Source organism: Thunnus maccoyii, chromosome 1, assembly GCF_910596095.1.
Source record: "Thunnus maccoyii chromosome 1, fThuMac1.1, whole genome shotgun sequence".
Taxonomy (NCBI): domain Eukaryota; kingdom Metazoa; phylum Chordata; class Actinopteri; order Scombriformes; family Scombridae; genus Thunnus; species Thunnus maccoyii.
In genome coordinates this window covers 17,308,082-17,369,029 of record NC_056533.1, presented here as the reverse complement: position 1 = coordinate 17,369,029, position 60,948 = coordinate 17,308,082, and the positions used below count along the sequence as shown (strand labels likewise).

General features: G+C 39.5%; 6 protein-coding genes across 16 annotated transcripts in view; 3 read left to right on the top strand and 3 right to left on the bottom strand.

Annotated features, from left to right (window-relative positions):
- The first annotated feature begins 454 nt into the window (after positions 1-454).
- On the top strand, positions 455-3,720 carry LOC121898038 (zinc finger protein OZF-like). The gene is made up of 3 exons (XM_042412922.1): positions 455-826; positions 1,927-2,040; positions 2,480-3,720. Exons 1-3 carry the CDS (start codon positions 664-666, stop codon positions 3,427-3,429), a joined length of 1,227 nt encoding a protein of 408 aa, XP_042268856.1. The 5' UTR covers positions 455-663; the 3' UTR covers positions 3,430-3,720.
- A 4,222-nt stretch (positions 3,721-7,942) lies between these two features.
- On the top strand, positions 7,943-22,570 carry dna2 (DNA replication helicase/nuclease 2). 5 transcript variants are annotated; one of them, XR_006096856.1, is made up of 29 exons: positions 7,943-8,275; positions 8,812-8,868; positions 9,139-10,105; positions 10,248-10,365; positions 10,687-10,836; positions 11,005-11,188; positions 11,509-11,657; positions 11,955-12,077; positions 12,353-12,599; positions 12,733-12,847; positions 13,220-13,376; positions 13,602-13,793; positions 13,979-14,221; positions 14,315-14,428; positions 14,629-14,738; positions 15,053-15,162; positions 15,319-15,447; positions 15,802-15,894; positions 16,115-16,308; positions 16,530-16,619; positions 16,907-17,120; positions 17,382-17,471; positions 17,589-17,774; positions 17,904-18,050; positions 18,592-18,751; positions 21,042-21,125; positions 21,358-21,448; positions 22,152-22,344; positions 22,499-22,570. XR_006096856.1 is itself a non-coding variant. In XM_042415816.1 (25 exons), exons 1-25 carry the CDS (start codon positions 8,246-8,248, stop codon positions 18,643-18,645), a joined length of 4,263 nt encoding a protein of 1,420 aa, XP_042271750.1. In that variant the 5' UTR covers positions 7,943-8,245; the 3' UTR covers positions 18,646-20,249. The 5 variants fall into 5 exon arrangements, 2 of the variants coding, with proteins under 2 accessions (XP_042271750.1, XP_042271774.1); XR_006096855.1 differs by lacking the exons at positions 21,042-21,125; positions 21,358-21,448; positions 22,152-22,344; positions 22,499-22,570 and adding an exon at positions 20,080-20,249; XR_006096854.1 differs by lacking the exons at positions 21,042-21,125; positions 21,358-21,448; positions 22,152-22,344; positions 22,499-22,570 and adding an exon at positions 19,824-20,249.
- LOC121900029 (phenazine biosynthesis-like domain-containing protein 1) lies at positions 20,595-25,903 on the bottom strand. The gene is made up of 10 exons (XM_042415917.1): positions 25,521-25,903; positions 25,187-25,286; positions 23,381-23,479; positions 23,012-23,121; positions 22,767-22,796; positions 22,490-22,578; positions 22,097-22,188; positions 21,677-21,760; positions 21,336-21,398; positions 20,595-21,130 (listed from the first exon to the last, which is right to left on the bottom strand). The coding sequence occupies exons 1-10, from the start codon at positions 25,602-25,604 to the stop codon at positions 21,018-21,020; spliced, it is 864 nt and encodes a 287-aa protein (XP_042271851.1). The 5' UTR covers positions 25,605-25,903; the 3' UTR covers positions 20,595-21,017.
- Positions 25,904-26,719: 816 nt separating this feature from the next.
- hnrnph3 (heterogeneous nuclear ribonucleoprotein H3 (2H9)) lies at positions 26,720-36,050 on the top strand. Of its 3 annotated transcripts, none has more exons than XR_006096872.1 (12): positions 26,720-26,817; positions 28,170-28,262; positions 29,500-29,655; positions 30,015-30,158; positions 31,488-31,626; positions 32,394-32,593; positions 33,233-33,328; positions 33,745-33,860; positions 34,132-34,267; positions 34,372-34,454; positions 34,645-34,701; positions 34,878-34,904. XR_006096872.1 is itself a non-coding variant. In XM_042415898.1 (11 exons), the coding sequence occupies exons 2-11, from the start codon at positions 28,175-28,177 to the stop codon at positions 34,955-34,957; spliced, it is 1,212 nt and encodes a 403-aa protein (XP_042271832.1). In that variant the 5' UTR covers positions 26,721-26,817; positions 28,170-28,174; the 3' UTR covers positions 34,958-36,050. The 3 variants fall into 3 exon arrangements, 1 of the variants encoding a protein (XP_042271832.1); XR_006096871.1 differs by having other exon boundaries at positions 26,721-26,817; positions 34,369-34,454; XM_042415898.1 differs by lacking the exon at positions 34,372-34,454 and having other exon boundaries at positions 26,721-26,817; positions 34,878-36,050.
- Positions 36,051-36,184: 134 nt separating this feature from the next.
- Positions 36,185-56,206, bottom strand: rufy2 (RUN and FYVE domain containing 2). 5 transcript variants are annotated; one of them, XM_042415870.1, is made up of 19 exons: positions 55,995-56,206; positions 52,035-52,208; positions 51,732-51,849; positions 50,151-50,252; positions 49,770-49,893; positions 48,715-48,779; positions 48,545-48,610; positions 47,526-47,595; positions 47,206-47,307; positions 46,873-46,989; positions 46,676-46,768; positions 45,581-45,661; positions 45,384-45,481; positions 40,893-41,012; positions 40,335-40,464; positions 40,141-40,235; positions 39,593-39,641; positions 39,243-39,323; positions 36,185-38,981 (listed from the first exon to the last, which is right to left on the bottom strand). In XM_042415870.1, the coding sequence occupies exons 1-19, from the start codon at positions 56,068-56,070 to the stop codon at positions 38,838-38,840; spliced, it is 1,905 nt and encodes a 634-aa protein (XP_042271804.1). In that variant the 5' UTR covers positions 56,071-56,206; the 3' UTR covers positions 36,185-38,837. The 5 variants fall into 5 exon arrangements, with proteins under 5 accessions (XP_042271804.1, XP_042271813.1, XP_042271787.1 ...); XM_042415879.1 differs by having other exon boundaries at positions 45,587-45,661; positions 55,995-56,205; XM_042415853.1 differs by lacking the exon at positions 55,995-56,206 and adding an exon at positions 53,921-54,665.
- Positions 56,207-59,966: 3,760 nt separating this feature from the next.
- LOC121898280 overlaps positions 59,967-60,948 on the bottom strand; it is a 2,608-nt gene continuing 1,626 nt past the window's right edge. The window contains exon 2 of the mRNA XM_042413262.1: positions 59,967-60,948. This exon is cut by the window's right edge and continues 165 nt beyond it. Coding sequence (XP_042269196.1) covers positions 60,784-60,948 — 165 coding nt within the window. The 3' untranslated portion in view covers positions 59,967-60,783.

The following is a 60,948-nucleotide window of genomic DNA, read 5'->3' as shown; positions in this document are numbered from 1 at the left end:
TGTGTTGCCATGTCCGTTCATTATACGGAACTAAGCTTTTTCATCAAGTCATCCCGCAGGCCGCGGTTTTCTTGTATGTTTAACAGATTGTGTTCACCACATTCTTGTGAAGTTGTCATTGCTTTATTTGGGCCTCTGTCTGACTACTAAATAGCGCACGAAGGCGCACATATGAAACTATCAAACTTCCTGACAGTTTCACCCACATGCTGCGTTTCTATCTTTAGTAAAAAGAAAAATTACCCTGCGCACGTCTGTCAGTGGATTTTACATTAAATGGCATTTTCTTCCGCATGCCCGATCATATTTGCATATTTAACCCATACAGTCTTACTTCGGAAATAAAATAAAAATAAGGGAAAATAAAAGGACAGTGGAGCACAGTCCTACCAGCAGTCATAATGTGAATCACCTGGCTCATTCAGTAGGATATCGATGGTAACAGGCCTAAAAATAAAGCTTGATAAATGTTTTCATTACTGGCAAATAATCTCATATAATTTCACAGAGAGAGCGAGTGAGAGTCTTTTTGGGTCTCTTTGGGGTCTGATTTTGACGACTGCTCGCTCTTCTCGCGACATCTGGCAACCCAGCGAGCAGCCGGCCTGCAGTCAGCCCGTCAGGATCAGGATCCGGACTGGAGATCTGCTTTCAACCGCGGAAATGTTCAAGACAGAGCAACTTAAAGCACTGGTCAATGAGCGACTGAAAGCCGCTGCTGAGGAAATATTCAGCCTCTTTGAAAAAACTATTAAAGACTATGAGGAGGAAGTTTTCCGCTCCAAGCGGGAGATGGAGCAACACCGACAGCTGGCTGGGAGGACAGGTAACGACGCAGCACACTCAGGTTAACTTTAACCACTAAACAGCGCTGAAGCTGAGGAGACACACTCCTACTTTCACCAGTGTGTGAGGATGTCTGCAGCCTTCAGTCCTCTGGTCCACTCCCTCAACTCTCAGCCCGTTACACGGGAGAGAAGTAGCGCCATTTTGCATCCCTGAACGTATCAGGAAGGGGATGCAAAATGGCTGTCGCAAAATTGAGCCACAGAACAGTTTTCATGTTACATATTAGAAACTACTGAATATACTGCAAAGACTATGGTTTTATATGTATATGAGTACAGTGTGTTGTACGAATAAGAGCAACTATGTCTACATATTTATCTCACATGATACCAGGAGGTTCAAAGCTTTTCAACATTTTCTTTTCCTCTCTGCTACTCCTCATGTAGATCAGTCAGGTAAGAGAGGACAAAGGGATGAATGGAGTAAAAGAGGACAGGGAAGCAAAAGTCATGTGGAACAATTATCTTATAAAAGATATCTTTTTCATTATAAATCGATCCTTTCTTTCTACAGATCCCTTAATTTCATTCACTGGAAACTGAAATTCCTGGAATTTTTCTGAGTAATATGCAGGTTAATTTTATAGACATTTTATGGACAGGGTGGTGCAATTTAGTACAAATCATAAGGAAAAAAAAGTGTTAAGTTGGTTTTGTTGGTAAGTGGTCACTCAGTTTTTAAGAAAGAATCTGAGATGTTAATATGTAATTTGACACAAAGCTACTTTCATAGTGAATGAGCTGGTATGAGAGCATTTGTCTACTTTATTAAGAATTAACAGCTATGTATGAACCCAAATATAATGAATGGCTACTTACCAACTAAACCAACTTCACACTTTTTTCTGTTTCTTCACCACCCTTTATATAAAATGTCCTAAAAATACCACCAAATACAAATTACTCTTAATTATGAATTAATTATTATGATGATGTTACCAATTAAGACAAGTGTACCATATTTTGCTGGTGTTGCTACTAATAATAAACAGTGGGTAACACAGTGAGTAAACATTATGTCACACAAATAAGCTTGTGGCATGCTTTCTCAGATTTTGTGAATGATTTTTGTTTTAAGGCATGATCACAGTGGAGTTAACCTCTCACCATGTCAAGCTGCTTTCCTCACCTTCACTGTTGGGGCAGCAAAAGAAGAAAGCGATGGAGGAAAAGATGAGGGAATTTTGGAGCTGTGGGTTGTTAACAGAGACTCTGAACATCTGTATGATCAACTGTGATTGAATCCTTGTGGAAACAAGAGACTTTTTATCACCATTATTTTTCATCTTCTCCACTGTATCAAAAACGTAATGAACCACAACCCCAAAACTGATGTACATATCAAACCATGAAAACCCAGAACAGTTTTTATGCATTTATGTGCACAGAACAGCATTACAAAGAAACACTCGCAATAGACCCTTTCATATCACAAATAGGCAGCTATCAAAAGATAAATGTTGTGCTGTGCAAAGAAAAACCATCCCAAGTTCGTCTATATTGCATATTATAATACTATTTTAATAATAACATACCTTTGTCAAGCTCCCTGTTAAGTATATACAAGTCAAAATTTGTATTTGATAAAAAATAATGCCTACATTTCTTTTCTCCTGTGTGATACTGTCCAGCCTCCATGCAGCTCTCTGTCCAGGAAGTGGACGCTCCCTCTGAGCAGCAGCACTGTGAGAAAAGGACCGATCTGGGAGATGATGACCAGGAGCCTCAGCAGATCAAAGAAGAACAGGAGGAACTGTGGACCACGCAGGCGTGTGAAAAGCTGGAAGAGGCTGATACCAAAGACTCAATGTTCAATATAATTTATGTGCACAGAAGTGACAAAGACGGAAGACAGTCCTCACATGAAAGCCACCATGATGAACATAAAGAGGGAGACGCTTTGCCCAGCAGCTCATCTGAACATCTCAAAGCAGAACCGGATAAAGAAGCAACCAGTGACTGCCAGATGAGTGAAGATGTTGATAGCGACGATGACTGCAGGGACAGCGGAGGACTTCACTCAGGTGTAAACAGCAAGAAACCGCAGGGAGCTGGCGAGATGGTAGACAGACCGTACACCTGCAGCGTTTGCAGCAAGAATTTCAGGATTAAATCCATTCTGACTCGCCACATGAAGACACACACAGGAGAGAAACCCTACATCTGCAGCGTCTGCGGTAAAAGCTTCATTCAGCGTTCCTATCTGCAAACGCACATGAACTCTCACTCCGGACAGAAACCGTACACTTGTAGTTTCTGTGGCCGAGGATTCACGCAGGCTGGAAACATGAACGCCCATATGCGAATCCACACGGGAGAGAAACCTCACAGCTGTGGCGACTGTGGAAAAAGTTTTAGAGAGAAAGCAGATCTCATCAAGCACACCATCATTCATACTGGTGAGAAACCGTACAGTTGCTCTGTATGCAGTATGAAATTCAGCACTCAGTCTAATCTAACGCGCCACATGAAGACTCATTCAGGGGAGAGGCCATACAGTTGTACTGTTTGTGGGAAAAGATTCATTCGGCGCTCGCATTTAATTATTCACATGAAGACTCACACAGGGGAGAGTCTCTAGACTCTGGTTAAATATTTATGACTGTTCTGTGCTGTTTATTTTATTATTTTACATGCACGTATCAGTTTGTTACAGTTTAGTAATGAAATAAATGTTGTACAAACCATTTTTTAATGTCACTGCTGTACAGTTTTTATACTATAGAGTCAAACACTTTATCAACAAGTTGTAATACTGTATCTTTCTCCAGGTGGCTTATTGATTTGTGTTAAATGTGGCCCTTAGATGAACCAGTCATACATATACACTCAAGAAATAAAGAAAGGGAGCAATTTTTATCATCATGACTCATTCTACTTGTAGTGGTTCCAGTTTGTTAGTAGTTGCCCTTTTTGAAATTAATGGATGATCACATGGTTTTACTATCATTTATGTAAAGTTTTAAAGGATAAGGCTGGCAATATTTTTTTTATATCTCTTATTGTTCACAAAGCAAAACAGTGTCTTCCCCCATTCTTCACGTCTTTTCACAATGATGGAGGTCATTATGAATCCATAGAGATGGTTGATGAAAAAATTAAATTTTGAAAAATTATAATGAAAATTATCTATTCTATTTCCCAAAGTCCAAGATGCAACCTAAAATGTCTTGTTATGTCCCAACCAACAGTCCACAACTCAAAGATATTCAGTATACTATCATAAACTAGATAGACTAAAGAAATCTGCAAATATTCACATTTAAGAACCCGGAACCAGATGATTTTAGCATTTTTTCTTTAAAAAAAATTTTTTCTTTAAAAAAAATGACTCAAAATGATTAATTGATTATCCAAAGAGTTCCCAGTTAATTTTTTGTCAATCGACTAATGAATTAATTGACTAATTGCAGCTCTAATCAGAAGGTGGTACATGTTAAATAACAGGCTTTAAACATAAAGTTCAGACAGGCAGGAAATATAACAGACATTTCTCTAAGGCACAAACTGTCAGATGTAATAAAACATCACATAGAGAGCCTACACTTGAGTAGCAAGTTAAATGTGGTTTTACACAGCGTCACTCCTGGCAGTGATGTTCAAGCAATGACATCAAACATACTCCTGGTGTCTGTTTGGAGCTTTGATTTGTTTAGAATTAGTTGGCATTTTTGATCATGTTTTGTTTTTATCTTTGTCATATGTGTTGATTTGTGTTGATTGGACAAGACAAAAGTCAAGCAGGCAGTGGAGATCAGACAAACTTGTCCAAAATGAATCAGGCCAGAGAGCTGGAGGCCAAAAGGCTGGCAGACAGAGAAAATGGCTGCTAATGTAAAAGGCAAATAGACGATTTGGCGATTTAAACTTTATTTAAAGGAAATGGGCTGATATATATGCTGGTAGGCTGAGTGGGACAGTGGGAGCAGGTGTGCAGGTGATGGGGAACGGCAGGAACGCAGAGCTTAACTGCAGGGCAGGTGAGAGTGGCAGGACCTGAAATAACAGGAAAGTTAGTATATGACGGGAAAAATGTAGGACGAAGAATTGGCATTGTGACATCAGAAACATTTGACTTTTGTTTGTGACGTGTAGCTTTACACACTGTCTAAGAAAGAGACATAAAGTTATCACAGTTTTCCTACGATTTTGTCCAGGTAAACATTCCCTGGATACAGATCAAGTTAATTACACCAGATTTTAATGTAATAACAAATGTTATGACATTTTGACAGCATAGACTGTATATAAATATACATATGCTCTTTATATACAGTCTATGATCTTGAGTGGCAGAACTGGCTTTTTTTCTGTCAACTGTTTCCCTATTTTTGTATTTTAAATGTACGACAAAGCGACAATAGTTTGTTAGTGTGTGTGTGAAGCTGATCATAAAAAACATCAGTACAAACAGAAATCCATAAACCATTATGTTTATAGTGAATAATTAACTCTTTTAAGTAGATAGGACAGCCATATAAGTTTTAAAAGGAACCAGCTCTCTCCATCATGACCCTCCAAGGGCAAAGGTCAGAGCACAGAAAGGTGTGAGGGCTGCTCAACTTCAAACCATATAAATCACACATAAACATTTTATTTCCTTAATTAGAAACTTTATCCTCTTACCAAAGTATTTCCTGGTTCACATTAAAGACAAAGTGATTTGGGATTTTCAGTCAGAACTCTGGAACTTGAGCATCTACAGCATTTGTCTCAGGACCAATGCAGATACTTTTTTATTTTTATTTTTTTTACATGAGAGAAAGATCACAGACATCCTCACCTACCTGAGGAAATACGATTAGTAAACACTCTACATTGAACCGAAATAGCACAACACATCCTTTTATGAAGACGCAATAACTTCCTAATGTCCTCATCATGCTGCAGTAGTATTTATTTGTTCGCTGAAGCTGCAGAGAGCCTCAACAGGCTCCAGTGGGTTAATAAATCTGCAGTTTAAATTTTCCAAGTTTATTGTGGCTTTATAAATAGTATGGTTTATTCCATTTCCTGTACACTATGTTAATTTCTGTAAACTTAAGTGAATGTGTTAAATAGTTGCTTTCTAGTGAAACCTGAAGAAACATAATATATGTTTTAGTGAGCATCAGGTCTCATAGACTATGACCTGATGTGTGTAATATTTCACAGGCTGTAGATAAAAATAGGTTGGCCATGAGTAAGCAGTGTTTAATCATGTTTAATGACTCCAATTCTCTAAAGCAAACGAGCCCTCATTATTCAATTAAGTTGAAGGTATTTAAAAACTGAATTTACTCAGCTCAAAATTATGGTACCACTCTCTAATACAGCACCATTAATAAAGGGTTTTAAGTTGTAATTACTTCTTGGGTTTATTGAGTAATAAAATAAAATATGCAGATCATTTGCAGCCCTTTTCTAGAAATAAGTGGTCAGATGTATAACCAGTCAAACGATTAATAAATTAATTGTCAACCATTAACAAGGTGACAGTTTCTAATGCCTTCATGAAGGGTGACTTATCAGAAAGTTATTATTACATTGTTTTGGATACTATGCCTCAAAGATGAGATGTTTGCTTGATGTCTGGGGGAGAGGGCTGATCAGTGAGGCATTTAAGATGACCCAAGTAATGTGGGCTTGAAGAAAGCACAATTTACAATCAGTAGCTCTGTTATGGAGTAGAATACATTTTCTGACATAATGAACCCCTGAGAGACGCTGTGGTGCCAGAAAACACAAAAGCCATCAGTAGCATGATAGTGGTTCTGTTCGTCTCGGATGATGGGCTACTGCTTCCGGGAGGCACCTGAGGCTGTTTCAACAACATCAAACAAGTGATGAAAATTGTTTTTTTTTGTTGTTTTTCATATGTAGCATATCATCATCATCACATGTAGCATTTAATCTCCACAGGGCCACATCAAGGTGCACTGATGGCTCAACTCAGAAAAACAACGAGGTGCAGAACTGCATCATTAGATTTTATAACCACTTTTCCCAATTGACAAATAGTTTCTAGTCTGTTCTCTTCTTCACCTCCAAACTATCCCTAAAACATTTAATAATAAAACATGAATATACCGACTCCTCTTGCTAACAACAAGAGGGAATTTAAACAGCTAAAGGATTTTAATTTCATCACACTTTTAAATATTTTTTTATTCAGGTCCGCTACTATGTCAGTCATTGATAAGAGACAGGCGTTGCTCAGTAGGCTCAGTAGGCTGTCACTGACAAGATTTCATTTGACATTATTTTGTTTACTTATTAATATCATTGTGCAAAGTTAATCTGCTGATGAAGGCCAAGAGATGTCACTGAAAACTTCCACAAAAAAAGAACAAAAAACAGTAAGGGACTGTGATTTATTTAATTATTTATCTTTTGTCAAACTGTTATTTCCATGGTCAAGAATGAATCCCATAAGCTATAAAACCTGTTTTACATGCAAATAGGAATTATAGTGTCACTACTTAATGAAAAAAAGTTAGCCTAACTATCTGATGATCACAATCCATTTATTGTATTATCAGTATATGCAGTTATACTTTTGACTCGTCAGATAACCTTTTAGAGATTTCACTGTGATCATAGTGCTATGGTCATGTTTATCTACAGTCGGTCATGCTGTTCACCAACAGAGGGCGACATGATGGCTGCATTCCTCGCCCTCTTAAAAATGGGTCGAGTCTAGAGGTAACCCTGGATCTGCGTAGGATCTCGCGAGAGCGATCGTTTAACCCAAAACATGATCTTTCCCTAACCCTAACTGAGTGTTTTTTGTGCCTAACCGCTGCATTACCACGTCATAAAAACACAATTATTTTGTTCAATTGAAAACAAAGCACACAATAAAGGAATAACGCGTACAAATCTCGCGATAGTTATTCGCAAATCTAGGATTACCATCCGGACATTCCATGAAGACCCGCCCTACTCTGCCTCTGATTGGCTAGTACTCGTTGCCTTTGTTGGTTTGGTTTGGTTTGATTGGGTAGGTTAGGTCGGTCAGAGCCAATCAGAGGCAGAGTAGGGCGGGTCTTCGCAAAATTGATAACGCCCGTAAAACGCCCCGAAAACAGTCTGTCAGCGGATGTACTCCTTACGTCATTTCCATTGCGCGAAGTAGAAAATTTGGCGCCTCAGACTTTTAAACTGCCTCCAAACACTGGAAGAGAAGAGAGCTGAATGATGATCAAAATGAGTACAAGCCCGCTGGTTTTAACGGGAGAATAACGGTAGCTAACGTCGGACAGTTAGTGAACAGTCTCCTGCTTGTGGAGATGCGGAGTCGTTTGAAATTAAACAGAATAAACTCTCTTCAGCTAGCTGTAGCTGATGCCGGTGATCCGTTGATAAACAAACATATATAATTACACACACCTACCTGTGTTTTAACCTGAGCCACCATGCACAGGACCAAACTGAGGAAACCCAAGGTGAGTTCAGTAAGAGAGTTGTTAATTGACACACCAGCCTCTAATGAGGCAGAGTAATGTCTCCCGCTAAATGTGACGCACCTGTCATCGTTATTAACTCAGCTGTGTGTCTGACTGGTTTGATGGGTTTCACTTGATCTCTCATGTGCAGTCATCTTTTGTTTTTCTGGGCAGCAGTATTATGTGAACAACATTGTGTATGGCTTATCAGGTAATATTAGTGTTCATTCATTCATTCATTCATTCATGTGCAGAGCAGTTTAACCACCAACTCTTGTAAATGAAGAGCAGAGGTGATATATCGCAGTTACCAGTTAACCACAAACGTGCTTAGTTGTCGGTTTTAGGAGGTAATGTTGATTATATCAAGACCCTCTATTAAATCTGAAACCCACCAAGATGTTAATATTGATTTGTAATATTGATGTTTTAACATGCAACTGTGGTGGAAAATAAACACATACCACCTGTGAAAAGCTACAGAAACTTAGTGATTGTTGAATTCTGGTAAATCTCTGCTTTGTGGTTTTTTTCAGGTGACCCCAGGAGGGCAGAAGAACATCTCAACCTTCTTTTCCACTCAAAACCAGAAGGTAGGTACAACTATTTATTTCAAATAGTTCTTCTCTTTGCTGCATCTTGTTCCTTTGTGTATCTTTCTCTTTTCTTCTAGGACGGCTGGACAGAAATCAGATTACAATGTTTTTGACTGGAGCAGAAAATTACACTTAAGATATATTAACATATTGTTATATAAAAAAAACTGAGATATATAGTCATATGTCACAATACTGTTACATTGACTCTTCTACCTCCAATTTCTTTGCTCAATATGTTTTGCATGTTTGCTTTGATGCTTTCAGGACTTATCTTCCACAAAACTGTCAGTAACTGGCGTTGCTCTTGCCAAGACTGAGCCACAAATCAAAGATGAGGAAGTCTTTATATTCAGAGCCCATTCTCCCTTAAAGAGGAGTATCCTTGGGAGCCTTGAGAACATCCTTCCCTCCTCACCAGATCTCCTCCTCTCTGTGCCTGAGACCCCCAACAGTCAGATTAGGCTCTCTTCCTCCAGAGAACCAGGTCAACTGAGCCCCCAGCCCAGCAGAGAGGTGGCGAGCCAGGGGATGCTCGGCCAACTGTCCCCCATCTGTCGAAGTCCCCGCTCCAAAGGGTCAAATGTACGGAGAGTAATTACAGAGGAGGGAGGAAGAGCCAAGAGGGAAGAGGGATGTTCTGGCTCCTTGAAAAGACTCTTCAGCCCTCCTGAAGAGTCCCAAAATGCCAAGAGACCAAAGACTGCCAATCCACCGGCACAAAGAATTCTGAGTCCCATAGCTAACGGCATAAAAGTAACAAGGCCTGTGATTGGGCCTGTGAAGAAACCTCAGTTTTCCAGTGACCAGTCTGAGAGGTCGGAGGGTCAAAGCTTGGGGCTCGGTCCCTCCAGAGGCAGTGAAGTGGTCTTTAATGACAACAGAAAGAACACGACGTTGCACAACAAGTCTCTGCACTCTTTGAGGGCGCAGACACAACAACAGGAGGAAAGAGATAAAGATGAGAGAGATTCTGGTTTCACTGTGATTACGGAGCAGAAGGCGGCTGAGGGGAGCGCCAGTGAAAGGCCATGCGCTCGTCTGGATAAGGACACTCACACTCTAACTGCCCACATGCACAAACCCAGTGCACAAGCAGTCACACCTGCATCGGAGAGGAGTACAGAGGAGAGAGAGGACGACCTAAACGAGAAAGGGGCTGCAATAACAGCTGTGATATCATCAAATGGAGACAGAGGCAATGTGACATCATCGGATCAAGAGAAAACTGGAGGTACAGTGATGCACAAGGATCAAAGCTGGGGTTCGAACTGCCACCTGCCATGTTATAATTATGATAATTGATCGTGATATAATTATTGTGATTATTATGTGAAATATTACAATATGCTATGCTACCCCCCTCCCCAAATAAGGAAACGCAGGAGTGGCGTCAGCGTGTCGTGTAGAAGAGATGATGGACGAGAACTGGTTTGCAGAGCAGATGGATACCAGTGAAGGTCTCAACACGGAGGATAAATCCAAAAAAACCCGGTAAGATACACATGTACCTGCTGGCTGGTGGTGTTACTGCGGAGTTTGATCAGGTCAGGTGATTTGGTTTAATTTCAACAGCATGCCAAGGTGGTGCATGCTGATAAGCTTTCTATATTACAGTGTCAGTTTATCACTCTATGGGAAGACAATAGCGTCATTGTATAAAAAATGAGAAACTGGAAAATGATAATGACACCAAGGCATATGATTATTTTTCTAGGTTAAAAAAATTAATTCAGATTTTTTTAAAAATTATGTGTGACAGATGATTGGAGGAAAAAAAAAATGATATGATAAAACTCCTCTTTGTTCCTGCAGCAGAGTACCAGACCATGTGATCCTTTCTGGAGGCCCTAACAACCGCTACTGGGTTTTGGATGTGGAGGAGAGGCCGGGTCACAAAATACTGACTATCTCATGCTCTAAATCTCTGCATCCGACTGAGACGTGTCTGCTGAGAGATGGATGGTAATAATGTGTAGTTGGGCCGTCTGACCCGGTCACATTGTTTTATTCAGTTCCTTATTTTCTTCATGTCTTTTATCACACATGGATGATGTGCTTTTACATGGATGTTTGTCTGTAGTGGTTGGGGATCCTGCATGTAACATGATAATTCCTCCACTGTGTTTCCAGGGAGATGACACCCGTTAGCCGTGGCAGTGTGGTGCATCTGGAGGGCCACTGTGATGATGGATCTTGGTTAGTGGACAGGGAGCAAGGCTTCCTGGTTTTACTTCCTGATAGCCTAATCTCAGGCACCAGTATCTCGAGCTCCATCCGCTGTATGAGGCGTGCAGTACTGGGAGATATGTTCAAGGTACGTTTATGACCTTTTTTTTCTCCTTTTAATTGACGGTGTAACTGTTACATTAGGATGTGTTTTTGTCAGTTTATTTTTGCGTATTTTTCATTAAAATCCATGTTTTGAAGCGCACAGTACTTAAAAGGCATTAAGCTAACATTATGCAATAGCCCTGCAATAAAAAATGTCAAAATGTAAAATGACTGAAGTTTTGATGTAACTCTGTGGTAACCGTAAATGACAAAATATGGTGTGTGTGTGTTTATGTAACACATTATACACACACCCTAATAACATGATGCCTTTAAACTAAATCTGTGTTTGCTGTGATGCAGAGTTTTGACGGTGGCTCAAAGCAGATGCTGAACGGCACCATGGTCCATGAAGTCTTCCAGAGAGCAGCTACAGCTAAAGATTTCTCTCTGGAGACCCTGTCTAAGCTGGCTGACCAGGTCCTGTGCAGTCCTCAGCACCTGGGAGACATGTAAGTGTTAGATTATATTCTGAATCCATCCATACTCATGTCTGTCTGTAGTGTTGTCTCACAGCAGGTGCTGCAGACCTTTTTCATGACTGTACTGATTTTAAATTTAGAAAAACAGCACTTAAATGAAAAAAATGGCAGGAAAGCACCGCACAGTTGGTTTGTAATGACATTTCTAGGAATTGATAGCAGGACACCAAACATTATTTTGCATCATGAGTATCACCTTTTCACTTGTTTGTACACATATTATTTGCCTCGCTCAGTTATCTTTGTGTTTCATCCGTGTGTCTCTAGGTACAGTTTGGGTGTATGTCAGGAAGAGATGAAGCAGGAGCTGCATGATTATCTGCCACCACTGGAGCATTGGGCAAAGGAATACCTCAGCTCACCAACACCAAAAGCCATCAGCCTCAAAATGTATGAGCACACACAGTGCTGCAGATTTATTAACAAACTTAAGCTCTGCAGGAGTCTGTTTTGTGTCCATATGTCATATTAATCGGTGTAATAAATGTGCTATCTCATTTTTGTTTTCTCTATTCTTGACTAAAAAGCTGTCAAAGGTGAGACTTGTTATACTGAGGATATTTTTGATCACAGTTTAAAACTTAATGACCTAAAACCATTATGAAAAAGGGTTTTGTCAGCTTAAAGAGCTGATTTTATGTCCTTCTCTGTCTCCATGACCTCAGCCCTAGCAACGGTGGAGCTCCAAGCAGGTGGCAGGACCCGGCAACTGTTGTCACGGTTACAGAGCTGGCAGACATTGAAGAGAACGTGTGGTCACCACAATTTGGTCTGAAAGGGAAAATTGATGTGACAGCACAGGTTCGAATCCAAAGACCACGAAACGGCAGTCACAAAACCCCAGAGGAGAAGACCGTCCCCCTGGAGCTGAAGACTGGAAGAGAGTCAAACTCGATAGAGCATCGCAGTCAGGTTGGTGGACCGCTCAGCTAGGCAGACACACACGATGTAGAATAGTTAGGTCAGATTAAACAGCAGGTTTACATTGTTCCAGGCAAAATGTAATCAAAATGTTCATATACATATGTTTTTTTTTTTTTTCTAGGTGATTCTGTACACTATGATGAGTTTGGAGAGATATAATCCTGCAGCTGGCTTCCTACTTTACCTCAAGACTGGCAACCTGCACCCTGTAGTGGCCAGCCACATGGACCGCAGAGGTGCTTAAACCAACCTACCCAACACCAGTTGTGAAAAATTACTGCAAAATATGTTGTTTTTTTTAATCATTAATAATAATTGTTGAATTTTGGAATATTTTGCAAACATGCTAAACAATATTTAAAATTTAACTTGAAAGAAATTGATGAGCAGCTGTAGTTGCACAGAACTTAATGGATGAAAGCTGTTTATTTAGCAAAAAGTAGACTTACTTAATTTCATATTTTGTTAAAATCCCATACAGCAGAGATGTATAAAAGCTGTGTTTGCACTGATTTAGCTTATATTAAATGGTGTCTGCTTCAACAACACCAGGTCTTCTTTAACTCTTTCAATCAACTTAATTTCTTTAAACTCTTTGTTTATCTCAGAGCTGCTGAAGTTGAGGAACACCTTGGTCCATTACATTCACAACTGTGTGACGAAAGAGGCTGAGCGAAGCCGTTTGGCTAGACTTCCTGACATCCTGACAGACAGAAAAACCTGCCAGTATTGTCCTCAGAGGAGAAACTGTGCCTTATATGAGAGGTAAACCTTTTTAAGACTGTTTTTTTTTTTTTCAGTCACTGAAATCTCTTAATCATCAGCAAGCAAGGGACACTTTTTGGGTGAGGCTAATTGCAGTTTTGAGGAGGACTAGATGGGAGATGATGAGTTTAAATCATTGTCTCGTCAAGCTATTAATTCCTCTTCTGTCTTCTCCTCTTCTTCTCTTGTCTTCTGTCTCGATATCTTCCTTCACCATTATACCAGGGCGCTGGATAGTAGCTCTGCAGACACCTCAGAAGATGTTGTGCGTGACTTCCTGCAGCAGGAGACTGGTCACCTGACTCCCTTACAGCTGAACTATTTTTCCCATTGGCTGTTGCTCTGCTGCCTTGAGGCTGCCACCATGGAGACTAAGAACGGCCGAAAGCGTGTGTGGCTTCAGACGGTCGAGGAGAGGTACGAGGCGTGACTCACAAATCTAGACCTTGTAAACACTGATTTAGTCTTTGGCTTACATTGATAGTTCCAGATCCTTTCATACCCCCCAGTAAAGCTGAGTAATTGATGCAAAATGTTATGAGTGAAACCAGCTTTCAACCATCAAGACAGTTAACAGTATTTGCTCTGACCTGTGTTTCCAGTGAGAGGAATGGAAGCTGTGTGGGGAATCTGCGCCTCAGTGGCTCAGTGATCGTCCAGTCTGAAGGGGTTTTCCTCCATCGTTTCCAGCGAGGTAGTGTAGTCCCGCAGCAGGGTATGGCCAGCGGCGGTCTGGCCAGCGGGGATCGCATTGTTCTTAGCGACCAGAAAGGTCGTTTTGTTGGCCTGGCAACAGGATACCTGTGTGAGGTCAGCAGGACATTGATCAGCTGCACTCTGGACAGGTGAGAACAAATCTGCCATTTGAAGTTTTCCACCTAAATAACAACATATGAACAGTATTTTCATCTATTTTGCTGTTTTGACGTCTGTTACAGAGACCTGTCTAAGTTCAGTGGTGTTTCCTTTCGGGTGGACAGTGATGAAGGTGTGGTGGGCCTCAGTACTCACCTCAGCAATGTCTCCAGACTGATGGAAAGCTGTCAGGACAGGTGGTACTATAGTATACAGTATTAAGTTATGATGATATTATATGCATGTAACTGTAAAACGGGCTTATCCCTTGCAAGTTAACAAGATGACAGTCTAAACAACAGCCTTACATATTCTATGTTAGGTGTTTTGAAATTCACTATTGATGTTGTTCCTGAAAATATTTCAGGTTTTATTTAATGCATGTCTGTCTGTGCAGTGATCGACTGAGGGAGTTGGTCGTTGACCTTCGTCCTCCAGAGTTTATTTCCAACCTCAGTTCTGTTCTGCCCAGAGAAGCCAAAGACACTGTGGCCAACATCCTCAAAGGTGACAGTGCCACTCTGCTGTTACTCTATTCTGCCTGCCTCGTGTCCTTTCCTTTGTCCTCTTCTTTTTTTCAGCTTCGCTCTACTCTACATTACTGCTTATTAACAGAGAAAAACACTATGAATAAGCAACTTGATGAGTCAGCATGATGCATACCTCCATACATCCCTGGAAAATGTTTTAGTAGACACTGGAGTTGCAGTTTTCTTTATTTCATTGCTACTCAAACATCTATGCTGTTAAACATTTCATAACTGAAGTCCTCCTCAGGTAACAAATCTTTTCTCTGTGTGTGTGTGTGTGTGTGTGTTTAGGTCTCAACAAGCCCCAGAAGCAGGCCATGAAGAAGGTGTTGTTGTCTAAAGACTACACGCTGATTGTCGGCATGCCCGGCACAGGCAAAACCACAACCATCTGCACCCTGGTAAACTTGTAACCATGACGACCTGTTGTAACCATACTTTAACCACAAACCAACATTATCCTCTATCCATCTCTTTCACCCACCACCTTCCTCCTACTAATTCTCTGTTATCTCTTTCCTTCTTGCTCTTTGACTCTTCCTCACTTTTCCTCTCAGGTTCGCATCCTACATGCATGCGGGTTCAGCGTGCTGCTGACCAGCTACACTCACTCTGCGGTTGACAACATCCTGTTGAAGCTCAAGCGTTTCCGGGTCGGATTTCTGCGTCTGGGGCAGGGACAGAAGGTGCGTCCTAGTTTGACATCATTGTGTGTAAAGTACAGTAAATAATTAGTCTACTGGCCTACTTTTATTTTATAGAGGTAAATCCACACTGTCATTCCTTAGAGATAAAATCACGGTTTCTGACAAAATAGTAATATATGGAGGATGGACAAATCTGTGCTTTATTATGTAATGCAATAGTCTGTAATCTGAATTTTTGAAATGTTAAAGTAATAGTTGACTCCAAACTGAATTCTAAGAGAAGCTTAGAGGAGGGCTCTCTTGTATTGTTCCCTTCTTACAAGATCTCCTTGTTCTCTCTCATCTGTCTTTATTTCTTGTTTTTTTTTTCTCATTTTTCACCACTTTCTCCAGATACATCCAGACATCCTGCCGTACACAGAGGAAAGTATCAGGAGGAAAGGAGTTCACACTCTATCAGAGCTGGAGCAGCTTTATAACAAGGAGGTGAGGAGTTTGTTTTGTTGGATATAACAACTACAAATGTATTACTTTTACACTTAAATCAGCATTACGTATTTAGAATATTTACTTTTTGTTCAAAAGTTTTTCCTGCCATAAGATATTTCACTTGTTTTCATCACAGATTATGCAATTTGCCTTAAAACGTTAAAATAAGTTAATGTTTTATCATTCAACTCTTTTCTTTTTTTCTCTCTTCTATTAGCTGGTAGTGGGAACTACCTGTATGGGAATCAAGCACCCCATTTTTTCACGTCGCCGATTCGATTTCTGCATCGTCGATGAGGCGTCACAGATCAGCCAGCCTATCTGTCTGGGACCGCTGTTCTACACCAAGAGATTTGTTCTGGTTGGAGATCACCAACAACTGCCACCAATAGTACAAAACCAGGAAGCAAGGTAAAGGGGAAAAATTAAAAAACTGTTGCCTTAAGTGGACCTATTGTCATTATTGTCTTCATCAGGTTAAAAACAACACACTGTCAGTCTTCACATTAAAATAGATTATTTAAAAGTGAGGGTTCAGCATGTAATTAATTAATTAATCCAAAAAAAGAATAAAAAATAGAATATTCATAGAAATTTCACTCACTGAATCCCTTTATTTATTTTTTCTCCAGGTCTCTTGGGATGGATGAAAGTCTTTTTAAGCGACTAGAGTTTCATAGTGAAGCAGTGGTTCAACTCAATGTACAGTACCGGATGAACAGGTAAACTTACATACACAGATAACTCTTAACTGCTAACAATATTTATGCAAATTAATGGAACTTAAAACCATTTTTTGTCAGAATTAATATGATTACAGTAAACTACATTATGAACCTGCAGTGAATAAAATCTGAATATACTTTGATCTTTAGAGAGAAGCGTTTATAGCTGCTCTGTCGTACTTTAGCATTGCAGAAAACAAACTATAACTACAGAGCAGTATGGAAATAGTTGGACAAACAAAAGGATTCCTGCTTCATGACAGATGTTTGTTCTGTGTTTTCAGACAGATAATGTCTCTCAGTAACTGTCTGATGTATGAAGGCCGGCTGGAGTGCGGATCAGAGAGGACGGCAACAGCCCTGCTCACTCTGCCCTTCCTGCCCTCTGTCCAGTCGGAGCTTAGTTCCTTTTCTGAGATTCATCCCCAGCAGGACCTGGCATGGATACAGGCCACGCTGTTGCCTAGCAACCCCGTTTGCTTCCTGGATTGCTCAATGGTTGGTAGAATATACAGAATACAGAACACGTCAAGCTGTAGTTTTAGAAATGTGTTGTTTGGATAGAAATGAGTCAAGAGAACAGATAGTTGATGCTCCAAGTGGGCCATCTACACCTTTTTAAAGCATTAAGACTATATTAGTCCCCAGTGCTTTTTAGTAGAGGGTTAAAGAGCTGAAATTAGCTGCTGTAATTATCGATGAAAGTGGTTTAATTGAAGCAAGATTGTTTTGCTTAAGAGTGTTTTTTTTCTCCTTAAGATGTCAGCATTGGAGTCAGTGGAGCAGGGAGGTGTAAGCAATCACACTGAAGCTGCCCTCGTACACATGCTACTTTCACTGCTGATAAAGGTACACCTGTTGCCTGCCTAATGCTCAAGTATTTGTGACATGATGCAATGAGTTTTTAGGTTCTGTTAATGCTATTTATACTAATTGCTGTTTATATTTCTTTTTTTTTTTTTTTAGGCAGGCTGTAAGCCCAGTGATATAGGTGTTATTGCCCCCTACAGACAGCAGTTAAAGAGTATTACTGCTCTGCTGCAGTCCTCTGCTTTCAGCGGTGTAGAGGTGAATACAGTCGACAGATACCAAGGACGGGACAAGAGTGTAATTGTGTTGTCTTTTGTCAGGAGCACTGCAGAGGAAGGAAATGTAAGTGTTTCTCTTCCTTTCTCCCCGTTTTGACACACTTTTTCCTCTCTTCTTTGCTTTTTTATCTCTGCACGGATGAACAAGTGAGTAGAAACCTGATCTGATTCTCTCCTGCATCTCGATTCATAGCTAGGAGAGCTTTTGAAGGACTGGCGTCGCCTGAATGTAGCCATTACCAGGGCTAAACACAAACTGTTGATGGTGGGCTCTGCCTCTACGCTACGACGCTACGCACCTGTGGAGAAACTACTCGATCATCTCCAGAAAGAGAACATGATATCCTTTTTAAAAATACAACTTTGTCATACCACGGAGAATTTCTTTCATTTGCAACCAGAAAATTAGATATTCTTGCTTGACTCTATCCCGGTACATCAGTGCCAGGATGTTAAACACATAAAAAAACAGTGTTAATATATCCTTTAGCAGTCACAAATGCAACTGCAGGTAAGAGAGCCCTTACTACTATAATATTACAATTTAAGAAAACATCTTCTACTTTTAAATGAAGTCAATTCAATGAATCTTTTATTTACAGAGTTAATTTATATAGTGTCTATCTTTGTGGATTTATCATATTTAAATCATAGTTACTTCACAGGCTGATGCAGAAGATTCTTAATAAGTTCTGTACAGTCCGAAGTTCATGTAATGTCATCCTTCTTCCAAACGAATGATGGAGGTTAAAACACTGCTTGTATGCAGTTTTTTTTTTTTTTTTTTGGTGAACACTTCACCTTTGTTCTTGTGGCATATTTTCTGTATGTTTCATATCTTCTAGATCTACAAATCTCTTTTTCCTGAACCCTGACTTCACATTATCCAGCTCCCTTTAGCTGCCCACAAGGCCTTGCCCAGCATGCACCTGTGATAGAAGCACATGCCAGTGGCTGTGGACCACTCAACTGGGCACCACATGATCTGTCAGGAGGCTGTGATCAAACAGAAGCTGCAAAATACTTGTATCCCAGCCTGAGGTACAACACAGCAGGCGTCTGTTCAGAATCTAGCCGTTGCAGTCCTGTCCATCGTTAATCTGTCATATGTATATTGTGTAACTGGATTACATTAGTTATACAGGACTAGGGTCTAAGATAGAGGCCCTACTTCTGATCTGTACTACACTGTTGAAACATTGTGGGTTTTTATAATAGAGTAATTATACAGGAGAGCTTCTATTATACAAAGCACTTGTAAATGAATGTGTCTTTGTGTGTTATGATACTGAAAATAAGCACATGCCATTCAGTATAATTCAACAGAACATTTTGTCAGATTGTTTGATGGACATTTTGGGTCCTACTGTATTTATTGAAAAGTATTTATACAGAGACAAGTAGAGAGGAGTTTGAAGCTGAAAATCTAGACCTCAACAAGCTTTGTAAGCCATTATTGAGGCCACAACACTTGAAACGTTCCAGTTTTAAAGGTATTCGTAATTAATGTGTATGCTGTGAAACACTGAAAAGAAGAAGGAAGTGAGATGCTAAACTGCTAAACTACACAAACCTGAACTGTGTCCATCAGGTGGTCATATTTAGGGTACAATCACACAGCTGAAATGTGTTGAACTGACACTGATGGATTATGGCACAGAGCATCAAACCTCAACTTAGACTGGTCTCTCTTCACAAAGTTAGACCAAATACCTCTGTCAACACACTGTGACAATATGTTATGTTGGGTATGATTATTGATACTTTCACAAGTCTTGCGCACATAAAACCGCAAGTCATCAGTAATGTGACTATGGAGCCCAAACAGGTAGATTTATCCATAGTTCATTTCATTCAGCTGAAACAATAGTAACAGTCAGATAAGCTCAGAAAGTTGTGTCTCTTAACTGTAATACAGACTTTAAGACAAATAAAATCAAATCATCACTTGAATGAGAAAGTGTGTCCAAACTTTTGACTGGTACTGTATATCACAATAACTACAATCCAAAATGATTATATCACTATATCTGTATTGCATATTTTCCACCTCAAACCTCAACTTTGTTTTTATAAAGAATGAGGTGCCAGCTGAAGTGTGTCATTTATTTAGTAGTCCGGCTGTAGATGACTGGACCACGAGAAAAAGAGACATTTCTTAGCACATCAACAGTACTTGATCCCAACCTGTGGAAAAGAAACTACACTGACCAACAACAACAAAGATGGAAATTGAAGGAAATGGAAACGGCAAGCTGGGATATGGTGTATAAATTATTTATTTCTGGTTTAAGAGCATCATGTTGTGTGTAACAGCAAAAAAACTCAGTGCTTTGAGTCATCTGTCTCATTCCTTTGTGTTTTTGCAGAACAGGCCAACAGACCTAAAGCTGCACTGAGGCAGAACAATTACAGAGGAAACTACCTGGTATCATGATAACCAGTTAAAACTCTTTACAGGCAACCACTAGAAACAATATTCTGCTCAAATAATTTGGAAATGTAATCTCCTGCTAATAAACTACAGTATGCTGATTAATTGATGACTATTTTTTTAATTTAAATTCATTACTGTGACCGGTAGAGCTACAATTAATTGATTTATAGATTGTCGAAATCAATCTGCAACTATTTTGATAATTGATTCATTGTTTCAGACATTTTTCAAACAAAAACAAATATTTGACTGTTCCAGCTTCTCAGATGTGAAGATTTGCTGTTTTTCCTTTTTCATATATGACAGTTGATTGAATATCTTAACATTTTAGACTGTCAGTCAGACAAAACAAGCAGTTTGAAGACTTCACTGTGGCCTTTGAGAAATTGAGAATGTCGTTTTTTCACTTTTTTTTAAACATTTCATTAACAATTAATCGGCTAATTGAGAAAATAATTGTTAGTTGCAGCCCTAATGACCCGAGTGTGTCCGTTAACGCCACCAGGCTAACTTTATGTCTGTCTACCATCTGTTTAACTTAACACAACCTTTGATTTGACTTTTTGTGTGTTTTTTTTTTTTTTTTTTTATATTTTGTACTTTTATGTATTGTAATTTTGCCTTATGTTTTGTCTTACGTGAACGAATAATAATAAAAATCCTGACAAAGTGTGAGATGTTCTTTCCATCCTGTAGTTTGTTTTCACACTGAGTCATGTTTCATTATCAGATTAACCGCTATGAACTGAAGTCTATTTTTTTTTTCCCCTTTATGTAAACCATTTTGTTTTTATCAAATGATGCAAAGCCTCTGTCTGCTTCTCTGCTGGTACATAGAGACTGTCCCCACTGGTTTACATGTGTCTTCGGCTACACTGTGATTGTTCCCTTCAGTACAGTGACAACCTGTCCCGCTATGTTGATTCTTCCATCGTCCCTCACTTCTAGTTCCAGCTCCCCACCTCGACTGGAGCACTGGTAAGCTGCATAAACACACGGGAATAACATGAGTGGCAGCATAGTTTAGCAGTAATGGGTATATGTACAGTAGTGGGAAACAACATGCTGACCTCTAAACTACATGTTTTTAGGGTTTAGTAAGAGACTTTGCCTCTGTAACCTGGTTAAATTTTATTGTCTTAAGAGTTGTGGTAATGTCAACAATGTGGAATTAGTTTTATTAATTACCCAACATTTTCTTCTTTCCAAGTTTCTTAGACCAGTAGCCACCAAGGACAGTGTGGGCAGAACCTGCAGGACAGAAAGGACATAAGACTGGAAATTTGTTGCGCAATTTACAGGTAAATCTCAAATAACACACTGAACATTGAGCAACTACATGACATGAGTGCTAGACATCTGAAATGATTTTTATGTGTTTGGACCTATTTCCTAATACCTAAATGTATAACCCAAATTACACAAACACAGTACAATTTTATGTAAAAATTGTTTAAAAAAAAAAAAAAAAGTCATTTTGTCAGAAACATGATTATAATTGTTATTTGAGGGGAAAGCATTCATCCTACCAGTGACAGGATCCTCTGGAATTCCAGCCCATGGAGCAAAATATCTGGAGTAGAAGTCATATCCTGGCTGGCATTCTGGAGATCCTGAAGTCAGACATACAATCATTTTAAGGAGAGGAAGTTTGATTGATTGACTGTGGCTTGTAGTTTTCATCATGGGCTGTTCTCAACAGAGGTCTGTTAACATGCAAGATTTGCCGTACAAACCCTCAGTGGGCATTGAAATGCAAGAAATAGCTTAACTAATGAAGGGTTTAGCATCCAAGCAACAAAAAGCTGTTACATCTTTCTTAAAGATTCTTCATGGTTCACGTTTCAGTGATACTTACTACGTCTGCCACAAACATCAACAACCTCCCTGGTCTAGCTAGGCAATCTTTTTTGTTTGTTTGTTTGTTTGTTTTTTTTAGCTTGGGTTACCTTTCATGGTGATGATTAGTCCTTTCACTCTTCCACTCTTCTCACTGCTTTGAAGAGCGACAGGGTCGACTTTCAGACTGGTTAGCACTGACCTGGAGACAACATACATGCAGCACATATGGATTTAGAAAATAGACAAGTTTGTGTCTGGAAGGTCGGCTGAGGGAGCAACCGGCACTATGTCCCTGTTTTATCCTGTGGTGCTGCTCAAGGACCAATATGAGACTCAGCAATACCCAAGTGTCAAGGTGTGTAACTGAATAGATGTTACCTCTAACATACTGTACATTTGATCCATTCTTGACTGTCCTTAGTCTTAACTTATCATTTGAATAATCAGCTAGCAAGTAATATTCCTTCTGTGTGTGCGTGTGTGTGTGTGTGTGTTGTAACCTGTCACAGCTGTCAGCCAGTCTAACCAGCAGTTTCTTAGTGTTGGAGTTCAGATAAACATCCTGGACTGGGTGATCTCCTACTGCAGTCTGTATCACACATGCAGAAGCAGAGACACGGTGAAGTGTGCACATGTAAACACAAGAATATAATCACACTGGCACATATTGTACATATAGACGAGTTCATATGAGCAGCGAAGCAGGAGTCATTGCTGTAAAACATGACGACGCCTGCAGAGAGAGAAGGTGTCTGTTTTATAATTTGTTTTACTGACCTTGATGATGTCTCTGAACCCACTGGGATCCTGAGCAAACGAGGTTCAGAAAGAAAGATTTAAGAGTGAGAGCATTTTGTATTCTTCAATATTTGCAAAGTTTCTAAAAAAAAAAAAAAAAAACTTCTTTTGGAAAATCTTGCTGTCACTTTTTGGCATGAATACACATGTTGAGACAAATAACTGCCAGGATTGCCTGGTCCTACAACATTGTCCAGTTGTGTTTATCTGACTGTATATTGTACCTCCTGGGTGGGTGAGTTGAGAGGAAAATCCATGACAAAGCCTTCCCTGTGATGGGTGACGAGCAGATCTCCACTCCTAGTCTCAAACACCACTGTAGGATTGATGTTATCTAACAAATTTAAAATATACACACGTTATGCACAGAGGCTAATAAAACAGGTTTACTCAATTATTAAGATGTTACTGACTAGTGTGGGTGTATTTGTATAACGGTACTTTATTCACCCTTGTATTAAGCTGCATTGTGTATTACATGTAAAGGCTTCACAGTATCGGTGCAGCTTATGTTCAGATACAATTACAAAAATATTTACAAGTGGCTTCCAGTTGAATAAAAGTGATGTGTGGGTGGGTGTATTGCTTCTTACTCTTATACTGGAACAGCACTGCTGCAGAGGCCAGAGTGGCGTGACCGCACAGGTTCACCTCAGTGGTCGGTGTGAACCATCGAAGGCAGAACCTCGATGCTGTTGATGGTGTCACAACAGGCACTTTAACACTCATAACACTTTAAGCAATTTTTTTTTAAAACCTTGACCTATAAAGGGAAGTTTATACCACCATTTCTCACATTGAACTAAAAAACCTGTGTGTTGTGTTAAAGTGTACAATCTGTAATTCTACAGCTGCAAGCAAAGTGTCTACCAAAGAAGTTATATTTAATTAAGTCTAAATAATCCTGATTCTGGGGTGACTGCATGAGATCAGTTTTTTGGTATAAATGCAAAGTAATCCTATTTGTTATTAGGACGCATACAGTTTATCCTGGTTAATTAAATTAATGACAAATGTCATGTTTGCTAATCCATTATTTTCAGTTTGCTTGATAGGAAATTTACCTTTTTTCTTTATTTAGAGGGGTTTATTGGATTGCATATACAGTGTGAGACAGCAGGTTACTGTTCTCTTCCAGAGTGTATAAACAGTGTGACAATAATTTCATCATAAAATTATTTAAAGTTTATTTAAGTTGTATATAGTTAGCTTGGTTAAAATGTCAACATACATATAAGAGATTCTTCAGCTGTGTGTAAATGACATGGACACTGTGCTCTGTGCAGCTGTACTTGTGAAACACTGGGTGACTGCACACTGCTATTTTTATCTGTGACAGCTAATGTCATTGTTCTTGACATTCCCAACAATGCAAGTCTTAGCTGTGTGTTGTTACCTGTCAGACTGCTGAGGACGTGTTTTTTCAGCCTGTGCCCACATGGCTTTAGAACAACACACAGAGGCACACGGCTGTGTCCTTTCATCCGCAACCACAGTATCTGACTTGTTATTCCACCTTTTATTCCTTTATAGACCCTTTATTACCTGCAATAACTTTCGTGTGTATTTTGACTCTTATTTAAATAACTGCTTCAGTCAGCAGTATCAGTTTAGTCAGTAGATGTTTGAGTCTCATCAGTGCATCTGGATGCTCCAGTTTCTATTGTGAAGACATAGTAAGTGTAAGTTTTCTTCTTCTTCCAGGCAGATATGACCTGCGCTTTCTTTTGTTAGTATTCCTTATTTTAGTTGTGTACCTGTTTAAACAGCAGCTGTGCTTGTGTACTGTACACACAACACATTTAGCATATTTTCTATATTCTTTTTATCTTTATCTTTTTAAATTTCCTGTGGCTAATAATGGTCCCCAGAGAATCATAATATTTATAATCATAATGTTTTTTGGTGACCACATTATCTTTCCTCCAGCATCATCAATGCAATTTTAAAAAAAATAACCCTAATAGCAATTTTGAATTTAGTGATTTAATTGTTTGCTCTGTAATGCTGTCCTAATGCCAAAGTGTAAATTTTAGCCCCATTAGTGTGAAGGCTCTAATAATAGTAAAATCATGTTGTTTGTTCCATCCAGCACTTTAATAATGTCAGGTATAGTCAGTGTTGCAACATACATAGGTCACTAGTAGGTACATGGATATTTCTTCTTGTATTTTATAGTTAACACATAGTTAACTGTATTGCAGCAGTCTACTTTCCTCATTTTAATCAACAATAATACATGAGCAATACATAGATAAAGGTGGCGGTCAGCATTGGGGTAATTTCTAAATGAAATGCTAACCTGTCCCAGAAATCCTTGTGACAAATCTACACTGATAGTTCTATTGAATAAATGAAATAATGGTAATAATATAGGTCTATATGGTATCTTATCTGACCCTTGGAGAAATCGTCAGAGGGGTTGATCCTGGTGACGAAAGCAGTTTCTGACAGGTTAATCTCTGCTGCTATCTTCTGATAAAGTTCATCACTCAGCTCCTGTTAGAAACACATGATACAGAAATCTTTGTGACGTATAATCATACACTTTGGTACATGCACATAAATGCAACATGTGACACAACCAAAACTTTGCTGACTGATTCCCTATAATATGATGTTTGAACAAACAACCAACACACGCAGGTAGATGACTTTTTCAGTGCATGGCCCTAATGCGGGCCGTCATGTCGCCTACTGTATCTGTCGTTAACCCTTTAAAATCTTACTCACATGCATCAGCGGACAAACTGCAGCCGGGTTTCCCTTGAACGGTAAATTGGTAAAAGCGTCAAGCGTAAATACTGGGATCTCCATTCTGAAAATGGCTTAAAATGTAACGCAGTGTTCAGTAGGGACGGTGGGGTTTGACACAGTTGGCCTCGATGGACTTTCGACCCAGTCTGTTTGGTTTCAGCAGTTTTCCCCTCAGCTGAAACCAAACAGCGCTTTCACTGTCCGGGTTGCCAGATTTTCAAACCATGTTTTCAGCAGCATGACTGTCCAGTGTTCAGACGCTTTGTGTGGGAGGCCAGTTTGTCATATGTGCAGCTAAAATTATTATACACGTGTTAGTTCAAAGCCAAAACCTGCTTGTCTCACATGGATAAGATATTCAGGGATACATTTATCCTATAATCCCTTAATCTCGTGCTTTAGGCACTCGCATATTAATAACGTGTCCATACAAGTGTTTTTGGTCTGCAGATTACTTACAATGACTATTTATTTTCCTTTATTTGTACAGTGTTAAACATAGATGTTACCATTTGATGTACCGGAGTTATTTGACAGCTAATGTTCATCTTGGCAGGTCACAATTAAATCATATAACAGCACAATTACAGCAGTACAAAACCACACAGGGCACATAATAGCCTACACAATTATACACAGCAGCACATCACACACACCCACAATGTTGACTTGAAATGACAAATATGCTCGACTGTTTATTTGTCCATCAATCAAAGTGCTGAATGGATCTAGAGGTTATCAATGAATTCAATTACTGAACAGGCATGTATAAGGCTCCAATTAAGTCCATGTGGTTCTTTCTTTGTGAAACCTACACTAAAGAATAACTTCTCATAAAGTTACGACTTTTTAATCATAATATTACTACTTTATTCTTGTAATATTACGACTTTTTTTCTCGTAATATTATGAGTTTGTTCTCGAAATCTCAGAGGTGTTTTCCTCTCAGTGTGGCCCTGATACTCCTTAAACTGATTCAAAGACATCCCCAGAAAAAAGTTTCAACAAAACGCACTATTAAAAGGTTAATCTTATGGGACAGTAATGCACAGCAATAATGAAATATCACTCTATTTGCATGCATTTACTCACTACATGAAGTCTTGTACGAAATCAGTTTTTTAAGATGTATTTGTTTTTGTTTTATTACAGACAAACGGCTCAAATGTAATTTAGTTCATGCTTTGCAAGTCTCGCGACAACATACCTGAGCGTGTTTGCTGGCAGGAGACAGGAGTCACCTGAGGCTCGAGACCGGGGACAAGAGGAGATTGTGAGACAATTTCACTGTTTTCAGACATTTGTCACTTACGACTGATGTATTTCTGTCTTTGTATGCATATTTACACCCGGTGACAGCGCACGGCCGTTAGGAGTTGAACTATTCTGCCGTGTACGTTTGACCGCTGTCAGTGTCCTGGAGTTAGCCTTAGCAGCTAACTGCTAACCGCTAATGTTATAAAAGCTAACATTAGCACGTCAGGCTACGTTAGCTTCATTAGCTAGTCCAGCATCCTGTCTGTGACATATTCGCCTGTTGATAACTTTAAGTAAAGAGGTAACTTTACTTGCAGTTAAATAATGTTTGGTAGTGTCTTGGTGGCTTGAAGTTGGGCTATAATTACGTTAGCTTACAAACCTCTTGGTTTATTCATCAACACTTTGTGACAGCTGAAAGGAGGAAGTAACAAACATTAGCGTATTAAAGTTACTATGACAACTGCACAGTTTTGTATTACACCGTTAATCATGAAGAAGTCTTTCTCACAAGGTTTTGTTGTTAGATACTATTCGTAATTACCGGTACACCGTTGTAGTCTCTGGCAATTGTTTAGTTTTCTTCAGGATACTAAACAGTTTTTTAAAATTTTATTTTATACTTTATCGCAAGAGTGTATTTTACGTAGGTTTACATTTGCTTATATAGAGAGGATAAGAAAGAGAATAAAGTGGCTAGTATGATGATGCATATACATATACGCACACATTCATATATACATATACATGCATACACACACATACTGTATATACATACACATCTGTACATACCTACACACATGCACACACAAAAAATAAAATAAATAAATAAATAAATAAAGCAATCAAACAACAAAAAAAGCTCATTGATTAACTCATTTATCCATGTCAAGCAATCCTTTGGTCCTATTGATTTGATTACAAAACAGTTTGAGTTGTTTATAACACCATTAGGCAGTATGCCTCCTGCAGAAAGGATGTTGTGCATTGTATTATTACAGAGTCTGAAGATATTAAAGATATCTGAGAATGATATGTATGTTTCATAGGTCCACAACAGCTCCTGCTCTGTTTATAATTATAACAGAGCAAACAGATGTCAAACAAATTAAATATTAGTAAGTATAAATAATGAAAGCACATATAAGTCATGGCTGAATTAAAATGACAGTAACAGTGATGCTATAATGGCTTTAGGCCAAGTATCTGTATTTTACAAAAGTATTTTATAGAAGTCATCCTATTTAACACTATATAAAAATTTAATAACTACAATACATTTATTAACTTACATCTGCCTATAACTACATTATAGTGTGTTTTATTATTTATTAATGTGTTACTGTGGTGTTTTGCTTTCTCTGGCAGCGAGGATGTCTTTGAACGAAGAGGGTTACGTGGTTAGGATCAGAGGACTTCCCTGGTCCTGCACACAGGAAGAGGTTGCTGGTTTCTTCTCTGGTGAGAACTTACACACACACACATCTTTACAGCCTGAGGCTGAACAGAGTTAAAAACTGTAAGATTGTGAAACCATGGCTAAAATGATAAAACTATAAACATGACTATTTTCCATTTTTGATAACATTTTTTATTAGTTATCACAGCTGTTAATCTTTCTTGCAAGGATTATGATATTTGTAATGCAATTGAGCATTCTAAGTTGACAGAAAACTGTCTTCATCTTTACACTGAGTCTAAAATACATGTAAAATCAAAGCATCAGTATCACACCCTTACTTACTGCCCTTTATGCCTACTGGCATGTAGGACAGCAACAAAGGATCCCCACTCCTGTCTGTTTAGGGTGAACTTTTGGATGGTACCCTAGGTCTGCTTCAGGGCTTTCAGTTCTCTCTCCACTGTTCAATGCCAGGTTTCTTTGGGTCTTCCTCTCTTACGCCTTCCTTCTGGTGTCCAGTGTAGGGCAATACTTGCTGATGTCATCTTGCTTTCTTCGCATGATGTGTCTGCCTGAAGGATTGCCACTTTGTTTTGGTCAGGGGCTTGTGTGCCTTAATGATCCCAAGAACTATACCAGCAGGAGCTTAGTCTCCTGGTAGGGACATCCAAGTCAGTCAGGTCAAGGGTAGAGGCCTGACAAATTGCAATCCATTGGTCCTCCAGGGTGGGAGTTGGGCACAGGGCTAAAAACCTAGTCCTCTAGAAAAACACTGTTATGGAAATAGCATCAAAGGAAATAAACACCACAGTATCACACCCAGTAAAATTTTATTAATTGGGGAGGTCAAAGTAGCTAATGTCACACCCAACAGTATTTCATTTGTAACACCAGTGCAAGTGGAATCTCGCTGGTCAGATGGATGTTTGATTTAAGTCTGTGCACAAGTCTTCTCCACTTACTACAACATTTTACAAACAACTAGACTAGATGACCTTTTCCAGCCAGTCAACCGATTTTTATGCTTCACAGTTTACATGATCCCAGTAGTTAAGAAAGCTGTCAAGGTCTCATGTGAATCTCAGCATGGTATATTTTTACGTTCCATTTTCCAGAAACAACAATATATTGTATATCAAGCCTTTAAATATGGGGAAAAATTCCTTTTACAAACAATCCACGTCTTCAAATTAGAAAGATTTCAATTGTATCCTCAATGGTGTGTTTTTCTTTTGACAGGGAAAAATGTCTGAGTAGTCATTCTTTTAAAGAAATCTGATAAATTTTTTTGTGCAGACTGTGACATTGTGGGGAAGGTAAACGGAGTGTGTTTCACCTACTCCAAAGAAGGCCGCCCCAGTGGAGAGGCATTTATTGAGCTGAAAACAGCTGAGGATTTCAAGAATGCCCTTGCCAAAGACCGTAAATACATGGGGCACCGATACATCGAGGGTAAGCAATGAAAACTGGTATAACAGACTGACTGACAAGTGAGAGATGTTGTTCTGATCTTCTTCTGTGTTGATTTTGTTTTTACATAAATGCAAATTCCTCTGGTATCTCATCAGTTTAATGTGGAGCTGTTGTCGCTTGTTGTTTGCTACACATGTAAAAGCTTGTTTCATGGCTCTCCTACATCAAGAAGAGATAAATCTTATATCTCCTACTGTACAAATATACTTTTTTTCAGCTTGTTTTGTGTGTGATAAGCTTTGAATAATACTCTACTGAAAATTATGTATTTTTTTAGGTTGACTTTCAGATGACATGTGATGTGTTTGTGTCTGTCCATCTGTGTGTGTCTGACTCAGTGTTCAAGTCAAACCGTAGTGAGATGGACTGGGTGCTGAAACGTAGCGGCCCTGCTGACTATGATAGCTGCAGTGGCTGCATGCTGAGACTTAGAGGCCTGCCCTTTGGCTGCAGCAAGGAAGAGATTGTTCAGTTCTTTTCAGGTACATGATCACATACACTTACAAGCTTTGTATAAACCTTTGTCTAATTACAGTTAAATTGTCCTGATATTGCATATTTTATTTTATGTCAACCTCAGGGATAGTTTTTACAGACACAGGCTGTTTGCAGTTTTTGTCACTGTCGACACCACAGTGTAAGGGTGTTAGGTAGCTGGCAGAACTGCAGCTAGCTTTTAAATGTGCAAAAGAGCATCTAGACCTGCCGTGCAACGTATCAAATGAGACTCTGAATCTCTTATTCAGTATTTATGTATCAACCTGTATCACATAAAATGCCCTCCTAGGCTTCACAGTTAGTGATAATACAATATATTAAAAAATACAACAGGGTTATGATTAAACAATATGCCTCCAATTTTAATGGCAAATTTAATTTAGTACTGCTAAACATTTACAGGTCCTTTCTTAAACACAAATGTGGCTGATTGTATCATGAAAAATCCAAAGGAAATCCCAACTGCACTTTATAAAGTGCTTTCCACTCAGCTGAACACTGCAACATCAACGTACAGTAACATTCAATGTAGATGGACGGTTTTGCCAACACTTAATGTTTTCACATTTCTCATATTACACACTGTTAATTTCACATCACTATTTCCTGTTCCTGTGGTAGGCAGGATTACATATCTGCATACAAGTGTGTGTGTGTGTGTGTGTCATGGCCCAAAGGCCTGATGTATGTTTGTTCTTGTAGTATAGTCATACTGTGTTGACTAACTTGTCCTTGTTATAAATTGTTAGTATGAATATTACCATGTTAGTGTTATGTAAGCATATTATCTAGCATGTTTGTCCTGTATGATCTAGATGTCATGCATTAGGAGGTTTAACTATAGAATGGGCTGGGCTGGTTTGGCTGAGAGGAGACAGTCCCATGACACTGATCTGGGGTCAGTACTGTGATTCTGCTTATTAGCAGCCTTTATGTAGGAAGATCAACACTAAATAATTATTATGGAGTAATGTCACTCAGCAATAATGAATAATAATTAAGCTGGTGACCAAAATTCGATAGTGTATCAGAGAAAAAAAAATCCTCTACATCCCTCTAATTATGTGGTATAAGCTGACTCCAGGCCAGTGTGTGTTTCATTCCTCTGCTGGGCACATTACAAGTGTGACTTCAGTCCTCTGAGATGCCCCTTTATTTAATCCAGTCTTATCAGATACTGCAGCTGCTATTTATTCGCTGTCATGACCTTAATTAATCCTGAAAGCTCCAGTGATGCAGTGGGTGTTGTTCTATCTATAACTATCTATCAGTCTACCTACCGACCTATGTATTTATGTGTGCTTGGGTTGAAGGGTTGAGAATCGTGCCAAATGGGATTACTCTGCCAGTGGACTACCAGGGGAGGAGCACAGGGGAAGCCTTCGTGCAGTTTGCCTCAAAGGAGATAGCAGAAAAGGCTCTGGGGAAACACAAGGAAAGAATAGGGCACAGGTGGGACAGACGGGAAAGGGACGGGCTGGACTGGGTTGGGCTTCTATTGTAGTACTTACTGGGTGGTCATATTAGAGTAATTATGGTATAATTATGATTAACGGGATGGTTTCTATTACACTTACGGTTGAATGATAAGCATGGGTTGGTCTGCTAGAATAATTATGGTAAAATGGGTAAATTAATTGGGTGTGTCATGATATTTATTAAAATGCTAATGGGATGGGGTTTAATGGGTTTATGCATTGTAATTATGGTGACATGTTGAATATTAGGATGAAAGATCATGTATCTAATCTTTAAGTTAAAGGTGGTGTGATGATTTTATGTCATAGACAGTTTATTGGTGGCCATTTAAGACCTGGGAGCTCTTTTTAACTCTGTTAGAACAGAATGTGGGTGTATTAGATAATTATTTTGGCACTTTCTTTGTATCCTTTCATATATTTATTATACACATAATTTAATGTGGGGATTAAGCATAGAAGTGTAACAGAGGACAGTCAAGGCAGCTTGGTGAGGTAAAGATTCTTTACTACAGCCCTAAGCCCAGTTAATGATGAGCTTTGGACCAGGTTGTTCTGTCACTCAGACACTTCAGCTCCAGGCTAAAACAACTTAGACCATTATTTAGAATATTTGTCTCTTGTGTGTTAATCTTCTCTCTCTGTAAATCATATCTATGTATGTTACCCGAGCTAAGCCATTTCTTCACCTTAACTGTCTCCTCTGCCCCCCCCTCACCCCACGGGCCTTTCATATTGCAGGTATATAGAGATTTTTAAGAGCAGTCGTAACGAAATCAGAGCCTACTACGAGGTGCCCCGGCGGGGGATGGGAGGCCAGAGACCAGGGCCGTACGATAGACCCATGATGGCGGGACCCAGGGGAGGGTTTTTTGGGCCCGGGCCTGGCCGTGGTGCAGCTCTGATGGACACCATGAGGAGTGGAGGTGGCTACGGAGGAGGTAAGCATACAGGAAAAGTGGTAATCTGACGCAGCAGAAAGCAATTTAGTATTCAGCAGCAAGGCAATACTAAGTATTTTTCATTATGTAATGTGTCATGTGAACATGTTTATAGGCAAACAGTAACATGAGATGAAAACAGGATAATAATGTCAAGTTTGAACCAAAGACTTCAGTATTCGTTAAATAAGTCTCACTCAGGAGTTATGTTTTCAGTTTACTGGTTTACAAAACCAGGTCTCTAAACCATATTTGCAGTAAATACTCATAGGAAGACAATACTCAGCACTCATTGATTAATTTTACAAAACCATCAGAGCAAAGCTTAAACTGTTAACAGTCAGATGTATAAAGAAATTGGACCTTTATTATTTATTGTCAAACGCATGTGGTGCAGCCACATGAGGGTGTGTTTTATGGTGATATATTATGGTTATTTTTCAGGTTAATCAGTGAATCTAATTGTCCTGCGTAGATCATGTCATTAGTTCCTTTATCTGAACCAACAGAAAAGTTTTACTATCCAGTCAGTCTGTTATTCAGATCTGTCTACTGTGTTGTGGAGCAGTTGTTGCTGCTTCATTCTGTGTTAAATTACAGTCTGAGGTTTTCTCGCTGTGTGTGGGTGTCTGTGTCCAGGTTATGGCAGCTTTGACAACTACAATGGTTTCAACAACTACGGTTTTGGCAACGGCATGTTTGATGAGCGGGTGAGAGGAGAGAGGGGAGGAAGAGGTAAAGTCCAATTTTTTTTTCCCCCCTAAAGAGTCTGGCATTTAGAAACACTGATTCATGTCACGGAAACTCCATTTGTACTTGCAGTTTAGCGCCCCTGTCAACATGTCTCCCAATTATTAAATTGTTCACGTTTTTATTACTCTTCATTTTAGATTTTATCACTTTGAAATGAATCACATTTTGGCACATATCTTAAAATATTTTACACCTAAACATGTTTAAGTTTAACTTTTGAAATTGAAGATATTTGAAGACATCTTGTAGAAGGCTTCATGAAGATTTCACACTTCTTAATAATGTATATATTTTTACAGTATGTTTTGATGATAAGTTGGAATGTATCATATTACTTCTCTCTCCTACATTTGCAGAGGTTGTGTTTGTGATCTGTGGATGTGTTTGTGTGATTTCAGGGATGGGAGGCCACGGTTACGGTGGTCAAAGTGAAAGTGGCTCAGGTTTCCACAGTGGCCATTTTGTCCACATGAGGGGTTTGCCTTTCCGTGCCACAGAGGGAGACATCGCTAAAGTAAGAAAACACACACACACAGACCGGTTACTTTGATTATTTCTCTTGAAAGATTTCAAGCAACTAGGCATCATAGAACCAGATTAAAGACGTCACTAATAATTCAGATCCGTGATGTTTCTGTGGCTGTGATCTCTGTTCATGTTGCATGATGTTGGTTAGAAAGCTCAATAAAAAACAGCAACTACATTTAGATAAACACTGAATGTTAGTCATGAAAAACACAATCTGTATCTGTGTGTATACATTGTGTTTTTCTTCTTTTTTTAAGTTCTTCTCTCCATTGAACCCACTGAGGGTCCACATTGACGTGGCACCAAACGGCAAGTCGACTGGAGAGGCCGATGTGGAGTTCCGCTCCCATGAAGACGCTGTGGCAGCCATGTCCAAAGACAAGAACCACATGCGTATGTCCTCTCTTTTTCTTCTCCGGCCTCACTTTGGTTCTCACATTTTTCATGCTACAGTTAGTTATATTTATGATGGAGAATCACTTTTTGACTGACAGCAGACGAGGAGACCAGTTGTACCTACAGAAGGAGAATGCTTCTGGCAGCCCAGGTGTCCCTGAGATATTAGTGTTTGGTCAGTGAGGCAAGTTTCATGCAGGAACAAAAAAACCTTTTAAGAAACTCTTTGCTTAGGAAAGATACTCAAAACACTGTGAAATCACTATTTTTCATGACAGAATTTCAGGTCAATCTGAAGAGTCAATAGATGGATTTCAATAGAAGAAATCCAGGTTCTCTAACAGGCTGAGTGATGATTGCTGTTTTCTCCACAGAGCATCGTTATATTGAGCTGTTTCTCAACTCAACAGCAAGTGGGGCAGCTGAAATGAGTGAGTTTTCATCAACTTTCTTTATTAATGTGAAATTAAGTTTGACAATTGTCACTTTTTGCAGATGTATTTATTAAAAAAACACTGAAGTTTATACAGATGACTGATAAAGATGTGTACACAGCCACTTTCATTCTGAACATTTGTGTAATAAAAGTTGGGTGTTTGTCCTTTAGGTCGTGGCGGTGGGGGTTACTATAGTAACTCAGGAGGGGGTGGAGGCTCACGGAGCAGCGGGCTGCGAGGTGCATACTGATGATGTCATCCCACTCTTCCAATCCATCCTGACGTTTGTCTCACTTTTCTTGAGGCCACATTTACTCAAGTGTTTTTACGCAGGAGAGCTGATCTGAAGTCAATTTATTGCAGGGTCAAACTATAACCTCAGATACGATAACAGACAAGATATAAACTTTACATGTTCTATCGTTCCTAAAAGCACATGAAGAACAAATCAAATCTGACAAAAGTAAAATGTTGGAGCTCTTATGGGCACATCATCACTGATGGAAACTTCTAGTTTATATGTTTTAAAACGTTTTCTTATATTTTTTAAACAATCAGATATCGTTTAACAGTTGGATATCGAGATATAGTTTGTCCTGATTCACACCAATACAAGTTTATGCCCTATAAATATCAAAATTTGTATTGTTGCAAAGTGTTGGAGATCCATTTGAGAGAAGTCAGAGCATCTGTTTATCTTGCAGAGTTTTGAAAAGATTGAACAGGCAGAAAGTGAATGTTAAAGTTTTTACTGCCCCTTTATTCATCTTATCTCACTGTACTGCAGCTGATGTCAGTCAGTACAGACACAGCAGGGAGACAAAACTTTGCTGGACACGGATTAGGACCACAATACCCCAAAACAAATGTGTGTTGATTGGCGCTGTGCTGTCGGGACCTGTTCTGGTCTCATCTTGTCACTTGATGATAACGCTGCTTTGATTTGGATGATGTGTTTATGAGGTGAAGCGGTGACAATCGGCAGCGTCAAAACAATACAAGCAACTTTTGGTGAAAAATTAATTTTTAATCTTTTATTAAAACATGAGGAACATTAAATCTATTCTGGTTTAACTTGTTTTCATCAGATCTTTTAGCCGTCCTGCCACACTGATTTGAATGTGATTTTAGATCAGCTTTGCTCTTTGAAAAGTTTGATAAATGTGAGCCAATGTGTGTTTTTTATGAATGTTTTCACAGTTCATTACAGAATTTAAAAGTAAGTTGAATATTATATTCCACTCTCAAAGAGTGGAAGTAAAATTGAGTCTCTATATTTGAGCTGTAAAATAGCTTATGCAGCTGTTGTACATTTTGCCTAATAAATTTTATATTTAATTCTCTTTCTGTGTCCCTGACATCATCTATGATGAGTTGTTGGTTTGAGAAGGCATCTTGATAGACAAGAAAAGAAGTGGATCCACTTTTGAGTTGTGAAATCAGAGGGGAAAAAATCACCTGCAGTAAACATGAACCATTCTGTGTGTAACTTGATTTAATCAGAAACTGCTACACAGTGAAGGCAACGTACTGTTGGCCATAGAGTTAATGTCATGATTTAGTAAGCTAAAGGGCCACAGTGATTAACAACATTATGTACATAAAACATACAGTAGTATCAACACTGTACAAGTCCCATTGAAAGCTGGGAGATTTATAAGAGTGACACTGTACAAAAACGTTTCAGGCCTGGGTGCAATTCAGAAACATTCTACCTGTTTTACTAAGATATGATCAACTTTTATGAAGCTCTTACATATCTGGAAAAAAAAACACTCCCTGAAATGAACTCAGGCCTGTTTTATCTCTTCATGGGAATGAATATTTCCAGTTCTTTGAAAAAAATCACAAATTGCAAAACATTGTATACAAATACAAAACCAGAATGTGCAGAGGAACCCGTCACTGAAGACTTGTAGACTTCACAGTCATCAGCATTAGTTTGATAACACAAAAAAACAGATGTCTGTATACCTGCATCTGTTTAAAAAAAAACTGGTTCAAAGTTTCAAACTTCCCCTCTCAGGAATGGAGCAGCAGTAAAATGTGGGTCTTTTCCATCTTCACACATTACAACTAACTTCAAGTGAACCGGGAAAGCGCAAAAGTAAATAATGTGCATAAAACACAAAATTAAATATAAATACTATCAAATTAATCTGCATTACAGGTAATCATGGATTGGCAAATTTTCAAACATACTTTGTGGTTGTTTTCAGAAATAACACTCGTCTCTTCTCAGCAGCCGCTAACTCGTCAGTGAAGTGGTTGTGTTGTCAGTTAGCCGTCAGTGGTTCAACAACACGAGCCAGTTTGACCAACTCTAATTTAAATCTTCTTGGTCCGTGAAGCAGCATCCACTGCGTTAGTGTCTCAAAGAAACAGTGAAATGTGCCTTCAATCGAGTGCTTGCTTGGCTAGTATAGGCTAGTGTTGCTACTTTGAAACATCTTGGGCCGTTATTTCAGATTCTCTCTACAGAGATCCTCTCTGTAGAGATCCTGTTGAAATATAGGGCTCATTTTGGCAACAAGAGAAGCACAAGTAGGTGATTTCCATAGCATTTACACAGGCACAAATGCTGTTTAATTTAAAAAAAAAAAAAAAAGATTTTCAGTTCCTTTGAAAGCTACATCCTCACGGGGAACAAGTCTAGTCATAGTGTCAACACAGAAAAACCTGAAGCAGTAAACGTTCCTGGAATTAGTTTGCAGGGAAGACTTTGTTTCAGTGAAGATTTCAAACTGAATATTCTGAGGAGAGCAGATCAAATTGGTGCCTCTGTCTGGACAAATCTTTGATGATGGCAGAGCCAAAATATTCGAATGCTCCTGTGAAACAATGACATTTAAAAGGGGTCAGAAAACGTGAAAAAACTGGCACACTTCTGATCTTCTCACAGCCTGAAATACATCTAGTTTAGTTTCTCATTAGGCAGTTTGATTGAACCTGTGCCTGTGTAAAAGCTGCCTTTACTTTGTGTTTTACGGCACCTCAGAAGAGGGTGCTTTGGAGTTAGACTCAACAACATTAAGGCCACCGGACGTCCGACAGTAAGACTCTTACTGTATGTATAAATGATGTATCTCACCTGTTTGGCTACAGAGCTACTGTATATCGTTTGAGGCTCCATACAAACATTGTAATGATGTAATACTACATAAGACTGAAGGTTTGGTTGAGGAAAGAATCTGCATTTAGCTGCTCACAGTTAGTGCACTTTCACTATCAGTTCATAGTTAAGTTGCTCCTCCTCCTAAACTTTAGAAAGGGATTTGCCAAAACCTGACCTGCTGATCAGCGTTAGTGTTTGCAGGCAACATAGCAGGCCTGCAGTTCACCTTGATATAGTCACACCTGTTGTGCCTGTTGGAGTCTGGTTGGTTTTAATGTGAGTGCCAGTCAGATGGAGCGATGAAGGGGCCGATGGTTTAAGAGCTTAAAGCTTCCTGAACTTTATCACCCAAACAGTCCAGCTATTTGATTCTGCTGTACTGTCTCAAAATGTTGCTTTATTATTTATTGATTATGATGTATTAAGTTTTGGAAAACGTATCTTGTAATGTTTGTCCTTTTGGTGCAGGACAACACATGAAACAAGGGGAACTAAAGCAGAAGAGATTTCATGCTGTCTTGCATGACTCCCTTAAGAGGTCACTGATGCATATTTAGACAGCTGATTTGACATGTCATGATTCTTTATGATAATAAAGCAGACCACAGACTCTCACTTCTTCAATTTCCAACTTGTCCGTCAACAAGTAAGACATTTTGGCCCATGCTATAGTGGACTGACTGCCTTCTAGTCTGTGTCTGATGATAAGAGATGTTTGATGTTTGTTTTTTACTTTGCAGAACTTCTGCAGAAAATGTAGTGACGTAAAACAAAGGTCTGATTGATGCAGATGTCCCTCATTTTGTCAGTGAGGGACTTTTTTTTCTCCAAACTGTGAATAAGACGAATCAAATGCACTAACTGTTCATGCACACTGTCCATTCTTAGCAGCAAACACTGTTGAGATAAGTTGGGGAGGGGCGGGTGTGGATCTTGCGGAGGACAGGAGGGCGGGTATTTACGAGTCTGATCTCAGATTGTTTGAAACAGCCAGGGCAGCAGTGTGGGACTTCCTTCAAGTGGGGTTGGAGGAGCATCGCTGCAGAAGCAGGGCGTGGCAGGTGTCACAGACTCTGACTGGTTTTGGAGACGCAGGTAGAGGAAGCTCGTTGTCAGAGCAGCTGTTACAGAAAATCTCCCCACAGTTCCTACAGTGGTGCTGGAGGCGAATACACACAGAGGTAGAACCACAATAAATCAGCAGTGGAGCTATAACAAAATTGTTGATTCACTTTCTGTCGACTGTAAGTTCTTCTGCGCACCTGATGATTTTTCACAGGACAGATAGTGTGTAAAATTGATGTTTAAAAGATGTGGACTATTACCTCAGAAAGAAATCAGGAGCCCTCAGATTATTTCGAGAGCTAATTTTAACCATGTCTGAGATTTTTGACACAGACTTGTTTATTTGATGACTGACCTTTCGTCTTGAGATGGAAAACTCCTTCTCGCACAGCTTGCAGTGGCTGGCTTCCTTGTCCTTCAACCAAACCTGACCCCCCTGCAACGACACGACACAGTTCATCTCCTTTCCAACCAAACTCTACATCACACACATTACAAACAATCACTAGATACTACGGTATACTTCAATGATCCACAATCACACATGACCAACGATGCAGGGCTTATACACTACTTCTTTACTTTACTCACTCCTTTATCTTATTCTAATATATATCTAATCTAATCACCTAATTTAACATCTTAGTGATGAAGATTTAGATTTAAGACATTCTGCTATTTTTATGTGATTAACTACAGTTTTACCTGAAGAGCTTTGTTGGCCTCTTTGATGTCCTCAATCTTCATTTTGGATCTGATTGTGAAAACAATAAGTGAATGAGAGTTAAATCAAACAAATAAATTAACCTCTACAGGTAATCAACCTTTTTTCATCTTTATTTCTTAATAAATCGTTAAAAAACAGTGAGGGTTTCTTTTTGGTTTCATTTTAGAGGGTCTCAAAAGCTTGTTTGACTTTCTCATCAACTGTAATCTATTAATTTGCAGGAATTTTAATTACATGTGATTTGTTGAAAATGAATTAAAACATACAACACTAGTATGAATATAAAATTGATTTTTTTAGCTGAACTAAACATGATAATGAAAACAACTGTACTCCTATCAGAATACATGTTAAAATGCAATTAACCAATGAAACATTTGTCTGACTTCAAAAACTGAATCAAATCTCACATTACATTTGAGTTCAGTCTATCCTTGGGACTATGAACATAAGTTGGGTTGCTGCAATATAGAAAACCACTTGATTACAGTACAAAAAGAGCATTTATTAATGAAAGCATACATACTCGCTGAGTTTGGAGCCTAGTTCCTCGAGAGCTTGTTCTTGGTCTTCACAGATCGTCTTCAGCTGAATGTTTTCGTCCTGGAGGCGATGGAACTCCTGGAAAAATAATAAACACACAACAGGCGACATGCATCAAATCAGATCATATTTTATGTCGTACAGAATGTGCTACATGTATGCTTCTGTCTTTTTTACCCTTTTTAGGCCATTGATCTGCAGCGCCTCTGTGCTGAGCTGAGCCACCGTCTCTCTCTCTCTGCCCAGATCATTTTGTAATGTCTGCCTCCACTCTCTCTCTATCTTCAAGTCCATCTCCAGCTGCTGGCTACAGGAAAAACACCACCGACATGTACATACAACATCAAAACAAAGTAACAATGACAAACAGAAACAGAGAGAGGGGGGTGAGAGACTGTTCCAGCACTGGTTTACTGTATATTTTGTCTTTATGCTTTGCTTTTTTAAAAATCATGATCAACATGAACCTGGGTTGAAGGAAATCTGACGTCTCCTGAGCAATGAAGTTACATGCAACACAAGTCATATGTTTGTTGCTATGGCACATGTGCGTGTTTTAAATAATGTCATAAATATGATTTATTGTTTCCTAGGTTCATGAATTAGGACCGAGAGAAGTTTTAGTGTAAAGCTAAAGGTGTAAATATTGTGTTGTTTCTCTCTGCAGCATCTTTAGGTTAGTATTCATATATGTGTGTAAATGAGCCAGCGTTTGTCTGCAGGTGTTTTGCTTACAGTTGTCTTTCTCTGTGCTCGATTTGCCGCTGCAGGCTGTCGGCCTTGTTGGCAAAGTCCAACTTGAAACGTCTGGTTCCCTCCTCGGCCGAGGTGCGGTGCCTCTCTGCCTCCTGTAATCTGCACCATTATAACCAGGGACAAACTCAGGACCATGGAGAGAAAAAACTGAGGGGGACGATGGCGGGGGAGGGAGGGAGAAAATAACTGAGGGGGACGGCAGGGAGGATGACGGTTAAGGAGCAAGGTTAAGGGTGGGAAGATGGAGGAGGGATGGCTGAGGGTAAATGAAGAAGGATGATGATGTAATTTGCTTTATTACAACAAACTTAAAAGAATGCAACCAGGGATTAGATTTGAGTTGTGGAGGGTCAAAACAGAAAACAGTAAGGAGTACGGAGGGCTGATGAGTCAAAATAAAAACTTGTGATGATACAATGAGAGACAACGCCTTAAAGCAAACTGAATGGACAATAAATAAAGAGGATGACGAACCAGATGCAGTGTGCAACTCAGACGGAGTAAACTGGTGGGCAGCATTACCATGTTTTCTTTCTTCTTTTACATAATCACAACATTTTAATTTTGAAAACAGGAAGGTAACTTAATAAAAAAGCAAATACTTCAGGATGTGAGAAGTATTCATGACTCTGAGAAATCAGGAAATAAAATGTACCCGTGTCTACCTACACAGAACGTGACCAAAGACTCAAACCACACCCAGCACTTTCAAAACATCTAACTTTATTTACTCACGGTGGTAAAAGACAGTAGTTGTGAGTTTTAAACAGCTGTACTGAGTGTTCATTCTTCTACAAATTGAAAGGAGTTACAGTACTATGAACATGGAGTTAGAATAGGTAGAATGATTACTTCCTGATCTATCACAAAATTCAATAAATATGCCAAGACGACGACACACAACTACACATTCAACGTCCCTTGGCAGAAGCTCCAGATGTTTACAGCAGTGTAACTAGAATCCATTTAAACTGGGTTCAGCTGTCTGTTTTGCAAAAAAAAAAACAACAACCCAAAACCAAGTGAATTGAGCTAAAGCTGCAAGTCTCAACCTTATAATTCTCAGTTTAGGTGAACCTTCAGGAGGATGAAGAGCAAGGAGGAGACGGGATCATCACAGCTAGTCGGGGGCAGGTGAGGAGGTGCGACACATGCAGAGCAAACTGGCAACTGATTAAAAGCAGGAGGCTGCACAAGACACGCAGGCAGCTGTATGTTGATTATAGTTTTCATGTTACTGCTTCTTCTTTACACCTACACAGTGTCGGCTGGCAATGAGGTGCGTTTCCCCTCTAACGTTGGGATCATGACAGCAAACAGTCAGCTGAAGTTACTCAACAATCTCCACGGAGCCAACATGGATGCCACTAAAAACTACAGTGACACCATCTTTGCTCATCGGTGGCTCTGGTTCCTCAGTAGTTGTGATATGAGCGAGAAGCCCACTGTACTCATTCTAACTCAATGTGAACGAGAACAATAAAAAGGACACTATAATTACACCTCAGAGCCCAAACCAGCATGAATTTCATTAATCTTAATCTCAGTGTTACTGCATATAAACTGACTACTGGAGACAGGAAGAATGTGTAGCGTGTGTGTGTGTATTTGTGTGTATGTGTGTGCACGCCGGAGCATGTGAGAATAGATGGAATAGAAGTAGTATATGATTAATTCAGCATCTATTAAAGTATAACTGATGTAATATTCAGACAGTTCTCTGAGCGGCTAAACACAGCTGCTGCTGATGATGATGCTCAATGAGAAAAAGACATTCAGAGGAAACTTAATCTTCATTTAGCACAGCTGTTAAAAGTTATCTGTATGTAATTTAACCAAAGACCATGAAACACGTTGCAGTGGTCGGTATGAATCCCAGCACTCTGCTAATGATAATGTTTCAGTTACTGAGGAAACAAACCATGCGTTCCAGTTTCTCCTGATTCTCTGGCTGCTCTCAGGCCGTAAAAACCATCTGAATATTGTGTGCAAATAAAACAGGAATGTTCCATTAAGTTGAGTCCATTTATTCACTCTGTCATAAGCAGCCGTGTGTCTGCATATGTGCGCGTTATGTGCATGTTTGTCCTCAGAAGGAGATGTCCTTGACTAGCTTGTACTGGTGCTCTGTGTCTGTGCTGGCACACTTTACAAATGACATAGCAAGCGTTCTGGTCTGACTTAACAGATCCTTGTCACTGCACACAGGAGCAGGGATAAAATCAGGGGAGGGAAAAAATGAAGAAACACGGAGGTTTCAAGGGAGCAAAAATGGATGAATGAATGATTGAATGGATGGTATAAAAGAGATAACAGAAGGGAGGAAGGAAGGAGGGAAGAAAGGAAGGGAGGAAGAAAGGATGTCAATACATCAGTATTCTAAGTGGCCCCGGTTACACTGAACACTTTGAGTGATTTTATTCATCGTAAACACAGCAGCGAGTGTAAATGAAAGGCATTAACACACAGAAATCTGATGTCAGGTTGCCAGGTTCACACTGTCATCAGATTTCTACAGTCTGGATATATTTCACTTCACAATGAGCGTATGAGTGATGTGAAGAGGTGGAGAGGAAAAGCAGGGAAAGGTAATGTGGTGGACAGATAGATGAATATAACCATAGCAGACAGAAACTGGCATTTTCAGGTGAAGCAAGCGAGCTCTATGTTACAGCAACATCTGCAGGAGGTAAAACTAGTTTGATCCCTGGAAAGTAAAGTTAAACTCTGAGGGGATGATTTCTGATTAGCTGTTAATTCATTTTCTTTTAATCGTTGGCTCTGATCAGACCATTTTCATCTTCTTAATTACCCGCTTTGACTTTTCAGCAACTTTAACACAGCTTGGTCTGACTGTTGCTCCATCGAATCGAACAGATCAACAAAAAAAAAAACTGAATATAAGACGTGTAACCGGGGTCTGTATCCTACCAGCCTACATAAACATTTAGAGCAGCAAAAAACATTCACAACCAATCACAAACAGGATGGAACAGATTTAAACCAACAGGCGAGGCGAGGGGAATGATGGACTGTGTTGACTGGGAGCTGATGGGGTGAGGAGGGATCATAAGGCATCAATGAACCAACAAACAGCTACAAGCTTCCATCATGACTGATGCAAGTATGGAGCACTTATACATCGAAGGTGCAATAGTGACCGAGAAAAGGTATCATGCATGAAAACATCTGCGGTAGATTTTAATAGACATAATAAATTACGCTTACAGGGTTTCCCACAGGAAGTTGTTAATAAGAGGTGGTAAGCTACACGGATGGATCTCATTTTGATCAATTTAATTAGTAGATGACAGCCTGAACAATACCCACACACATTAAATATATGGCATTTTCTGTGCAATGGGGTTCTGCTCTATTTTCCTTGAGAGTTTATTTCATTTATATGTATTCATTCATTTTTTAATGATGTTAGTGGAGGTGGCCTCTCCTCAGGTCACTTTAAGAACATTTTGGCTCATTTTAGTTTAATCTATAAAATTTAATCTGTAGAGCAAATGTAGCCATATATTATCACCGTCAAGTATCTCAAATTTTTGCCTGCTTTTGTTGAACCCTGACCGAAGCTGCTAAAAAAGGGTTTTGTGTTACCAAAACGGTTTGGCATTTTGGAGATACATTTTCACTTAATCTCCAAATGTGTTGTTTTGCCTCAACTTCAAAATCTATTCATTATTAACACACTGTCCAAACACTTTTTACTGCATCTATTTGCTGTTTTATAGGCACCAGGGTTTCCCACAGCTGTTTATAATAGAGGTGGACTGCCTCCGCTAACGTCTTTTGTTAAATAAAACCGTACAAGTCTTCAGGGAAAAAGAGCAGAGGAGGTATTTCACAAAACAAAGTATAAATATAGATATATTGTTTAAACTGTCATCTGGTTACTGAATTGATCACAAAAGATGAGATACTGTCGGGTTCTGTGGGAACTGTAGATGACTTGATTTTACACTACATGTTGCACTGATAAACACCACGATCAAATCACTTCGGTATGTTTTTTTTTACTGTGGAGATATTTGTCTGCAGGGCAAATAGGAGAGTAAAAACAAGGCTTACCACCTCCTGACCTATATCCTCCAGTAAAAACCTGAGCACTGAAACCATTTTCCCCCATGTTTCCCCCCAGTTCTCTTCAGCAAAGCTCCAACCAGATCCATGCAGAACATTTTACAAAGACAATTATGTACTTTTAACAAAATAAAACATAACTGGTCCACTGGCACTCTTGACTGTGTTATGTTTCACTCTGAAACTTTCTTGCAGACAAATACAAAGAGTGATTTACTTTGCCTCAGAAGGATTATGTATTTTCAGGTAAATCAGAGAAAAACTGTACAGTAAAGAATCTGGTTTAGACTGCTGGAGGAACTGAGGAGATATGAGGGAGAAAGTGATCTTCCTCTTTTGATCAGTATGTGCTGTGCCTTCTCAGACAGTGTATCTCACCTTTGCTCCAGCTGCTTCATGGTGGCGGTGATCTGATTGGTCTTCTCCTCCAGACGAGTGATCATATCGTTCTTCTTCTTCATCTCTTCATCGGACGACTGAGAAATGAGAATCACTGTCATAAGTACCAGATATTTCTACTTCATTCTTTTTATCTTGTGGATGATATAAGAAGGTGTAGAGCTGCATGTGTGTACCTGTACCTGCATCTTCTGGTACATCTCTACATTGATGGCTTTGACCTCATCCAGTTGTGTTCTGAGACCAATCAGTGTGTCCTGATGATCAAAAGCAAAATCTTCAGTTGTGTTGTGGTCCAGTATTGCTGTCATATGTCTGATTCTGTTTTACTACAGCGGTTTTACTGTAATTTATTATGATCCTCTTTCTTGATTTTATCATTTGCCCATTTATTCTTTAATTATTCATTTATCACAGGGCATTATTTATTTATTTGTGTACTTATCCACTCATTTCACTGGGGGTCAGTGCAAGATTAAAACTCTACATGCGCACTGATTTGTGTGCATTATTTAAGGAAAAGTACTAAGAGGGTTGAAATATAAATAGAGCAAACTATATGTAGCATTGCACGACACAAATATTCTCATGTCATACCCTCCATATTCAACCTGTGTAATAATGATGCTGACAGTGTTCTCCAGTCTGACAGCTGATCCACCTGAGGCTGCTATTGTCAATGATCCCAGCAGCCTCCTTACAAAGCTGTGATGATGATGATTATTATTATTATTATTATGATGATGATGATGATGATGATGCCATGGCAGCTACTGTATCTCACAGCTTGGCTACAAATGTCAGCTGGTGGTGTTTATGTTGCAGAGTTCACAGGTTGGTGGTGAGAAGTGTGACACTGACAGGAATACTAAAGCGACAGGCACGAGGTATTATTTGCGCCATGTGAGTAAGTACAGGCAGCTGCCATATTTTTAGCTTGTGCCCCCAAAGAGCTTGTTATCATCTGTCTGAGGAGCAACCACGTCACCATCTTTAACTGTTTATGTCTAAATATATCTAAAAAATTACTGATTCGGCTTTCAATCTTTGAAAAGTCACTATTAACAACGCCCACAATGCTTGTATATTTATGTATTGTATATTGTTGAATCTGCATGTTTTGTGATTTTATTCAATCGGTGCATTCACAGTAAATCACTGTGGAGAAGTGTTTTTCCTTTTGTGTACACTCAGCTCTTAAAATCTTTTGTAAATAAATCAAGTGGTCAAAAAGGAAGACAGAGAAAAGATACACAAAAGTGTATGTTGACCTGTTTTTCATGAATATCTTTCTCGAGAAGTTTCATGGCCAGCTCCATTTCCTGCTTCATTGACACCTGGACTACCAACTCATTCTCCACATCCTAAAAGAAACCACATCCACATATTTTTTTTATGTAATTACACACAAAAATATACTACTCACATTTTAGATGCATATTTTAGACAAAGGGAGTTACAGTCTGACCTGTCTGAGCTGACACTCCTCCTTCAGTTGTCTTCGAGCCTCGTTGTACATCTCATCCAGACCCTGACTAGACTGTTTGTAGGTGTCTCTCTCCACTGACACATCACCTTGGGTTGTCTGGAGTAAATATCAACAATAAGAAGAATATATGAGCCACAATATGCATCAGTTTTACCAGCCTGTGGTGCTGGAATCTTGAGTTTTAAATCCACAATTGTGGTGTCAGTTTTGGTTCGAATGTGGGCTGCAACTCAAACTTTATTAGACAACCAATGTTTCTTTGTATTTTGAGAAAGGGATATCATTTTGTGATTGTATGTATGTACAGTGTACCTCTAAATGCTGCTGTGCCTTCAGTAGAATAAGGCTGTTTTCACTCCTCAGTTGCTGGTTTTCTTCTTGCAGTTTGATGATGTTGTTCTTGGCTATGGCTAACTACACACACAAAAACATGTGGACATGCACAAAGATTATCTCAGGTGATCAATCATGCCAGCAACAGCAGATGAATCCAAATTATATTGTGATCCTTTTCTGGATAGTTAAACATAAATGCACCTCAGCCATGTTCTGTACAGCTCAGTCATGAGGGTAGTGATACATTTTTGTTATTGTTAACAATGCATCTAATGTGATAAACAATATTATCTCACCTCCTCTATGAGTTTAGAGTTTGACTTCTCCAGAGAGTCCACTCTGCCCTGTAAACCATGGACTGTGGAGCTGGATGTAGAAAAGCACACAGAGAGAAATTATCAATATATCTGATAATTTGGCTGACTTTCTGAATTTATGGGGGCAACATTTTTTTCTCATAATTTGTCACAATGACATTGTACTTAAGTAATGTGTTATAATTCACAGTTAAGGTCTTAAAATTATGAACTTTATCAGAACTTTGCATTCCTTTGATTAGAAAATAGAAAATGTATTTTCCTAAGTGCTGTTGTCATGTTCATGATGTTTGATGATTGCATTCTCAACTGTCTCACCAGACCTGAATTTGACTTTTGATGGCCACAGTGCCATAACAGTAGTGCCACAGTTAGCTTAGCCTATGTTCAGAAAGGAGACTGCTCATACAATTCACCAAGGACACTGAAGAAAAAAGGTGATTTAATGTCATGTCACACATGTAGAAGTTTGTTTGCAATAACCTTCCTAATTCATGAACAAGCTGTTTCTTTAGCTTTATCTCAAGTACAGAAGTCTCAAAGGCAGCAGATTAATGCAGGTTTATGAGTGATGAAGATGAGTGAGTTCATTAAGAATAAATGTTACAACATCAGCGATGTCATGTTTGTGAGAAGAAAAACATTTTAAAGATTGAATGTGACAGACAATCTGTTTTTGAATGCATCTGTCTGTGAGGACAGACAAGACAGAATTGCACTTCTGAAACAACCAGAGTTGTTCAAACACAAACTGACTGATTAAAAAAAGAAAGGGTCTATTTTTAACATGCAACCAGCCATGCACGGTGTCTGCCTCTGATTGAAGGCATCATAAACGGCATATGAAAAAGAAAGGCTGACTTAAACCACCACTGTTTATGCTCTAAACACACAGCATTAAGAACAAAGGACTTCCTTTCTTTGAACCATCATAACCAGGAAGTTTGGTGAAAACCATACAGACCGGTCTGTCTCCACTAAAAAAACAAATGTCTTACTTGAGTTGTCGGTTCAGTTCCTCTACATAGTTCTTCTGATCCAAGATGGATGCTATCTGGCTATTCCTGTTGTCATGGAAACAGACATAAAATCAGCTCTGCATCACATTTGGAGGCGGTTTAAAAGACAGTACTGTACAAAACAGAGTGGAGAGACAAACGGACTGTACCTCTCTTCACTCCTGTAATCATCAATGTCGTTCTTCAAGTACATGGAGAAGTCAATCACCCCAACCTAGAAGAATAAAAATAAGAAGCTGTGTAAAAACTCAGCCAATATAATTCACTGAGGGAGAACAGACTGAGAAGTAGAGTTTGCACAACCATTAATTGGGTAAATGAGTCATCGGGAAAGCCGTTGCAACCAAACAGGTATGTTTATAATCATGCAGGTACTTGGTTACACAAATAAAAACTCAGACAGAGCCAACAAAACCCTAACTTCATGCATGAAAGTGATAAAGCAATTAATATCTAATAAGCTAATATTAATCCTAATGCTACTGTGTCTGCATTGGCTAAAATAATCAATTTCTGCCTCCTGCACACATGCAGAGCAGGCTAACAACACTGCAAAGAATTGAAACAAATCATAAAGACATGTAGTAACCCAATACTATTGGTAAGAGTGGACAAATTACTGAATTATTTAACTTCTAACAAGAGTTTTGGCATTAAAAATAAAATCTGTGTGGCTCTATAATCTTGATGCAAGATGTAATCCTGACCATGTAATCAGAATATGACTGGATCTGAACAAACAAATTTCCAGATGACTTCACATTACAAATGTATCTCAGACACATCCAGTCATGTGTGAATACAGCCTGCACAAGGTGTTTGCATTAGTGAGAAAATGTGTTTGCACTCAGGACAAAGTCTCCAGCCGTGGAGTACAAACATGACACCACAGTCTCTGCTCTCCATCTGCTAGATGCCAAGATAATGAATGAAACAGACAATTCTTATCTGTATTTCTGCTTCCCGAACCAAAAATCAATGAACAACTGTTTCATGTCAATGGTCAAGAGGGCACAGGAAGTACAGTTACGCTCTTTTTTTTTTAATGACATAAGACCAATTTCCTCCTTTGCTTAGCATGATGCAAGCAGACAATCAGGTCTAATCATAGTGACGACAGAGTGGAGAGCTGTAAATACAACCACATGGTCAGATCGTTGTCTTTGAGTCAAGTAGTAGAATACCGTTTCAGGGCGGTGGTTACCTGAGAGTCCAGGTCTTCCCCTTTGACGCACAGGTTGGCATCGATGACGTTCAGGCCCACCAGCAGGCCCACGATCACTGCTCCCTCCTCCTCTAGCATCAGCGCTGAATTCTCGTAGAAATCACTGTGGAGGAAGATACAAAAGATTCTCATATGCTGCAAGGATCTACAACTATCAAGCAAACAGACAGTGAAATTGTTTAGATGTTGTAGCTCTAGAAGGTTATTAGTCTGTCAGAGGACAGGCTGTGTTTAATGAATTTTCGGGCAATATTGGGATGTTTGGGGTACTTTGGGTAACTTTAACATTTATATTCTCCAAAACAGGTCAAATGTATCTTATTACTGCGTGAGAGAGTCTGTGTGTATATGTGTGTGTACCTGAGCAGGTCTTTTCTGGTGATGAGGAGTCGCAGATAGTCGGCCAGCCGCTTCTGCATGAGAGCCAGACGCAGCCACGCCCTGGCCCTTCCTAACGGAGTCCTGGTTAAAAAAAACAAACACATACACACATCAGTGATACAGTTGCATTTTTAGGAGGTTTTAAGGGTCTAGGACTGGTGGCACAGACAAATAATGGGATTAGTCTTTTGCATCCTATTGTGGTTTTGTCTATTTATTTTATTCTCTGTAAAAACTGTGGCCAACTGGACAAATGTTATTCATTTTATAAAAATATTCTGGATTTCAGCTTTGAGTCAGACCAAACTACTGATTCCACATTTACTTTATGACAATAACATGTTAAAAAGATATTCAGCCATAATCTGAATGTTAACCTGTGTATTAGAAGAGCATTAATCCCCTGAAAAACACTGGGACAGGCACAGTTTGCACTACAGTATCTAACAATTGGGTCCAAACTTGTTGTTGCAAAAGCGCAGCTCTGCTATGTGTCTGTTGGTCTGACTCAGCACCACCAAAGGAAACTGACTCTCTTCTCCATATAAACAACACAACTGTTCCTCATTTCACTGGACCAGACGAGAACTGAATATTACTCAGTTTAATGAAAAAACTGCTTCCTTGCCTGGAGGGACTGCTCTTTAGTGACTGATAACTGAATGCTAGAGTTACGTATGACATGGGAATCATGAGCACAGATGAGATTTAGCAAAAGTTTGCTTACTACAGCCACTAGAGGACAAAACCTTAACATTAATACTGTATGGGATGCACCACTAAAACCAGAATTAGGTTTCTCTAAGGATACAAATGTCTCTGCAAACCTATGCAAAGAAGGGTGTTATGGGCAACCGAAAGTCTCAGAGGCACGCAGAGGAGCCAATGCGTACACCCTCCAAATCTAAACAACACATTGTGCACACCTGCATGCTAAGCAAGTTAATTGGTAATTAACATAAACATACTACATGCAAAGAACAGCCACGTGACTGTCTCCAAGCGACTCCTGTGCACGTTACCCTGTGTGCAGCCTGGACACTTTTCAGACACACATTTCTTAAGGTACTGATATTGTTATTAGAGTAAAATAAAGGAACTTTGATTCAGCTGATAATTTGATAGTTGTAGTAAGAAATATAAATGCCAATTACACCGTCAGCCAGATGCAAGAAACAGGCAACAGAAATATTACTGCGCCATCAGTGACTCATGCCTATTGCCCAACAACTGATAGTATCACAACTAATTTCAAGCTCGATTTCAACCGTTAACTGTTTGTCACATCATAGTGTAGTATCTACAATGTATCTAACAGTTTCTAAAAAATGAAAAAAATAATAATAAAGAAGTAGAGTAATAAGGAAAAGGCAGAAGTGAGGCAGCAGTGAGAGGAAAGGTGAAGTGAAAGTAAATGACACTCAGGTACTTCCCTGCTCTGGCTCAGGTTATGTTCTCGTGCACGTGTATGTGTGGTTGTGTTGTGTTTCATGTTCTTCCAGCAAGATGTTAGTTTAAGTTCTGTGTGAGCATGTGTGTGTACATAAAAGTTTTCCTTACTTAAGTCCAGGCAGGTCTCGTACTGAGGCCGAGATCTCTGCTGCTTCAGGACACAGTTTTTCCACCAGCTCCAAAGGACCCCACAGAGACTTATTAAAGCCCAGGAAGGACTTCTTCACTGGAGAGACGAGAGAAAGAGATTCTTCTCAGTCAGACACGCACGAGAGAGTAAAAATGTTGGAATGACATCTTCTCTGAAAAAGGTACAGGAATTTTGCAGCCTAGACATTCAATCTTAATAAGTAGGGAGGTTGCAGATACATCCACACCAGACAGCATTTTAAACCCCCCTCAGCCTCTCACCTCTGAGGCCATGCTTGAGACAGTGCTCCATGACGACAAAGAACTGCTGGAGAGGTGGGTAGTCTGAGTCCAACGTTCTTCCAAAGCTCAGAGCCGACTCGATCAGCCCTTTAATACTCAGCTTGGCCATGTTCAGCAGGTTGGCTCGCTCCATGGCCATGGGGTCTCTCAGGGCTGTGGGACGAAAGCCACACACAAGACACAATATGTTCACCAGTGTAGCTGCTGTGTTAATGCAGACGTCATAATATGCCAATGGAGCATACTGTACGTCCATGAGATGAATGCGTGGAGAAGTTCAGCTCAAAGAGACGGCAGGAAGGCACACAGACACTAAAGGGTCTTCAAATTGATGATTCATGGATGTCAAAATACTCAGTTGCAGGGTACCAAGTCACTGTGTAACTACTCAAAATGTGAAAATGCTATGTCAAATACCCAAGTAGAAACCTGTAACTCTATGGAAATGTTTAGCCAGTTGTTTGACTGCAGTGATACCGTCTGTTAAACTGGAGCTGTGGAACAGAGGAAGACACTCCCAACCCTGGACAACAGACAAGAGAATTCTGACACAATACTTAAAATACTTAAGTCAAGATTCAAAGGGTGGTCTCAATATAATATCTGCAAATGTTCAATATTTATACTATTTATAAGACTGTATGTCTTTTTTCTTTTTCTTCTTTTAATTAAAGGATATGAACAAGCATATTAAATCTTGAAAACATGATTAGTCTCTTATCTGAAGAATAAAAAACTGAGTCAGTCAGGTGAAAGTCTTGCTTTCACATTAAATTCATTATCAATTTAAATGTAAAAAAGCAGCTTCCTGGTTTATTTTATTGTATTTAGGGGTTTTATGGCGAAATACATTTAATGCTTAGTTGTCCAACTCTTCTACAATTGACATGTTTGTAATCTTTGCTGGTGTTGATATTACTATCTGTGTCTTATTGTAGCAAACCCATTATGTCTACACAGCATCTATAACTTTGGCATTAACTGCATCTGACCTAAAAAAACAAACAAACATTGTATTTAATATTTTCATTATGGAAGACCTTCAAGGGCCTGGATTTATGACCTCCCACACAGGTATGCTCTACACGTGACCCTCCCTCCAGGTTAATGTGTAGCCAAACACCAGAAGAGGACAAAACAGTGTCAGGTGAAAATGCACACCTATGTTGCCGAGTAATGTGGAAGAGCTTTAATTGCCCAAGCAGGTTAGTCCAGAGGCAGAGACACTGACAGATCAACAGAAAACATCTTGGGGGCTGCATCACTGTTAGGGGCCCTTGGGCAGCTGGCCCTGAGGATACTGACGGGAAAAAAGTAACCCTTTGACTAGTTTTATCATCATGTGACCAGCCAAAGCTGCGTACAAAGCACTGTGATAACACCAAGAAGAAAGAGAGACAGACGTTTTTTTAAACATTTGTATCAGTGTAGCATGTGATGCTTCAGGCCGTAAAGCTGTGTGGTGGTATAAAACCCAGCAGCACAGCTACAGCACCACTAACAGATGATGCTACACCATCAAAGCATGAAAGCAGCACTGATCTATGAAAAATCAATTGGCCACACAGACAGAGGGTGGTGAGGTAATGTCGGACATAACAGAGAGAGAGAGGAGGAGAGAGAAGTTAGTTTGTCACACTTATCCACACCAGCTGAAACTATTAACTGTGCTCCAATTAGCATCTAACTGAATTATTGATTGTTCGTGAACATCTCAGAGGGGAATCCTTCAGTGTAGACAGGCTGATAAGCACAGGGTTAGGTGACATTTACTCCTGTGTTCTTAAAACAATCAGGTGCTGGGTGTCATCAATCGTGTTATTATCAACTACCTCCATTAACGCCCCGTATGATTTATACTCTACCTTGGACGCTCCAGTCCCCGGGCAGAGACGTCCTGTGCTCCGACACTTTGGGCAGAACGTGAATGCTCCCTGAAATGGTCTCGGATGCTTTCCTAGCTAAAGCGAAGATAGGAGCCTGCCATCGCCCGTCTCCTCCTCCTCCTCCTCCTCCTCCTCCTCTCGCTGTACTGTTAGCTTTCTCCCCAGCACCAGATTTCTCCTCTTGCAACCTCAATATCCCAAACACCTGAGCTTTCTCCTTGCTGCCGTCCGCTTCAGACAGAGCCAGGTCGTGCTCTGCGGGCGATGCCATGTTCACGTACCTCTGAACTGATTATAACTTAGCTGGTGAACGCTGGTCGGTGCGAAAACAGCCAGATTCATACGGGTTGCGAACCGTTAACGAGCTAACTTGGGTGTGTAATTCACCCGGCGACCACCGTGACAATAGCATAAAATACCTGTGATACCACCGGTCAAAACAACGACAGGTCTCACTGGTGTCAAAAACCAACCGTCGTAACGTCCTCGGACTGGAAAGCGTAGCTAGGCGGCGGTTACATGGTGAACGTTAGCACCGGCGGTGACAGCAGCTGCCCAGGAAATGTGTCTTTTCCGTACATCGTGGTGTTGTAGAGATTTGTTTACAGCCTGCAGACGTAACCGATAGTTGGCCCCTGACGGCTCCCTCTGCACCCTGCGGAGGGGCGGTGTCAAAAGGCTGCTCACAAGACACACACACACACAAAAGACAGCACCACTACGTAATGATCTCAGCGGCTGCTGCGCTGCTGAGCTGCCGCCCCCTGCTGCTGGAAGAAAGAACTGCACGGCTGCATGCATGATGGTGATTATGTGTAGGGGGGCAGAGATGCATGGATACAGAGGACCCGGAGAGAGCTATTTTCAGATATGTGAGGAGAAAAGCAAAGAAAAAAGAAAGGAAACAGTCTAACATATACAGTTAGTGTCAGGGCCGTAGCCACCACTGACGAACTTAGTGATATTTCTGGTCATTCAATGATTAGACACATATATTAAACGTTTTTAGGCTAAGTCTGATATTTTAAAGATAAATTAGAATAAAAGATATTTAGGATTCTAAACTACAATTACATCTGGCGGTGTAAAGTTGAACATTATGAGCATTTTATGCCTTTATTAGATAGCTGACAGTAAAAAGATGACAGAAACAAAGATCCTCAGCTGGACACAAACCAGGATGTCGTGGTCCATGGTCAGCACCTTCAGCCCTAAGCTACCAGGATGCCCAGCGAGAGAGTTCACATTAAATATGACTGGATTAATTAATTATGTAATTAATTTGATGAATTAATAAAATATGTAATGTTGTGATTTCTTTAAATACTTTTTTTGTTGGTTGCAAGTGTCAGGTAGGTGGGGTTTTGCTGGAGAAATTTGACTTTTCTTTTCTAACTTTTTGCAATATACAAATAATTTGTGACCGTCAGTGTCATGGATTATACCAACGTTTGTCAGACTATAAAGGCCACTTTAGAGTCTACTTTGATTGGTGACTTGTTTAAATGTTATTGGTGATTGTAAGAGTCTGCTGATACTGATCAGCTGTAGGACTTCAGTACATAGACATAAATAAAATTATGTTTCACATAATCATGGGGCCAGTCGATTTACTTCCTAAGAATAAGTGTTAGGGTCAGAGTGGCAACTGTAAAGGTTATAATATGCAAAATCAGCTTTAATGTATTAGAATAGCCAGGAGAGATGTTTTCGGTTGTTAATGCATTTCTCTTCATCTCTGGTGACTCTGGCTCATTCTTGACTCATAGAAAAGTATTATCTATTGTGAAATTTGTTGCCATTTTCAGTGCATGTTTTCCCCAAAACTGTGACCAAATTGCTTCTTACTTTCGCTGTATTTTACTTTACCAGCCCACTTTAAACCTAATTAGTTGTGGTGCAATGACATTTGAATGACTCAAACGATTGCTATAACACTATTTTTCATAAGATATGAAAACATAGTCTGAGACCACATTGCAGTGGCAGTAGACAGGAGTTATCATTATATAACAGACAGGGTCATAAATTCAAAAACCACTTGCTAGCCTACCTTGGCTGTAGGCTAACCGCTCCATACTCTCGGTATGAGTGATGCCCCAACGGTGGAGACTCTGAGGGGAGTACATAGTGAGTGGGAGCCTCCTCTCCCCAGTGTCTTGGTGCAGAGAGGATTGCGAACCGAGCAGATCCCTGAGTCCTGAAGTGGCTCTCTGTGGTCTGGTTTCTGCTGACCTGGTATTTTCCAGTCAAGTTTCCTTTGATTTTCTGATCCCCAGAAGGACAGTGACACCAGATGACCCTCTCTGTTTTGACTTCAGATCAGTCTTGGTCTTCTTCTGAACTGCAGCCTGGGGCAGAGCAGACAGTCGATGCAATCAAGATTTTAGAAGATGATTAGAGAGGAGTGTATAAACAGTTTCCATCATCAGCGCACATCTCAAGGAACGCAAATGTTTTTAGTATACGTATATGCTCTTCTCTATTTTACAAGGATAACTTCAAGTGTTGCATTGCTAGACATCACAACTTTATCAAATATCAAAACATTCCTGGCTGGAATGTTTGTATGTGACCTTCGGCTCAACAGGATGCACAGATGCACATCAAGAATCATTGTTTTCATAAAGAACAAGTCATCCATATTGCTAGCCTGGTTCCAGACCCAAAATGAAGTAAATAAATGAAACAAAATGGCTAAACGTCTGATTATCAGGCTCCTACATTTCCTCAAAATCTACTTGTGTATTAGAGACACAAGGTGTAGTCCCTGTACGGCCAGTGGCTTTCTCTTACAGACCATCGCCACTTTACTTTCTTCTCACTAAATCACACACAACACAGGATGAAACCCTTCAACTGTCACACATAAACAAAACATACCAAAAGATTCTTTCTTCAGATATTTTACTAATTAATCTTGATTTAATGTGATAATAGTACAGTCATTACTAAAATGTACATTCTTTATCAAATAGGAGTTTTACCTTTTCTCCACCGAGTAGCAGCTTATGAGGTATTCGTCCAGTGGGCCTCCACCTCACCAGAGAATGGATGTAAAAGCTTCCAACCACACCAACTACACAACTTTGGATCCATTACAACACACAGCACAAGAAACTGGAGTAGCACTGAGACTACAGTAAAATGCATTACAAGAACCATTGCTTTTTTCCCTCTTTTGTTGTTTTCTCTTGCTCTGTCTCTCTTTCTCTGTATGCCATGCTCTCTCTGTCTCTCTCTCTCTCTCTCTAATAGCTCAGGGCTGATCAGGGATCATATGACTGCTTTCTTGCAGATCCGTGCACTCTTTAGCTGTTTGTATACTGCCTGTGTTAATTCTCTGAATGGCTGCTTCTCAGTCCAGTCTGCAGTAATGCATAATTCAGGAAGCTGATGCTTTTATGTTGATATTGATTATGTTGTCCATTTCTTTTCTCCATGTTTCTTTCTCTGTTGACCGCACTGTTTTCTGCCCAATCTGTCTTTATATCCTCTGACTGTTTGACTTAGTGTTTGACTTGACTATTTTTGTTTTACTCTTCCACCTGTTTGCTTCCTGTCAATAACACAAGAGTCAGTATCAGTAAATGTGTGAGTTTCCTCATCATTTTGTCTTCCTGCAGATTTGTCTTCCTGTCTTGTTGTGACACTGTCTGTCTGTTTGTCTATAGGTAACTATGTTTAACACTGTAACACATATAAAAATGTACCAACAATGACAACACAGAGCTTTGCATTTGGACTGAAATGTATTGGAATTGAATACAACAATTAATTTTCATTCTCATGCAAGGGAAAAATGTTTGATCATGTCAGGCTGCAACTACTGATTATTTCAATTCCCTGTTAATCAGCTTATTATTTTCTCAATTAATCAGTTAATGATTTGGTCTTTCTCAAGTTCCCAGAGCCCAGGCTGACATCTTCAAATGCTTTTTTGCTTGAATGAATAATTGATCATTAAAATAGTTTATGATTCATTTTCTGATTTGACCAATTCATTGTTTCAGCTCTGCAATCATGTCAATATTCAAAAAGGGTCAGAAATCAACAGTAAATCAAATCTATGGCATTAAATATAGGCGTTCATTCTGATTTGAGCTGAGTAAACGCCCTTCCTACAGCAAAAGTACATAACAAAAGCACTCTCAGTCTATTGCTGCTTCCTTTTCCATCTCTTTCCTCCCTCGCTGCATCCACCTTCCTCCTCTGCTCTGCCTGTCTCATCTCTGAACCACACCTAAACAAACACACACTTCCAGGGTGATATGTTTGTACCATATGATCATATAAATTACTATATGGACACACCCTTCCTCATGAAAGACAGCTGATTCAACCAATCGGTGTTCTTCAGTGGATGTTTTTTCCACCAATAGGAATGTGATGCTGTTTCATCGTAGTAGCCTGCCTCTCTCTCTGCAGCAGTGCTGGAATTGGAGGGTGCTACTGTATGCTGACAGATTCTGATACAGTAATTCATTCGTATTACTTTTGATTAACAGAGAACAAAAATAGTAGTTATACTGTTTTGTAATATCAGAGGAGATAAAAGTGTAAATGTTACAAGGCAGGGGATAAAAGTCATTGTTTCCAATAGAATCTGTGCAATATACCAACTACACAATATGCTTCACACCATCATCCCTTATGTGCTATACTAATGTAAACATGTATGTTATCATGTGATTATTGTGTCTCACCTCAGGCAGTATGAAACTGAGAGTTGATCGTTGGTTCTTCAGAAATCAGCAGTCTGGTCCAAACATGGGATAGGTCTATACCTGTAGGTCAACTCAGAGGCAATGACTCGGTGGAAACTGTTACTTCCTGGCAAAACGCACAGCAAGAGCTTCAGTGTGGTCGTCCCAGTCCAGTCGCAGCAGCTACAGGCAGCAGTTAGTGGCTCCCATGTGACTTCCCATGATAGATAGTACCATACTTCCACAGCAATTATGAACATCTATCTATCTATCTATCTATCTATCTATCTATCTATCTATCTATCTATCTATCTATCTATCTATCTACCTATCTATCTATCTCTAATCTGGAGGTGCTGCAAGGCAGTTAAATCAGAACAAGCTTCTGTAGCTCTGAAGCAGTAAACCGGTACATGCTGTGGAGACATCACCGACAGAAACCACAACCATCACCCCACACAGCACCCAATGACAAGAGAGCAGGGAGAGTGAGAGAGGGGGAGGGGTTGAGGAGTAAAACAGCAAAGGGAGGAGAAGGAAGCGAGATGAGGGAGGAAGCTCGAAGGGGCATAAACACAGGAGAGAGGAGAGGAGAGGAGAGGAGAGGAGAGGAGAGGGGGTAGCAAAGGAATGACAGAGAGAAAATATACACACAACAGGAAGAGATACACACCCACACATTAGCATATACTGTTCATGTGAATGAAATATATTAAGATGTGAATGAAAACACCCAAATGTTGAAGCGAGGAGGGTCAAGCCTGTCGTTACAGACCAATCCCTGAATGTGGACTCAATGGAGAGGCCGGACCTTGTTGAGACAGAAAAGAAATCGGTCTTGTGTTGTGTGGAAGTGAATGACTTTGCAGCTAATAGAATGAAATGCTATCACTGCAGCTGGAAAGACTTCTCACTGAAATGTAAGACGAGGCTAATTCTGTCACTACTTTACCATAAACCAACAAAGGGAAACAAATAAGCAGCAAGATGAAAGATGAGATTTTTACACTCTTGGAGGGACGATAAAAATACAAATATTTTAAGGCCCAATCAGTAGATTTTGTCTATAAAATATCTACATTGTATAATTAAAGAGTTATAAATGAAAAAAAAAATTGTTAGAGTGTGTTTTATTAAGACCCATCAAACAATTAGGCAGTAATAGCAGAATTTTCGGCACAGGGTGACCATTTGTGTATATCTGCATCAGACATTGCGCCTTTCATCTATGAAACTGGTTCATTTCAGCAGCAACTACTCTTAAATTTGAATAGAGTACTTTCTAAAATCTCTGGAAAGCAAAAATATGAAGGAAAAAATGTTTTTCAGAAGCAACAACATGTTTATTTGCAAAATATATACAGTAGAAACGATTCCCTTCAGAAAGATACAGAGGAGATATTTGTTCACAGTCAGTGTCTCTGTCTAATCTACAAAAATGTGTGAAATGAATCAGGCAGCGTTAGAAAGCAGAACAGTTTTTGGAACTAAATTGTATGGAACTGACTGTTTCCTAACTTTGTAGCTTATATGTTAAACAAAATAACTGCAGTCATTTCAAATTATACCAGAATTCATTATGTTGTGAGCTGGCATAGTGCTGTTAGTCAGTCATCAAGGTTTACCTGGAAACCGTAAGCCAACGAGCAGAGCTAGACAAGGAGTTTAAAGTTGTTACATTGTTGTGTAGAGAGCCTTTCATACAAAACATATGACACATTAATCAGATCAATCAACCAATACCTCTAGACAAAAGAATTACATAAATGGATGTGGACAAAATTAGTTGGATCTGACACAGTGTCAACCAAACCTGCTTCAAAATGATTTATTTTGGGGCTGTTGTTTTTGATTGCATTATATTTTACTGTAAAGTGCACCAAATTAACTAATAATTATATGCTTACTCTCATTTTTTTATTGGTAACAAAGGGGCGGCTCTACTGCCAACATCCAGAAAGAGAGACTCTTTTCTCTGTTTTCAAAGGATAAAGCTCATTATATTTACATTATATTTTGATGTCTTATAGGGGTAAGTGTGCAAAAATAAATATTAAGGAGTTATAATGGTTCGAAAAATCTATTTACAGGTTGAATACTCAAACAATCATTGTAAATTTCCTTTGAACAAGCTCTTCAGTCCTCAAACTCTGCAGCATAAAGCACTTGCTGGAATTTCATCCGCACCTCCATTCTTTTTTTAATGGTGAGCCTCTTCAGTGAAGGCAGAAGGCTGAGCAGAAACAGTTCGTCTTCATCTCTGAGGCTGGTAAGGGCATCTGCAGAACTTATCTCAGTTTC

Excerpts from the sequence above, each read along its gene's own strand:
- hnrnph3 (XM_042415898.1), top strand. The coding sequence starts at position 28,175 with ATGTCTTTGAACGAAGAGGGTTACGTGGTTAGGATCAGAGGACTTCCC. Across the intron at positions 29,656-30,014 it reads GGGGCACCGATACATCGAGG|TGTTCAAGTCAAACCGTAGT; the intron begins GTAAGCAATGAA and ends TGTCTGACTCAG. Across the intron at positions 34,268-34,644 it reads CAAAGACAAGAACCACATGC|AGCATCGTTATATTGAGCTG; the intron begins GTATGTCCTCTC and ends TTTTCTCCACAG.
- dna2 (XM_042415816.1), top strand. The coding sequence starts at position 8,246 with ATGCACAGGACCAAACTGAGGAAACCCAAG. Across the intron at positions 11,189-11,508 it reads TACTGGGAGATATGTTCAAG|AGTTTTGACGGTGGCTCAAA; the intron begins GTACGTTTATGA and ends GCTGTGATGCAG. Across the intron at positions 12,600-12,732 it reads CGATAGAGCATCGCAGTCAG|GTGATTCTGTACACTATGAT; the intron begins GTTGGTGGACCG and ends TTTTTTTTCTAG.
- LOC121900029 (XM_042415917.1), bottom strand. The coding sequence starts at position 25,604 with ATGGAGATCCCAGTATTTACGCTTGACGCTTTTACCAATTTACCGTTC. Across the intron at positions 21,761-22,096 it reads ACTAATCATCACCATGAAAG|GATCTCCAGAATGCCAGCCA; the intron begins GTAACCCAAGCT and ends GTCTGACTTCAG. Across the intron at positions 21,399-21,676 it reads TCCAGAGGATCCTGTCACTG|GTTCTGCCCACACTGTCCTT; the intron begins GTAGGATGAATG and ends TCTGTCCTGCAG.
- rufy2 (XM_042415853.1), bottom strand. The coding sequence starts at position 54,212 with ATGGCATCGCCCGCAGAGCACGACCTGGCTCTGTCTGAAGCGGACGGC. Across the intron at positions 45,662-46,675 it reads AAGATATTCATGAAAAACAG|GACACACTGATTGGTCTCAG; the intron begins GTCAACATACAC and ends TTTGATCATCAG. Across the intron at positions 39,324-39,592 it reads AGGCCAACAAAGCTCTTCAG|GGGGGTCAGGTTTGGTTGAA; the intron begins GTAAAACTGTAG and ends GTGTCGTTGCAG.
- LOC121898038 (XM_042412922.1), top strand. The coding sequence starts at position 664 with ATGTTCAAGACAGAGCAACTTAAAGCACTGGTCAATGAGCGACTGAAA. Across the intron at positions 827-1,926 it reads ACAGCTGGCTGGGAGGACAG|GCATGATCACAGTGGAGTTA; the intron begins GTAACGACGCAG and ends TTTTGTTTTAAG. Across the intron at positions 2,041-2,479 it reads GATGAGGGAATTTTGGAGCT|CCTCCATGCAGCTCTCTGTC; the intron begins GTGGGTTGTTAA and ends GATACTGTCCAG.